We start from the raw sequence: 72089 nt of genomic DNA on the forward strand, positions 1-72089 counted from the left end.
GCTCTATTTGTCCCTCTGCATGGTGAGAACCCCCTCCCACTGTGCGCCTCCAGATCTCAATTTCCAACCAAAACTTCTGGTTATATGAAACCTCATTAAGTATACAAATAAAAACACTCTCTGCACATTAGGCATCCTAAGCAACATCAAGGTTTAAGAGAATTTAAATACCTAACAGAGTAGTCTACTCATTCCAGTATAAAAGGGTATTAGAGTAATTGGCTGAGACCTGAGTTTTTGGATGAAAGGAATGAACTGCTGGCTAAGGTTGTAAACAGTATGAAAACACTGAAAAGAATTTGAGATTCTCCATTTGAACACTTTTAATGTATCAGCTTTATCTGAATGCCCACATGCTTGGGAAGATCTGTTAGTTAATCAGACATTGGAAGTACTTCAAAGAAAATTGAACATATTAAATTCATAAATTCACTTTAAATGTTTAAGGCAATTTAATTAGGTTATAGAAGCTCCCTGAAAAGTGCTAAAATTTGCTGGTTCTAGAAATAGATGATAAGATTTGTAATTTAACTTTCAAAACATGAGGAAGAATTAGGATTCTAAATTTGTAACTTATTAAAGTCACAAATTTTGTTAGTCAAATTTTGACTTATTAAAGTCAAATTTTAATTTTGCATGTTCCAGTTAGACCCTGAGTATTCTTGTGTGGCACAAAATCCCCTCTCAAGGACACTAAGACACTCACTTTGATGTGAAGATCACAAGGACCCCTCAGCCTGGAGATCCCAGGGACCCACTTCCCAACTATAGAGAGGAATCCTGCCCGGGAGCAGGGCCAAACTAAGAAATGAAAAGGCAACCTCATTTGAGCCCCTATAGCAGGCCGTGTGTGAAGTCTGACCAACCCCTGAAGATTTCAGTGCTGTGAGCATCCTTCTCTATGCTTAAGTTAATTTGAATCTGGTTACTCTCACTTGCAAATAAAACCATCAGAGGCTCAAAGCACCTCCTTCCAGTGACCTTCTCCCTTCTGCTCCCAGAATTTAAATTAACAGGTAAAGATACCAACTTGGTAAAATTAAGTTGATGTCAAAGCAACAAATATTTAACCTTATATAAATCAGTTTATTTAGCCATAGATAAATTATTCAGAGCCCATTTCTAATATGACTAGGAAGGAATCAGGCAAGTTAGAGCATTGTTAGGATATAAGCAGAAGTCTTGCAAATCCGAGGGGAGAAAAGCAAGAAACCCAATAGAAAAATGGAAAAAAGATGTTAATATACAATCCACAGAAGAAAACAGACCCCTCACTAGTATCAGGGTAATGCAAATGAAAGCAACCTGAGATACTATTTTTACCTATCAGATTATCAAAAATTAGGAGTTTTGATAAAATCTTTTTTTTTTTTTTTTTTTGGTGTGAATGTGGAAAAACAGGAACCCCAAAGCAATGCTAGAGGAGCTATAAACTTGTGTATTCCTTTGGAGGGCAATTTGGCAGGATTTCGTGAACCTGAATATACCCATACCCTCCAACACATGATTTTTCCTCCTGAGTCTATATCCCAGAAGAAGGCTCTCGGGGATGAGCACGAGAACAGGTACTAGAGGGTCGAGTACAGCACTGTGGTTCCCAGGAGTCAGAGATGATGAAGATGCCCATTATAATGGAACAGAGAAGTAAAATGCACTCCACACACAGGGTAGAATGGCGTTCGGGAGGAAGGAAACAGCTGCATGGCCAGCAACACGGATCAGTCACAAAACCGTGATGATGACTGAAAAAAAGAAAGAAAAAAAGGGAATTGATTTAGGGTATGATGCATTTAAGTGCATTTTTTTAAAAACAGAAAGCAATACAATGTGTCTCTCATGGACATACATATAAAGAAACTTATTGAAAGTCGACTGGAAGGGCTTATACTGAATACACCAGACACAGGAAGGCAAATGAGATTGGGGACCAGGAATGAAAAGAGAAGGAAAAAAAACTAAAAAAATAAAAAAAATGAGGCTGCCACATAGAATGATGGTGATAAATATGCCATGGAAACAGGAGCATGATCAACTCAACTCTATGGATCTAAAAATGTTCATGATCATTATCTGGAACTGAAAACCAAACGAAATACTAGAAATAACTTAATATCCCCACCCCAAAGAAAATTCAGGCATATATGCTCACAGAAATGACTAACAACCACCACAATTACTGTGTATGCTGTGAGGCAAAGTGAAAGTTTTTCAAGTAATATACTGTGGCTGTGGTGGAGAGGAAGTAGAACACAGAATTACATGGAAAGTATGATCACAACAAAAAGGATAAAGATGCATGAGAACATAGGGAAATATAAACAGTTGGGTAAGGAGGGAAGTGCTAGGAGAAAAGTTTCTTTCAACAAAAAATTGTAAAAATGCTTTTGAAAATAAAGCTCACATACATAGGAATGAACAATAACAGAATACAAAGAACCATGTCACAGCTGGCCTTCTTGGCAACCAAATACTGATCCCTGATTTGTTTTAAAATGATAGTAGCTGGGGTCCTGCTAGATGCCCATAAACAACCCTTCCAAGAAATGATGGCTCAGATGCTTATAAAGACCACAGCAGAGATGGGAAGAAATTCAACAAAATGTTTGTCTCATCTATCTACCTGCAGCTACAGGAGGTCTATGATATCACTTTTGTGCTTTTTTGGGTAAATGAAATATTTCATAATTAAAGGTAAAAATAAATGTGTATGATAAGGTGTGCAAAATGCCTACCTCAGGATTTAAAAGACAGTGGACTGGGAGCTAAGATGGTGACATAGAGAGACGTGGAAGCTAGTAAGTCCCCTGGAACAACTAATAAACAGAAACAACTAGTAAACCTGGAATAACTGCGGGGAGACAAATGTGACTGCCCACTCATCATACACCAACTTGAATTGGGAGGAGTGCTCGAGATTGCAGCATAAAATCTGTAAGTAAGAACTGCGGACCTGCATGGAGAGCCCCTCCCTCACGGAAGCCTCACAGTGCTAGAGAGCAGCACTCTCTGAACAAGCGAGTGTACCTCAGCCCAGCTCCAACTGGGGTTTTAATGTTAACTGCTCAATACAGACTGCAAATCCCCAACAAGCAGACAGAGGCTTTTGGTGACAACTGACCTTGGAGAGTCAGGGGACATATCTATCTCAGGGTGGGGAGCCCAAAGGGTTGGGTGCTATCTCTGGCCAACAGGTGAACCTGGGGGCTTTCTGTCCCTTTCTCTCTCTCTCAACCTGGGCAGCTCAGTGGAGAAAGCCTCAGCCATTTTCAGCTCACAATGCTTTGCAGTAGAGAAAACCTCAGCCATTTTAAACTCACAGCACTCTGATCCAGACCAAGGTGGAGATAGCAGAGTCAGAGAAACAAAGAATCTATTTATATGCAAATGACCTCTCTCTAGGGGGCAAATCTTCCCAAGAGGAAAGAGGTGGGATCCAGCTCTACTACCCACCTTCCATTCAGAACCAGACCCCAGAGCCTGGGGGAGGAGAGCCGCGGGCCACACCTCCTTACACCAGCCCATGACAGGCTGACAGGCTCTACCTGCTGGGCAGAAAAGCACAGGGTGTGTCAATCCTCTAAGACACACCATCAGGGAAACTGGATGCTGAATATTTCCTCCTTCTGGGACCTGAGCCTGTTCTCGTCTGGGAAAATCTGATTGGGGTAACCAAGGAAACCAGATGACTAGACAACAAAAAACTGCAACCTACACTAAGAAAAACGAAGTTATGGTCCAGTCAAAGGAACAAACTTCCACTTCAACTGAGATACAGGAATTTAAACAACTAATGCTAAATCAATTCAAAAAGTTTAGAAAAGATATGGCAAAAGAGATAGAGGCTATAAAGAAAACACTGGGCATACAAAAGGCAGAAAGTGAAAGTTTGAAAAAACAACTGGCAGAATCTATGGAAATGAAAGGCATAACACAAGAGATGAAAAACACAATGGAGACATACAACAGCAGATCTCAAGAGGCAGAAGAAAACACTCAGGAACTGGAGAACAAGACACCTGAGAGCCTACACCCAAAAGAACAGATAGAGAAAAGAATGGAAAAATATGAGCAACAGCTCCAGGAACTTAAGGACAAAATGAAATACAAGAAAGTATGTATCATTGGTGTCCCAGAGGGAGAAGAGAAGGGAAAAGGGGCAGAAGCAATAATAGAGGAAATAATCAATGAAAATTTCCCATCTCTTATGAAAGGCATAAAATTACAGATCCAAGAAGCACAGCGTACTCCAAACAGAATAGATCTGAATAGGCCTATGCCAAGACACTTAATAATCCTTCAAATATGAGGGAGAGTTCAAAATATTCTCTGACAAATATGAGAGAGTTTGTGAACAAGATACCTGCCCTACAGGAAATACTTAAGGGAGCACTACAGACTGATAGGAAAAGACAGGAGTGAGAGGTTTGGAACACAATTTTGGGTGGATGGTAGCACAGCAATGTAAGTACACTGAACAAAGATGACTGTGAATATGGTTGAAAGAAGAAGATTAGGAGCATGTAGGACATCAGAAGAAAAGAGGGAAGACAAAGATTGGGACTGTATAACTCAGTGAAACCTAGAGTGTTCAACAATTGTGATAAAATATACAAATATGTTTTTTTATGAGAGAGAACAAATGAATGTCAACCTTGCAAGGTGTTAAGAATAGGGAGGTATTGGGGGAAAAGTACAATCAACATAAACTAGAGAGTGTAATTAACTGAATCATTGTATTATGCTTCCTTTAATGTAACAAAGGCAATACACCAAGGTAAATGCAGATAAGAGGGTGGCATAGGGGAGGGGTGTGAGACACTTGGCATTGGTGGTGCTGTCTGACTATTCTACTTTGTTCTAAGGTTACCTTTCCTTTTGCTGCTTCCTAGCAGTCATGTTTTTTTTTTCCTCTTTCTTTTTTCTTTCTCTCTTGCCTCTCTACCTTCTTTGATTCTTTCTCCTGCTTTGTGGAAGAAATGTAGATGTCTTTATATAGGTAGTGGTGAGGGTGGTGAACACATAAATATGTGACTATATAGGGAACCATTGATTGTTTACTTAGGATGGAATGTATGGTGTGTGAACAAAACCATCTTAAAAAAAAAAAGGGTTGATGACAAAAACTTGAGGGCAATATACTGAGTGAAATAAGCCAGATACATAAGGACAAATATTGCAGGGTCTCACTGATAGGAACTAATTATAATATGTAAATTCATAGACATGAAATATAAGTTACCAGGATATAGAATGAGGCTAAAAAATGGGGAGCAGTTGCTTAGTATGAGCAGAATGTTCAACTAAGATGAACTTAAATGTTTGGAAGTGAACAGAGGTGGTGGTAGCAGGTTTTGAGAATAACTAACAGTGCTGAATGGTGTGTGAATGTGGTGGAAAGGGGAAGCTCAGAGCCACGTATGTCACCAGAAGGAAAGTTGGAGGTTAAAAGATGGGAATGTATAAAACAGTAAACCTTGTGATGGGCAATGTCTGAGATTAATTGTACAAACATTAGAAATCTCTTTTCGTGAACCAAAACAAATGTATGACACTACAACTAGAAGTTAATAATAGAGGGGCATATAGGGAAAAAATATATACCTATTGCAAACTATATAACACAGTTAGTAGTATTTCAACATTCTTTCATCAACAGTAACATGTATTATACCAATACTATGAGTCAACAATGGAGGGGGGTGTTTAGGGATATGGGAGGATTTGAGTTTCCTTTTCATTTTTTTTCTTTTTTTTTTTTTTTCTTCTTTGTCTTTATTTCTTTTCTGGAGTAATGAAAATGTTCTAAAAATTGAACAAAAATTAATTGTGGTGATGGATGCACAGCTGTATGATGGTACCAGGGGCAATGGATTGTGCACTTTGGATCTCTGGATAATTGTCCGGTATGTGAACAATCACAATAAAAATTAAAGAAAAAAAAATGCCTACTTCATAGCCTGACCCAGAGTGGACACAGAAAACTGGTTCCCTCCCCAGGCCACCGCCCTCCACGAGGCCTCAGGCTTGCACCACCCCCAGCTGTCACCCTGGTGGTTACTCTTACCTGGGGACTAAAGGGAGAGGACAAGATCCCTGCCTCCGAAAGAGCTTCCAATTTAGTTGGCAGAATAAGACCCCACCTGAAGAGGTGAAAAGCAGCCAGTGGGCCTGTGCTAAGCACCAGGGTGGGGGCGGAGGGGGTAATAACCCACGTCTTAGAGGCACTCAGAGCCTCCTGGGCTGGTCCAGGAGGGCTTTGTCCCCTCAGGGCCTCCTACCCAGGCAGGAACTCAGTCGAGGCTGTGGGAAGGTTAAAGAGTCACGGAGACAGGTCAAAGGTCAGGGTGGCACTGAGGCTTTTAAAAAGCACAAGGATTCTGTCCCCCTGGAGGACTCAAATGCTAGCATTTTTTTCAGTGTTAGAACCTAAAAGGAACGTTGCTGTTATAAGGAAGACGAAAGCATGAGTCTAGGGAGGGCCTCAGACATGTGTCTTGGCACTGGCCCAGGAATCAATATTTATAACTTGCCCTGATGAGGGATATATAGGATGAGCAGGCAAATGGGTATCACACCCTCAAGAAACCCTAGTAATTCTGTTTTCCAGTCATTATCCTGGAGCAGCTCAATGGTTTGTATCTTCCTAGCTCTATTCCCACACAGGACCCAGGGAGGCCTACTAAAGCTGGAAGTAGTGATTCTAGCATTAGTCTCAGGAGATACTTTCTCTACTGAGTCCCTAATGTTTTTCCCAAAAGATTAAGACTATATAGCTATTTAAAGATATATTTCAAACTAACAGTTTAGATACCTTCACTCGATCAGGCAACTATTCCTTTTAAATTCCAGGTAGCTTATATGTGTTAAGACCCTGATTAAATTCTTTACTTATCTAAGTTATTGCCTAGGCTATTTAAATAAGGCCTGGATTCTTAGTTTTAACCAATGAAAGCAAAATGATTCACATTCTCCCCCATGCTCATTCCATGCTCAACGAGAATATTTCCTATCTGATCTCAGACAACATTGTTAAAAGTTATGGATGCTACAGGTGGAGTGGTAAGGGGATAGTGAGAAGGGTCCAATTAGTAAAAATAAAAGTCTAGGAAGAAACGTTATAAGGACAATAACCTCTTACAAAAATAGTGTCACAGCCACCAAATAATGGCCTTCAAGAGGCAAACAAAATCCAGAGGCAGTGAAGCAGCTGAGGAGGAATATATATAAATGAGTGCAAATTGCATAGGAGGCAGATGGTCTCTAAAAATCGATGATCTTCCTGTTTCAAAAAAAAAAAAGAAAGAAAAGAAAAACCAGTTTTTGAGACAAAAAGAAAAAATGGTGTTTATGTTAGAAGCAATGTGAAGTTGTTTTCTGTCAGTAATATTTTGTTCATTTATTTTAATCTCCAACGGTTGGGGATGTTTTCTCTAGATAAGGTTTACAAAATGCGTAGTCTGACGTCGGTACTAAAAAACAAAAAGATGGGCTAAATCAAAACAGAAAGTAGCCCCACTCATCTTTGATGATTTAACCTGGGGGAATTTGTAATATTTATCTGTAAAGGAATGTCTAACAAAGTTGGGAGTCCCTATGATTTAGCTCACCTTGTGACTTGCTTTTTTTTTTTAATTTGGCCCCAAAACTACTAGATCTGACCTCTCTGAGAACCACAGAACCACAGGCGTGGGCCACAGACACTTGCCGTGCTTCTAATGACATAGGGGTGTTTTTTTTTTTAACCCACTTAAGGTGAATACCATTTTTGTCTGTTTGCTTTTTAGTACAAATTCTTGTAAATACATGTAAAGCAGCAAAACAAGAAAATGAAAGAACTCATCAACAGCAAATGAGGGAAGCTAATCCGTATTTAAATGAGGTATTACATAATCAACTCTCAGAGTAAGAACACTTCTGTTTGGGATCACAAGGTGGCGACAGTACCCTACTCATTTACTATGGATGGCCCCAGTTCCCAAGGAATTCGCAAACACTCATTGGAAACGGTGAGAGTACATTGCAGATGTGTGACACCTGGTCCCTGTACAGATCAAGATTTTTCAATGGAATTGGATTAACTGGATGAATGTTTACTGAGTGCTGCTCTGGGGGAGGCCCAAGGTTCTTGGGTTGGATCCAGACCCTTAGCCCAGGCTTCCAGAACAAGACTGAATCAGGAGTGGGCCTTCATGCGGTCTCTGGCTGCATTGGTGTGTTAGCTCCAAGAGCTCCAATAAGGCATAGTCTTGGGATTTTCCCGGACCAGGGTAGTCTAACATTGGCTTCTTTCTGACAAATTACCAGAAATGGCAAAAGCCACCTGGAGGGCTTTGTTTCCCCCGACTCTGGGACAAGAACGAAACTCCAGGTGGCCGGGTTTGCATGGGACTTCCCCCATCACAGCGCCTTCGCTCAGCCCCTGTCATGACCACTCAGAAGGAGTATCCCCTGTGACCGGGAAGTAGTCGTGACACTTTGAGTCTTGGTTCGGGATCACCAGCCCCTTATTCCCTCTGGGTGGTGGCTCCACACCCATTTCCCTTAACGTCCCTGTGCTCTCTCCCTTGCTGGCTCTCTTGTGCTCTCAGTGTGGCTTTTCGCTGGGGACATTGGCATAGTGACCTACTGCTGAAGTTGAGCCTTATTCCATTTTTCTTTAAAAATTGCATTTTAATGAAAGGCAATTTTTTTATAATGGTAACATATACATAACATAAAATTTGCCATTTTCACTACTTTTTAAGTACATAATTCAGTAGTGTCAATTACATTTACTATGTAGTGCTACCATCACCACCATCCACTACCAAAACTTTTTCCATCGCCCTATACAGAAACTGTGCACTTTGTTAGATAATAACTCCCCATTCCTCCTCCCTCCAGGCTCTGGGAACCTCCAACCTACTTTCTGTCTCTATGAATTTATTTATCTTAGATATTTCATACCAGTGGAATCATGCAATATATGACCTTATGCTTATTTCACGCAGGGTAATGTTTTCAAGGTTCATCCATGTTATAGCAAGTATCAGAACTTCATTCCCTTTTTACAGATGAATAATATTCCTGTGTGTGTGTGTGTGTGTGTGTGTGTGTGTGTCGCATTATGTTTATTCATTCATCTGTTGACGTACTCGGGTTATTTCTACCTTTTGGCTATTGTGAACAATGCTGCTATGAACGCTGGTGAACAAGTATCTGTTTCAGTCCCTGGTTTCAATTCCTTTGGGAAAACATCCAGAAGCAGCATTGCCAGGTCCTAGAGCAATTCTATGTGTAATGTTTTAAGGAACCACAAGGCAATTCATTTGACACACAGTTTGCTCTCTAACTGCTTGTTGAATCATGCTTTGAGAGTTACCACTGTTACGTATAAATGTTCACAATAAAAAAAATTAAAAAAAAACAAACTACTGTGCCGCTTCATGGTTCTCGGGAGCCAGTCTATCTAGGTGGGTAATCCTAATTCAGAAATCCACCTGCTGAATGCCCTTGGGACATTAACTAACTTGGCTAAAATGGCACCAACTCAGAAGGCTGTCATGGGATTAATCGAGTTCATACATGCAAACTATTTGGTGCAAAACAATGCAGAGTATTCACCATTGTTTGATTGCCTCAAAATAATGACTTTTTTCATGTCATTAGAACAAAATTTTAATCATAGGCCATGATTGCCAATGTAATGCATAGAACTATTATTGAACATCTATTTGAGCTAAAACACTTTATTGTGTGATTTGGGGAATGCAATAATTTAAAAAGATGATCTCTAATCATGACTCATCACCTCTTAGAGGAGTCAAGAACATACACAACATCAATGATATATTTTACAGTACAAACTGTGAAAATTATGATTTACAGAGGCACAAGGAAATCATGAGAGGATGGGAAAATGAAAGATTAATTCCTAGGAAGAGATTTACATTATTAAGGAAATCCAATATTTTAATTTTCTCTTGTACATGTCTTTATTCCACACAAGTTTAGCCTTTTCAATGGTGATTTTCAGATTTATAAAGATTGAAAAATCACTTTTTTTAGATTAGTGCTTTCTTGATTAATTCAAATAAATCATAACCCCTGACAAGAGTTCTATCATCCTGTAGAACAAATAATGAATCTTTACTGTGCACAAATCCTTCCAAGACAGAAAAGGAAGAATCAGGGCTTTTTTATGCTTGGGAAACTCAAGTATATACATAGGCAACTTTATTTTGTTGGCAACTAAGTTGGCCTAGTGAAAACCTAGTAGGATGCAACTTTGTTTCACATAAAGTTTAGCTAGGAATGAATATTGACAAAAGTATATAGACTCTTTTAATCTTTCTGTGGATTATCATTTTTTCACTGCAGGATGATTTTTATGATGAATAATGTATTATTCATAAGGATCTACTTAACATACTATCAGACAGGCACCTGCAAGTCCCTATAATGTAGGTTAATCATCTTACATCTTACATAAAATCACTGCAATGATATTATGACCTTTTAATATACGATTTCCAGGTAATTCCTCAAAGCCTCCTTCACATGGCTCATACCCAATGGCAGTTTCCTGAATTTTCCGGTTGCTGTTTGACTTCTTAGAGATCAAAATGATCCCTATAGGACATGGCTTCTGCCCGCTGCCCCTTCCTACTGGGCCCATACAAGTGGGCCAGTGGCCTTCCTGCCAGCCCTTATGGTGCCCTTGTAGGGAAAAGGGCACACTTCCTCCCAATCCTTGACTGCACTTCTGGGAAACTGTCCTAAGAAACATGAGTCCACAAATGTTCAAGCAATGAGAGAGGCAGCCCCTTGTGTGCACAAACAACCCAAATAAACATCCTATGGGGCCCTGAAGTGCACCACCCTAACACCAAATGCCTATATCCATGTTTGACAAAAATGCTAGTGTTTGCAATTAATAGTGTAGGACCAAGTTTGTGAATGGTTTACATTTTTCATTAATTCGGAGTCCAGTTTACTTCAATCATAACTTCACTTCCCATCACTTCCTTCTGAGCTGTGCAAGGGCAAAAAGGATGAAGTTTACACTAACAGAAGGGGAACATCCCTAGATCCCAAGCCCTAATGCAGGGCTGGGATTCATGTGTCGAGTTGCGATCTTTGTCATTTTTATCTCTTTCCCTTGTCATTTCAACCACAGATAAATGCTTATTGAGAAAAGCCAGGGAAATCTGAAGAATCACGAATAGAGCATCTACACTACATTTTTGGAGTGCAGAATAATGCTGTGAACTTTTCCATGGATGTCAGTGGAAGATGATGACCACCAAGTCAAACCAGTAACACAAATAACAACGTATTGTCATTTAAACAATCAAGTAAGATTTTCTTAGTTTTTTTTCTTCAGCACCACTTCTTTGTTAATATTCTCTGTGGAGTCAAAGTAATAAGGTTAGAAAAGTGTATTTGATTAGCACAATTTATATTTTCTTTAAAAATTAATTTTGAGATCTTTCATATCACTGTATCACATACTTACGATATGTGTTTATTATACCTAACCCTCACCAAACACACACACACACACACATACACAATGAGGATATGCCAACAGACACATGCTCCCCTTGGGGACATCAGCTCCATGTCTCCCTATAGTATATTATTTCCCTATGGCAGCTATAACCAATTACTACAAATTTAGTGGCTTAAAACAACACAAATTTAACCTATTACAGTTCTGGAGGCCAGAAGTCTGAAACAGGTCTTACAGGGCTAAAATCAAGATGTCGTCAGGTCTAGTTCTTCCTGGATGCCCTAAGGAAGAATCCTTCTCCTTGCTTTTTTCTTGTTTCCGGAAGCCACCTGCATTCTTTGGCTCATGACCCCTTCCTCACAGCACATTGCCTCTTCTTCTACTGCTTCCATCATCATGTCACCTCCTTCATCTTCTGTAGTCAAATTATAAGAGTACTTGTGATTACATTTAAGAACCACCCAATTAATCCAGGATAGCCTCCTCTTCTCAAGATCCTTAACTTAATCCCCTCTGCCAAGTCCCTTTTGCCATATAAGGTAACTTCATGGGTTCCAGGGATCAGGACCTGGAGATCTTTGGGAGCCAGGATACATCCCACTACATACAGCAAGGTAATGGGGAGCCAGGGCTCCCAAGTCAGACTGCCCAGGATCCACTCACCAGTTGCAAGTTATTTTCACTCTTTTTGCCTCTGTTGCTTCATTTACTAAATGAGAATAATAATAGTACCTTCCTTATAGAGTTGTTGTGAGGATTAAATGAATTAATATACGTAAAATCTTGAGTACACTTAAAAAATTCTTAGTACAGTGCCTCATGCAAAATGATCAATTATAATAATAATTATTATTACTATTTTCATCATTGTAATAAAGAACTATGCATCCCATAGTGTTTTGGTTTGCTAAAGCTGCTGGAATGTAATATACTAGAAATGGATTGATTTTTTAAATGAGGATTTATTAAGTTACAATTTTACAGTTCTAAGGCCATGAAAATGTCCAAATTAAGGCATCAAGAGGAAGATAACTTCTCTGAAGAAAGGCTGCTGGCATCTGGGGTTCCTCTGTCACATGGGAAGGCACATGGTGACATCTGCTAGTCCTTCTCTCCTGGTTCTGGTTTCAATAGCTGTCTCCAAATATCTCCGGTCATTTTCCTCCATGCTCTCCTGCTTTACCTGCCTTTTATCCTCTCATAGAGGACTCCAGTGAAGGATTGACACCCACCTTGAATGGGCTGGGTCACATCTCAATTGAAATAGCCTAACCAAAAGGTCCCACCCACAATAGGTCTGCCCCAACAAGAATGGATTAAAAGAACATGATCATTTCTGGGGTACAAAACAGATTCAAACTAGCATACATGGGCAGATAGAACACAAACACAAACACACACATACACACACACACACACACACATACCTCAAGCCCAATATCTGTTCTTCAAGGTCCTTACCTTAGTTGCAGGCTCACCACTGGTGGGCTCTGGCTCTAAGCCCGTGTTTCCTAAGACACCATATCTATGATGTTCAGGACCCTTCACTTATCCCCACGGCAACTCCTCTGAGCGTCATAAACTTGGTTCAGCTCCTGCTGCATTAAACAAAAGGCCCTGTTACTGTGTGTGCCACTTTGAATGTATTATGTACCCCCAAATGCCATTATCTTTGATGTAATCTTGTGTGGGTGGACCTATCAGTATTAATTAGATTGTAATTCTTTGAGTGTTTCCATGGAGATGAGCACCACCCAACTGTGGGTGATGACTCTGATTGGATAATTTCCATGGAGGTGTTAGCCCACCCATTGGGTGGGTCTGAATTAAATTACTGGAGCACTATATAAGATCAGACAGAAGGAGCGAACTGCTGCAGCCAAGAGGGACACTTTGAAGAATGCACAGAAGCTGAGAGAGGAACTGCAGATGAGAGATAGTTTGAAGACAGCCATTGAAAGCAGACTCTTGCTCCGGAGAAGCTAAGACAGGACAAATATCCCAAGTGCAGCTGAGAGTGACATTTTTGAGGAACTGCAGCTTAGAGAGGAGCGTCCTGGGAGAAAGCCATTTTGAAACCAGAACTTTGGAGCAGACGCCAGCCACGTGCCTTCCCAGCTAACAGAAGTTTTCCGGACACCATTGGCCATCCTCCAGTGAAGGTATCCAATTGCTGATGTGTTACCTTGGACACTTTATAGCCTTAAGACTGTAATTGTGTAACCAAATAAACCCCCTTTATAAAAGCCAATGCATCTCTGGTGTTTTGCATTCCGGCAGCATTAGCAAACTAGAACACAGTGGCCACTGGCACTGTGAACTTGGTCTAAGCAAGCCCTTGGACTGATTCCTGTCTCCACACCTGCTCCTATGGTTTGCTTCTTTTCCCAGCAGGCCCACTCCTTCCTTCTCCCCAGAGCTTCTCCATGTCTGCAAAACCTTCTTTTTTCCTTCCATCCCTCTCATATGATGAAACCGCACCAAGCAGTCACTCCCAGCCTCTCACGCCGTTCCTCCTGTGGCAGGTGACCCGGCTGGATCTTTGTGCAGCTGTGACCCAGCAGTATTAGCACAGACATGACAGAGTTGTCCATTTAAGAGGGAAAACCCGTTGTCTTTCTGTAAAAACTCAGGATCTAGCACTGCTTTCTCAGTAACTTTCAAACTCTCTCCCACTGTTACCCTCCTCTTCACTCCCCTTGGAGCAGGGGCACTGGCATGCCAGTGTGACAGCTGAGGGACATTAGTTTCTTTCATAATGCACATTTCTATTTTTATCAAAAAAAATCAGGTACCAGTTTGGCAGACTTTCTGCAGAAGTAACATTACAAAACCTAATCTGGCACAGAAGGGTATGATCTTAATTTTAGCACAATATAGGATAGAAATATGCCAGTCATTCTGATAACTGCAAGTTGTCCAACCCATTCATTTCAAGAGGAGTTGGAGGGGACATTTCTCAGGTTTAATAAAGACTTCCCAGGACACAGTTATCCTTTTGCCTCCTTCCTAAATTAGGCTCACAATAAAAGGAAATTTTGTTTTTTGAAGCAGACTTCACTTACCACATTTTATATGCAAGCTGCTAATATTCACAAAGTCAAATTATGCATTAAATTACTCCAGACTCACCAAGGCTTTCATGGGTGTGACTGAAAGCAAACTCTGGCCCATGTCCATGTGGCAAAAACTGATGAGTAACCATTTAAAGAGATGATTTGCTCACTAATTACATGTCTCATGGCTCTGATCCCAATTTAGTTTTCCTTCCTTAGGAGTCCTGTGTTGGGTTTTGTAGGGCACATCTACAGAGAGGCACTTACAGTTTTATGTGTTTGTACTTGGGGAGCATTTTTGTGGTGTTGGCAGGACTCTTTTAAAGCCTGTTCATCTAGCACAGCGATATGCAAAATAATTGAAACCAAGTTCTCTGGTGTACACTGACTGCTTTCTTCAAAAATGTGAGCATTTTCTCCATGAGGAAGCTGCAGCAATTGAATTTGAATCTCCATGGCCTGACCTGGGCCAATAATCCCCAAGCGGCCAGCACTGTGCCAGTGCAGAGTGAGCATCTTAGTTTCCTAGGGCTGCTGTAACGAGTACTGCAAACCAGGCAGCTTCAAACAAAAGAAATGTGTTGTCTCACAGACCTGGAGGATAGATGCAAGAAATCAAGACATTGGCAGGGCCATGAGCTCTCTGAAGTCTGTAGGGAGAATTCTTCTTTGTCTCTTGTGGTTTCTGATGTTTGCCAGCAATCCTTGGCTTTCCTTGGCTTGTAGTGCATCTGCCTCCATCTCCATGTGGCCTTCTCCTCTGTCTCGTGTTCAATTCTCTCCTTTTAGGATACTAGTCACATTGGATCAGAGCCCATCCTACTCAAGTTTGGTCTCATTTTAACTAATCACCTCTTCAAAGACATCAAAGACCCTAAGTTTCAGTTTGCTAAAGCTGCCAAAATGCAATATACCAAAAAATTGGTCAACTTTTACAAAGGGGATTTATTAACTTACAATTTGCAGTTCTTAGGTCATGAAAATGTCCAACTCAGGGGATCAATAGGATGATGCCTGGACTCTGAAGACAGGCTGCTGGCATCCAGGGTTCCTCTGTCACACGGGAAGGCACATGTCTGGCATCTGCTGGTCCTTTGCTTCCAGGTTTTGTTGCTTTCAGCTTCTGGTTCCAGTGGCCTCCTCGCTGAGCTTCTATGGGTCATCTGTTAGCTTCTCAGGGGCTTTTCTCTATGATCTTCTCTTGATTTCATCTCTTAGCTTCTCTGGGGCTTCTCTGAGCTTTCTACACTTTTTCTGCATGTCCTTTTTCCTCTTATAAAGGACTCAGTAAAGGATTAAGACCCACCTTGAATGTGGTAGGTCACATCTCAATTGAAATAACCTAATCAAAAGGTCCCACCCACAATAGGTCTGCACCCACAGGAATGGATTAAAAGAACATGGCCTTTTCTGGGGTACATAATAGCTTCAAGCCACCACATTCTATTTCCAAATAAGGTCACAATCACAGGACTGGGGTTAGGAAATGAACGTGCCTTTTTGGGGGATACAAGTCAATCCATCAGTCAGGGCTCAAGAAATACTTGTTGAATTGTGAATGTGATTAATCCCACTAAATGGAATGCTTGGGAGGGGTTGGAATGGGAAGATTTATGCTGTGGAAATGAAAAAAAAAGACAGTCTAAATAGATAATGACAGTTAAATGCCACAGATGATCCTGGATGCAATCTAAGAATAGAGGGGAAAAGGCTCAAAAGGACACAATTGGAACATAAGAAAAAATGAAATATAAAATGCAAGCTTTATATCAATGTTAAATTTCTTGAACTTCTTAACTACACTTAATGTGAATACATAAATGAATAGTCTTGTTCATAGGAAATGTATATGTGAATTATTATATTTGTTCAAGGATGTGTGCAACTTGCTCTCATAGGTTCCGAAGACAGAGCAATAGATGATGGATGATAGATAGAGAGGGAAACAAAGAAATGGTAATGTGACAAAATATTAAAGTTGGTAGATCTGGGTATTGGTGGAGGGGGGTTGGGGCATGATGGAGTTCTGTGTATGGGGTTTGTATTATTTTTGCAACTCTTCCTGTAAGTTTGAATTTATTTCAAAATAAAAATAAAAATAAAAAATACTTGTTGAAAGACATGTCGGGTACTCTCCATGCACACATGGACGGACACTTGCAAACACTTGAAGCTCTGGGACAGCAATGCTGTCATTTAATTATCTTGATGGCAGTGCAGAGTCTCAATAGAAATTTCTCCAGTAATACTTCTTCCCAGTAGGTGTTTCAGACTGAGGAGGCAGCTGCTCTAGTGGCAGAGCATGTTAATTACGTTTTTCTTTTTTAATTAGATTTCAGGCTGTCAAAAACAAGTCCTCGCCACCTACTTTTCTGTCTAATGGCATCAGTCTAACATCTGTCTGATGTTGCTCTTTCATGCCTCAATTGTTCAGGGACAATTTAAGAAAAGAAAAATTGGGGAAGGTGACCGACTTGCAAAAAAGAGGGTTAGACTGAAAAATGTTCTAAGGTTCTGTTCACGCACAGTTCAGTGATTGGTAGTTTCACCTGTAATTTGATAACGGAAAAAATATTGGGAGAAGTGGGAAAAGTCAAAATTATTTACAGCCGGACAGGCAATAAAAAGAAAACTAAACCCATGCAATATACAGGCTATATTTATACCTGTCTTAATCTACTATTAATTCCTAGGGCAGCATCTAGCACAATATTTGGTACATAAATTTTGTTACTCAGAATTAAAGGGCAGAAATGATTATAGAGAATTGTGGAAACAATAGGCCTGAGAGAGCACAGATTAAAATGAAGGCTAGAGACCCATTTATACCCAAATCTAATGCAATGGGTAAAGAACAGTACTAAATTTATGGATAAACGGCTAAGGAAACACCATCCAAGGAAATTAATTCCTTTACTCTTTCATCAGTCAACTCTGGTTCAGGCACCGAAGGCCTAACTGGTACAGTTAAGAAGATAGACCAGTCCTAGCTCTGATGGACTTTATCTTCAAGTGGGTGAGAGTGTGTCTGAGAGAGAGGGCGACCAGTGGGGTGGGAAGACGGAAGGTGGTGGGCAGGACATATAACTAACTAACCGAGAAAAGATCACCTAATTATAAGGAGTCTACAGTGGGTTGGATGGTGGCCTCCAAAACACCTGTCCCTGTCCTAACCCCTGGAAACTGTAAAATGTGACTGTTCTAGTTTGCTACTGCTGCCAGGATGCAAAACACCAGAAATGGATCAGCTTTTTAAAGGGGGTTTATTTGGTTACACAGTTAGTCTTAAGGCCATAAAGTGTCCAAGGTAACACATCAGCAATCAGGTACCTTCACTGGAGGATGGCCAATGGTGTCCAGAAAACCTCTGTTAGCTGGGAAGGCATATGGCTGGTATCTGCTCCAAAGTTCTGGTTTCAAAATGGCTTTCTCCCAGGACATTCCTCGCTAGGCTGCGGTTCCTCAAAAATGTCACTTTCAGTTGCACTCGGGGTATTTGTCCTCTCTTAGCTTCTCCGGAGCAAGAGTGTGCTTTCAAAGGCCATCTTCAAAATGTCTCTCATCTGCAGTTCTTATGCTTTCTTCAAAGTGTCCCCCTTGGCTGTAGCTCCTCTTCAAAATGTCACTCACAGCTGCACTGAGTTCCCTCTGTTATGTCAGCTCATTTATATGGCTCCAGTGACTCAACTTAGACCCACCCTGAACGGGTGGGCCAACACCTCCATGGAAATTATCCAATCAGAGTCATCACCCACAGCTGGGTGGGGCACATTCCAAAGAAACACTCAAAGAACTACAATCTAATCAACACTGATAACATCTGCCCACACAAGATTACATCAAAGATAATGGCATTTGGGGGACACAATATATTCAAACTGGCAGTGACCTTATTTGGAAAACAGGTCTTTGCAGACTTCATTAATCCAAGGATATCTTGCATTACCCAGGTGAGCCCTAAATCCCATGGCAGGTGTCCTTAAAGAGACACACAGAGAAGTGGCACAGAGAGAAGAGGAGGGAGCTAGTGTGAAAGCAGAGGTAGAGCCTGGAGCGAGGCCTCTGAAAACCAAGGACCACTGTAGCCAGCAGAAGCTGGGAGAGGCCAGAAGGACCCTCGGCTGAGCTTCCAGAGGGAGAGCAGCCCTGCTGCACCTCAATTTCGGAATTTGACCTCATGGACTATGCAAGGAATAACTTTCTGCCCTTTTAAGCCACCAGGTTCATGGTAGTTGTGTACAGCAGTGCTAGGAAATTAAGACAGACTGTGAAGAAAATAAAGCAGAACGATGAACGCCGTGTGCTGGAAGGTCTCATGCCACCAAAAGGCCAGGAGCTGTCATCCAGGGTGCCCTGCACAGCATGCATGTAGAGGGCACTCTTCATTGTTTCAGCAGCTCAGCTATGGCCTGGAGGGGCCGCCTGCTTTCGTTGTCTGCCCAGCATTGCCTCTCACTTCTTCTGATTCATAGAAAGCATCTTTCCATGTCATTCAGGTGGGGCTCACTCCTTCCCTCACGGCGCCCCAACTCTCATTCACACAAATAGACACAGCAGAGGACATAGTGATTAGTTTGGGGATGGGCATGTGACTCTGGTCGGACAGTCAGAGATTTCTTGGGGAATTTTCCTTTGGAGCTCTTGGAAAAGGCGCTCTCATTCTCACGAGGTAGTTATACTAATGGATGTGACCCTGGGGCCATGGTTCCCTGGCATGGTCTTTTCAGTTACTTGACGCAATAATTTTCCCCCTTTTGTTTACATTAGTTCTCAGTTCCTCTTGCTGGTAAATGAAAGGGATCTAATTCAAGGCCCTGTCTGACCACATGGAAGCCACAAGGATTCTTTTTGTCTAGTCAGAAAGACTACAGGCAGACTGCTTCTTGGAAGGGACCCTGTCCCAATCCCTATGGGTCCCATCCTGCTTCCTTCTTAGACTTTGGTGGGGGGTAAGGGGGGCAAGGGGGGCATCTTACTGCCACAGTCAGGAGGGAGAAGAAAGAAGCAATCCAAAAGGAAAAGAGGCAAAAAAAAAAAGAAAAGAAAAGAAAAGAAAAGAATGTAATCAAAGCCAGGAGAACTTCTTGGAGACATGGAACCCCCAAATGAGTAGCTTTTAACATCTTTGTTTACCCCTTTGAAAACTCGATCCCCTACCACAATGGCCTGATTCTGTACTTGGTCTTAACCCACATCAGTGCTGCACTCTGTATCGGCCTCAGTTACTTGATGCATGCTACAGAGCTGCAGCTGGCTGATTCAGGCAAAGAATGAATTTATCAGCCTGGAGAACCAGGCTCAGAAAATGCATGAGAGCAAAAGGTGGTCTCCCTGGGACCAGAGAGATGCTGCCTGCCTCCCCCCACCCTAAAGAGGTCTTCCCATCCCTGCTATGGGCACCAAAACTCCAGGTGACAATACCTGAGTGGTGAGCCTAAATCGGGGGAGGTGGGGATGCAACATTTGTTAGGTGGTCTCTGAGACTTCTGCAGGGGAAATTACCTGAACATACATTAATTTTTTGAAATCCATTATATCCTCTTTCAGAGTGGAGCGGAGAAGAGTTTGAAAATTCACCCTCAGGGATTAGGTTGTACACAATAGAGCCCTCTAGTGACAGATTAGAATAGGGTGAGAAACAAGGTAAATGTTTACCATCGTAGAAAGTCCTCGTGCAATTCAGTCACATTTAATTTTGTGATTTAGACCATTGCACAATGCAGAAAATTCCAAAACGCAAATGCTCCATGAAAGGGACATAAAACGGACTACTGCTTATAAAGGATGTCAGCTTGAATCCACCAGGGTCTGTGCCTCAGGAATTCAAACAGCCAGTGTTAGGAGAGCAAGAGTCATTTCTGCTATAACTCCACGTGTGTCTGTGTTTCTTGGCAGAAAAAAACCTGATCCTTTGATGCCTCCTTGGCCCTGGAATTCATTGTCTGAACTGCGAGTGCTTCTGAAATTACCCTTGCTGGCTGAGGCACATGGAGCCTGGAGTCTTTCTCTGCCCTTCCAAAAGCTCCTGGAGGCAGAAGGTGTGTTTCATCGGACGTCCACATCCTGGCACATGAGATATGCCCATCAATGGGTAGAGGAGCCCCACCCTTTGGGGTTAGTACAGATGCAGCACAGCAGCACCCAAAATGAATGGAATGTGAAGTGATGCCTGAAAACTAAAGAGGACCAGTGAGATGAGGAGGGAGGCACTGCGAGCTGACATGTGGATATGCAAAGAAGGGAAGGTGCAGACTTGAGAGATGGAGGGAAACAGATGGAGTGGGGGAGGCCTCTCCAGAAAAGACACTGCACCTAGGACATGGACAGGAAGGAAAGGTCCCTCTTACCTCTGGCTTCCTCTGTGTTCTCACCCTCACCTTGCTCTGCATTTATGGAATAAAATATCTATAAAAGCACCTTCTCTGGGCCCAGCACTGGGCTGGTGGCTGGGTGCGGGGGCTGCTTTTGGTTGGGAGATCAAGTGCCCTGAAACCCGGATGTTCAACCTGAGACCTAAATGACAGGAAGCAGCTGCCGTGGTAGAGCTGGGGGCAGAGGCGACAGTGGGCACACTTGAGGAGCAGAAAGGAAGCCAGGAGGGCCGCCAGGTGTTTAGACTTTGGGCAGAGGTGGAGGCAGTGGGGGCGCCATGAAGCTGAGCTCCTCCCTTCTTGCACCCCCATCCCCACCCCTCCTTTGCACCCCTTTGAGAGGCAGGATGACAGAGCAGTTGGGAGCATGGACTCCAGACAGACAGCCTGAATTCCGATCCCAAATGAGCCACTCGGAGACTACATAAATCTGGATTAGGCTTTCAACTTCTCCACACCTCACTCTCCTCATCTGTAAAATGGGATAATCATAGCACCTACGTCACAGGATTTTTGCAAAGATTGAAATGCTTAGGAGAGCGATTCACATACCCAAAGTGCCACTCAGCTCAGCAATCATTATCAGCTCAGATTTAGCATTACTGTGCCTAAAAATACACCTCAGAAACATCTCTGGCAAGTGTGTGAGAATGACATATTTCTTATTGTCTTGGTTGTATCTTTAACAGCCCAGATGGAATCTCTGGAATAACAAGACTTTTTAAATATTTAAAAATAAATTTCAGCAGAATCAAGTTCTTAATGTGCTCTCTGGGGCCATAAGCACTTTTTCTTTTCCTATCCATAAATCACGGTACAGTCAATTTTAAAAATTGCTAATTGTGAGAAATGCTCAAAAACACCTCAAACCTCAGAGCAAGGTTTAGTAGGTATAAAAGGAGAAAGCTGGGGATGGAGGGCTCAATTTGATTCTAACTAATGTGGGTTAAGTAGTCTTGGGGGAGAAACCTGAAGATGAACTGTAAACTTGGGAGAATTTCCTCAGAGAAGGCGCAGAAGCTCTCTCCTCATCCTCTCGGAGCTTAGCCAAGATGCTCATGCAGAAGTTGCAGCTACATGCTACAGCTACAGAATTCACAGCTACATTCCTGAGGGAATCCTGGGAGTGGCCACAAATGCAAAATATTTTAAAACAGATTGAAGAATGAAAAGCATACCAAATTCACACACACACATGAGAATAAGAGAGGGAGGGAAGGGAAAAGAGTGGAAGAGAAAAGGAAAAGAATAGAAATGGAGGGGGACAGGAAGGAAGGAAAGAAGAAAAAGAAAGGAAAAGAAGGGCAAAAAGCACAATACAGGAGGGCTTAGAGAAGATCAAGGCAGGCAGCATTAAGTTATTTCTGGAATTTCTGAATAATTTTTTATAAAACTGAGATGAAACAATAATTTTCAATCAATAGAAAATGAGGTGTCTCCATTTCACCATTTATGTTTTCTTCCCCTTTCTCCATTTTTCCTGGGCAAAAAGAAAGGGGCCTTTCGCCTCTCGCCACACTTCTCCATCCTTCTCCTGGCCTTCAGTGCCTCTTCCATGGATAAGGGGGTGGGCAGAGCAGACTGGCAGGGATGTGACAGAGCTTGATGGAAGATTGCTACTGAGGTGCCACTTCCATTTCCCTTTGTAATTGAGGTGGGTCTGTCTCTCATCTCTTCCCACTCTTCCCCTTTTCTCCTCACTCCCCTAATCACCCACCACCACCACCCTTACTTCCAATAAAGGACAAATATTTTCAAAAGTTTCTGAAGTTACCACCTCTATTAGTGCTTAGGAATTTCTAAACAGTGTTTGCAAAATGTGTGAAATACTAATAGTAAGGTTAAAAATAGCCAAACAGCAATACAACCAATTTTTAATATGTTTATAAAGAAAACAAAATATTCTAATTATCAGAAGTCCTTCAAATTTAAAAGGTGATAAATTTTACCCTTTAAGAAACCAAGTATAATTAGTTAATTAGAGTCTGACATTTGAAAAATTGGATAACTATTTGATAGTTGTCTCTGTTGTGCACAATCTCTTTTAAACCACTATATATTGGGTTATTTGCTTATACATAATTTTTCTCTGAGAGGGATGAACATAAACAAACGGCAAACAAAGTAACAATCTTAGAGAGTTGGGTTGGTGTTTGTTGTTGTTACTGTATCACTGATTTTACTAAAACTTGTTTTCAAAAAAAAATCTTTGGTTACCATGACATTTTTAAAACATGAATCTGAAGGACTATTTGTAATATTAACACAGCCTCATACATGTATAGTGCTTAACAATATCCAAATGCTTTCATATACATACTTCTGATTCTCAGAACAACCTTTTGTTATGGTAGATAAGGCATCAGAGAATTGAAGACACTGGCACATTCAAGGTCACAGAAATAGTAATTTTAGAAGCTGAGACCAAAATCTAGGCCTCTCCTACCCAATCCACTGGTATTTTCATCCCATCATGTTGTAAACTGATAACTGTTGAGTTAAAGGATAAAGTAGGTGATCTTTTAGGAATGTATTATTCTCAAGTCAGTTTTGTAAGGTACTCCTTTAAATTTCTCAATGTTCTTCGTGATTTCCATGTACTTATATTCTTACCCATGTATTATGTTGAAGAAATTCAGATCATCTCAAAAGAAGTGGGAAGGAAACTTCCCAAGTTCATCCTGCTGTGCTTTTCAAAGCAACTCAATAGATTGGCTTAAGGCTAATTTTTTATCTCTTATTGAAGAAAACCATATTAAATTCTGCATTACATTTTCTAAGATCTAAGTTTAACCCAGAGATAGAAATAAAATGGCAATGAGAATATATTGACATAGTAAGGACAAAAAAACATTCAATTTATTCTTCCTGTCTTTGTCCATTTGCAACTCTCCTCTATTTCTATTCTGTTAGCTGGGGAGTGACACAGACTTTTAACCTAGTCCCATGGCCCCAGAAATCATCTGTAGGCTAGGACTCAACCTTCTCTCCAATTGGGTGTAGTAAATATCCAGGTCTTCAAACAGTCCAGCTAATCAGCACCTATACTCCGATGCAACATCTTTCCTAGGGACTGAAGTTCATGGAGTCCAATAACCCTGCAAATTATCTGAAACACATAGCCTTCAGATTTTTAAATGTGTGTAACAGACCCAGCCAAAAATATCAGCATATGGGCAACCAAGAATTTGACCATTATGATTATAATTGCAATTCATAATATGCCCAGTATCCATCTTTGGGTTATGAATGCATATTATACCTTGTGCTGCAAGTGTGGGAGTCAATCATGGAAGGTTTCTAGAGGAATAAGCTTGGATTTCTTTCTAAGAGTTGGTAGAATAGATTTATCATGGCGGCAAAACCATAAACAATTTTGGGGCTCAATGGTCACAGGATAAATATGTGTCACATGCGCAATGACTTATTCAAAACTATGCATTCGATAAATATTTGTTGAATGAATAAATGAGTATATAAATTAATGAATGAATGACTATTTCAAAGGAATTTGAGAAATCAAATATGACCAGAAGAACCCACGTCCTGCTCCAGTGATTGCAATAATCCAAACCTCCTGCTGTCCTCGGTGGAGAGTTCAAATCATCCAATCAGCCTGCAATCTTCTCACAAACCACAGGCCCCTCTGGGGTAGTGCAGAAACAGATGAGAAATGGAGGCACAGGAAAACCCTAGAGCCCAGTTTTCATTTCTAACCAGATTTTCTAGCTTCCAGTGTTTCTGCTCATTTAACAGGAAAAAAAAAAGTTTGTAATTTTCAAGGCACTTTGCATTTTAACTTGTTCCAAATGCAAACAACTTTAAAGGCAAAATCACAAGAGAGTATATGGTGAACAGGACCTAGTTTCCAAAAGAGGCCACATCAAAATTAAAAAGCACTAAAGAATAAATATATAGTGCTAGGCAGGGGAATGAGCTATGCAACGCAAGTAAAAAGAAAACCAAATTACATACACTAATGAGTGTTGCAAAACAATATGATCATTTGCATAAAATGCAATTATCCTGAGAGATGCTGAACTCGACACACCAAGCTGGGTTAGTACATCTCCAGGGAATACAAGGTGTTAGGCTTTTCCTTATGTGTTAGCTGTGGTCCCTTACAACTGTGATGGCAATAAACAACCACTCACAGCACCTTTAGTCTTTTAACAGTTGAAATAAAAACAGTACAGTTCTGTGTCTCGGGTAGCACTTGGATGAACAAAAAACCATCCTATTGTGGGCCACTTCTCCATTTCTAGAAAATTGTATCTGATCATGTGTTTTGGAAAACCACATGTTTTATACTATATAAAGAATTCTTCTTCTTCCCCTTCTTTTTCTTCCCCTGGAACTGGTAGATGAAGAGGACATTTTGAGATTATCTTCCTTGCATCAAGGTCCCTTTGGCCACCAAGTGACAAAGGATGGATCCTTTCCTCAAAGACTCCATTGTTTTTGGAGGCAGCCTCCACTACGGAGGAAGCTGGCAAGCAGGGTGGAGGCAGGCTTTTCTGCAAATCCCTGGGAAATCTCCTCAGAGAAGATTGCCTGGGTTCAGGATTGACCACAGTGAACCCTGTGTCAACATTTGTCTCTGCCTCAAGTTTCTGAAAGCTGTTCCTTTGGTTGAAGACCTCCATTCTGGCCGCAGATGTGAGGAGGGGAGAAGGCAGATGCAGCTGGGCACCTGTAGCTGGGCTGCTGGCCCGGGATGACCAGTCAGGGCTGTCCCACAAAGAGCCACTAGAGCCGTCTGACATCAGGCTTCCACTGGGTTCAGGAAGCTCCAGAGAACCCACCTTGGACCTCCTGACCCCGCTCCTCCAGCTCCTTGGTTCTAGGGTCCTCTTTGCAGAGACAGGGACTAGCCTGGAGCCCTGGAGAAGCATGTCGGCCCCAGAAGTGCCATTCAGTGAGGAAAACTCACCATTCCTAGCACCAAGTCCTGGATTCATCTGGACCTATGGGACAAGGAAAGGAGGAATAAATGAAACACATGTTTTCATAAACTAAGTGCCAAGGATTTAGTTAGGATCTTATTCACTCTCTACTATGCTGTGCCCCAAAGTAAACTTTCAAAAGAGTTGATTGCATTGAGCAGAATTGGTAAGTACAACCTAACCATGAGGCATATAAATCAGCATCAGCACCAAATGTCTCTATCTTGGACTCCCAAAAGCAAGGGCAAGACTTGGTAATCAAGTGACCACTTGAAAACAACACAATTCTGTTATATGGATTTGTTCAAATGATACTCACAAAGATGTTCATAAATATTATTTGATGACCTCACTTGATGTTTGAATACATCATTACTTACCAACCTTGGAAAAATGAAACTAAAAGCCTCCCCAAATGTGATTTTAGTGAAGATAAGGGTTGGAATAAGAATTCAATCTTTCAAAGTTTGTGGCCTTCCTCTCAGATCATGATAATAATGAATACCTCAAAAGCTATTCCAAGACATTTGGGCACTCCAATAATTTGGCACCTTTTAAGCTAGCATTCTTTAAATCCTTGGGCACCAGTTATTTAGAGAAGAAAGCTAGTATTGGTGTGGGAAAACAGAAAAGGGGAATTGCTTCTGTCAGGGCTCAGGGGCTTTAATCCCTAGCAATTCCACTCTGGTGCCGAAGTTACAGACCCCACCCAGCAACCCCCACTCTGCAGTTAATTACACTGTCCCTCCTCAGAATGGAATTCAGTGACCCATATTCCATCATTGGACTCTTGGGAGTCTCAAACCCTACCCTTCATACAGCACTCTCCCTAAAAGGATTTCTGGAAAAGACAGTTTTCTCTATATTGTTACATTCCTAGTGTCTCTTCAGCGGCCATTGGAAATCATTATCCAGGACCAACCCCACCTGGCCCACCACTTAATCAAATATCAAAATGAACAGTGCATGTTTGTCTCACAAGGTAAGAAGGCAGAAATCAGGATATTGAGGAAGCAGACCCAGAAATGACTAAATCACCATATACATAGCATTTATTTGGGTATATCATACACACATGCATTCTCCTCTCAGTGTTCTCTCTCTTATGGAAAGGATGAGGTGGCTATACCGATCTGCCAAATAAACAAAGCACCAGGGACTTCCATTAATTTCTTTAGATTCGAAACCCGCATATATTTTCTGTAAAGTACCATACAGTAAATATCTGAGACCACATAGGCTGTATGGTTTTTATCACTACTGCTGAACTGTGCCCTAAAGCAGCCACAGTAAACATGTAAATGCAAAAGTGTAGCTCTCTTTTAATAAAACTTTATTTCCGAACCCTTAAATTGAAATCTCAAATAATTTTCAGTTGACACAAAATATACTTGTTTCTTCCTTCAACCATTTACATATAGAGATCAAGATGGTGGAGTAAGACATCCCCAGGAAAGTTTCCCCTTAGAGGTAGCTAAATAAAAGGGCAGATTCAACTTGCTTGGAAATCTGGAAGACAATAGAGACTGGAGAAAGACAAATGCTGGATCAAAGGAGGAAGAAAACACACATCAAAAAAAAGAAGTAGAAGAGCAGGTGGACCCACCACTGTAGACCCCTCCCCCATGATCTGTCCTGCACAGTTCAATAAGAGACACACAGGGGCAGCACTCTGCCCCAAGCACCTCCTGCCGTGGTTGCTGACCATGATGACATAGCCAAGAAGTGCAACTAACTCCAAAAGGGATAAACCCTTATAGACCTACTCCAAAACACATACTAATTAAAATGTCAAATGCCAAAGATAAGGACAGGGTTCTAAAAGCAGGAAGAGAAAAGCAATTCATCACTTACAAGGGATCCTCAATAAAACTGTGTCAAATGTTCATCAGAAACCATGAAGGCAAGAAGGCAGCAGGATTGCATATTTAAGGTACTGAAAGAGAAAACTACCAATCAAAAATTCTTTACCTGGAAAAACCGTCCTTCAAAAATGAGGGAGAGTTTAGGACATTCACAGATAAAAACCGTAAGAGTTCATCACTAAGAGACCTGACCTACAAGAAATGCTAACAGGCATTCTTCAGGTTGAAAGGAAAGGCCAGGAGATAGTAGCTTGGAGCAGTATGAAGAAGTGAAGATATCCAGTAAAGGTAATTACATGGATGAATTCATGGTATGGTATGGTATCCCTGTATGTAACACTACTCTTTATTTCCTGTAAGATTTAGAATACAATTGAATAAGAAATAATCACATTCCCATGTTATGGACATGCAATATATAAAAAAGTGATGTGGGACAACAACAACATAAAGAAAGGAAATGGAAAGAAATAAGAGCAGAGACTGTGTATGCTACTGAAGTTAGTTGGTATTTTTTTAACTAGCAAGTTAAAGACTTAGGTTGTTTAATAAAAACCCTAAAATAACCAAAAAGAAAATATATAGAATATATACAGAAATGTAAATGGGAAAGGCATCAGTCAAGTATATACCAAAAGATAAACCATACACAAAGAAGTCTGAAATAAAGGAAAAGAGGGACAAAAAGGATGTGACATAGAAGAAACAAAGGACAAATGGCTGAAGTAAGTCCAGACTTATCAATAATAACACTGAATGTAAATGGATTAAACACTCCAATCAAAAGACACAGATTGGCAGAATGGATAAAATGCATGATCCAATTATACATTGTTTACAAAAGACTCACCTTAGACCCAAAGACACAAATAGGTTGAAAGTGAAATGATGGGGAAAAAATATTCCTTGCAAATAGTAACCAAAAGAGAGCTGGGGTAGCTATACTAATATCGGACAAAACAGACTTTAAGTCAAAAATTGTTACAAGAGACAAAGAAAGACACTAATACAGTAATAAAAAGGTCAATCCACCAAGAAGAAATAACAATCATAAACATTTATGTAGCTAACCACACTGCTCCAAAATACATGTGGCAGACATTGGCAAAACTGAAGGGAGAAATAGACACCTCTACAATTGTTGGAGACTTCAGTACACCACTTTCATCAATGATAGAACATTTCATCAATGGATAGAACGTCTAGACAGATCAATTAAAATTGGAGAACTTTAACAATACTATAAATGAACTAGTCCTAACAGACATATAGAGAACGCTGCACCCCAAACCAGCAGACTACATAGTCTTCTCAAGTGCACCTGGATCTTTCTTCAGCACAGACCATATATTAGGCCATAAAACAAGGCTCAATAAATTTTAAAAGATTGAAATTATACAAATGTCTTCTCTGACCACAATGAATGAAGCTAGAAATCAATAACAGAGAGAGACCTTGAAAATCCACAAATAAAGGGAAGCTAAACAACACACTCTTAAACAATCAATGGGTCAAAGAAGAAATTCCAAGAGAAATCAGGAACTATCTTCTGATGAATGAAAACAAAAAATGTAACATATCAAAACTTATGGGACACAGCTAAGGTGGCACTCGGAGAGAAATTTATAATTCTGAATGCTTACATTTTAAAAAGAAGAAAGAGCTCAAAGTCAGAGACCTAAGCTTGGATTTGGATGAGCTAGAAAAAGAAGAGAAACTAAACCCAAAGCAAACAAAAGGAAGAAATAACAAAGATTAGAACAGAGATAAATGAATAGGGAATAAAAATACAAATAGAATCAACGAAACCAAAAGTTGGTTCTTTGAAAAGATCAATAAAATAGACAAACCTTTAGCTGGACTGCCAAAGGGAAAGAAAAAAAAAGGAAGCTGCAAATAACTCCAAACAGGAATGAAAGGGGGGAACATCACTATCAACCTCACAGAAATAAAAAGGATTATAAGAGGTTACTGTGAACAATTGTGTGCCAACAAATTAGATTACCTCGATGAAACAAATTCCTAGAAGCACACAAACTACCTACACTGATTCAAGAAGATCTCAACAGACGAACAAGTAAAGAGATTGAATCAGTAACCAAAAACCTCCCAACAAAGAAAGCCCAGAACCAACAGCTTCACTGGTGAATTCACCAAATAATTCAAAGAAGAACTAGCTCTAATACTGCTCAAACTCCTCCAAAAAGTTGAAGAGGACGGAACACTTCCCAACTCAACCTAGCACCGAAGGCTGATAAAGGTATCCCAAGAAAAGAAAATTACAGACCAACATCTCTCATGAATACAGACGCAAAAATCCTGAACAAAATACCTGAATTCAAAAGCACATTAAAAAATTTATATACTGTGATCAAGTGAGATTTATCCCAACTAGGCACGAGTGGTTCGGGAGCCGCCGTAGGCGCGCGGGGCACTGCGGCCCCAGCCACCGCCGTCAGCCGGCGCCCCCCACCGTGGCCGCGCCCCTGCTCCGCCTGGGCCAGGCCCTAAAGGCTAAGGATAAAGGGCTGCCAGGGAGGCTTCGCAGGAGCGGAATTTACCTGCAGCTGCCTGCCGGGAACTGCACGCTCCAAGATGGTTGCGGAGGTTTCGCGTGTTCCAAGAACTGCCTGTGCGCCCCCAACCTACTCTACTCGCTGGTTAGTCTGTTGCTAATTGGAATCGCTGCACGGGGCATTGGCTTCTGCTGATTTCCAGTCTCCGGGTAGTCAGCGTGGTCATTGAAGTGGGCATTTTCTTTCTCCTGATTGCATTAGTGGGGCTGATTGGAGCTGTAAAACACCATCAGGTGTTGCTATTTTTGTTACATGATTATTCTCTTACTTGTATTTATTGCGCAGTTTTCTGTATCCTGTGCTTGTTTAGCCCTGAACCAGGAGCAACAGGGTCAGCTTCTCGAAGCTGGCTGGAACAATGCAGCAAGTGCTTGAAATGACATCCAGAGAAATTTAAACTGCTGTGGGTTCCGAAGTTTTAACCCAAATGACACCTGTCTGGCTAGCTGTGCTGAAAGTGGTCGCTCTTGCTTACTGTGTATTCCGATAATAGGAGAATATGCTGGAGAGGTTTGAGATTTGTTGCTAGCATTGGTCTCTTCTTCAGTTTTACGGAGATCCTGGGCATTTGGTGACCTACAGATACCAGAACCGTTCTAATCCTAGCACATTTCTTTGAGAAAGCAAGGAAGATCTTTCATATCCTGATCTGGTTCAATCTCTCTAAATTTAAGCTATTTTGCCCGTTTAAGGAAATAATATCTGAAAAACAACATTATTGACAGTGGAATTATATATTTCTACTCTTAGGTTTCTCTAAATGTTTTTGTTTTTCTGTTGCCAAAAAGAAAAGTTGAAACTCGTGGTCTCCTCTAAACTTCAGAAGTACTTGCAATCTGCTGTGTACATGGCATCTGGCATTGTCCCCTGTGGCCTTTCTTAGCATTAGTATCTGCAGAAAAACTTTGTTATGGCACTACTGTGTTGAACATATCATGACTCTAAATGTACATCTCACTGGGATAATTGTATATAGCACCTTGTTGTATTGGTGATTCCTACTGGGAAGATTTGAGGTTTATTAAAGCCAGAATGCATGGGATTCTATTATGTTAAGTTCAATATGGGAAATCCATATTCTGTTTTTGTTTTTGTTTTTTTTTTTGTCTCTTTAGGAAACGTGTTGGGGTGAAAATTGTTATTATCAGTGATAATTTAGTTCCAATTCTTTTAGGCTTACATTACTGCATTCTAGAAATAGCTAGATCTTTAGGAAAGTGTTGGTTTCGCTTTTGGACTTTTTCAGGTAAGTGTGAAGGAGAAGTGGTCTCATAAAATGTCCTAATGTATAAACATTTACCTTCTGCATTCAAAATGGAATGAATTTGAGTAATTCAGAAAGTATATCTGTATAATCTGGATTATCCTTTTGTAATACTTTTAAGTCCAAAAGACTGCATTTTTAAACAAGTTACCATTAATGCGCTGGCTAATGTAACTAAAAGAGATTTGATTTTCCAAAATATCTTTTTCATGAAATTTCTCAGTATTGTAACAGCAACTTGTCAAATCCAAACATATTGGAATATGATCTCCCCATAATGTGAAATTGAAATAGTATTGTGGTTCTGTATATTATATTAAAAAATTAAAGTATGGAAACCTTTGGATTCTCAAAAAAAAAAAAAGATGGTTCAATATAATAAAATTAATTAATGCAATACACCACACTAAAAGAACAAAGGAAAAAACACATGGTCTTTTTAACTGGTGCAGAAAATGCATTTGACAAAATTCAGCACCCCTTCCTGATAAAAACACTCAGAAAATTAGAAACAGAAGGAAATGTTCTTAACATGATAAAGGCTATACAAGAAAAACCCACAACTAACATCAGCGTACTCAATGGTGAAAGTCTGAAAGCCTTCCCCCTAAGATCAGGAGCAAGACAAGGATGGCCACTGTCACCACTGTTCTTCAACATTGTACTGGAAGTTCTAGCTAGAGCAATTAGGCAAGAGAAATAAATAAGACATCCAAATTGGAAAGGAAGAAGTGGAAAGTTTCCTATTTGTACATGATCCTACAGACATAAAATCCTGAAAAATCCACAACAAAGCTCCTAGAGCTAATAAGTGAATTCAGCAAATTGGTGGGGTACAAGATCAACATGCAAGTATCAATGGTGTTTCTACACACTAGTAATGAACAATCCAAAGAAGAACTCAAGAAAAAATTTCCATTTACATTAGCTACTAAAAGAATCAAATATCTGGGGAATGAATTTAATCAAGGATATAAAGGACTTGTACACAGAAAACTACAAAACATTGCTGAAAGAAATAAAAGAAGACCTAAATAAATGGAAGGACATTCATGGTTCATGGATTGCAAAGCTAAATATTGTTAAGATGTCAATTCTACCCAAAGAGATACACGGATTCAATGCAATTCACTCAAAATTCCAATAGACTTCTTTGCAGAAATGGAAATGCCAATAATCAAATTCATATGAAAAGGTAAGTGGCCCTGTATAGCCAAAACCATGGTAACTAGGTTACCAGGGGCTGGGTGGGAAATAAAAATGTTTAATTCATAGGAAGTTTCTGTTTGGGATGATGGAAAAGTTTTGGCAATGGATGATGGTGATAGAGGCACAACTTTCTGAATGTAATTAACACCACTGAATTGTATATTTGAAAAGGGATAAAAAGGAAAATCTTAGGTTTTATAGAAGTCACCACACACACACACACACACACACACACACACACACACACACACACACAATCCCATAGAACTGTACAAAGTTCAAAGAGTGAACCCTAATGTAAACAGTGGGTAAAGTTAATAGCATAATTATAATATATAATTTTATCAATTGTAGCAAAGTTAGCACATTTATGCAAAATGTTAATAATAGGGAAAACTGTGTGTAAGAGGGGGACAAATGGTAACTCTGTACTTTCTGCATAATTTTTCTGTAAATGTACATCTGCTTTAAAAAACCAAATCTTCAACAAATAAATAAAAATAGAGAAACCTCACTTAGCTCCCAGGCATATCTTGCTGACCTGTGCCCTAGATAAATATTCTCTCTCTTAATCTCTCTTTTTACTAGTTCCTTTCCAACAGCAATTAAACCTGCTCACGTCTCTTATCTTGAAAAACACATTCCTTCAACCTTTTGCCCCCTTTCAACTCTCTCTCTCCTTCCTTTCATAGTCAAACCTCTTTATAAATTTTTCTACTCATTTTTCCTAATAATTTCCCTCTTTTTCCACGACCCACTATATTGATCTTCCTTCCTACCACTCCACTGATATTGCTCTTGCCAATATCATCTACAACCATCCTCCTTGTCATTAATTTTACTTCAGTGCTTGTTAGAATTTTACAAAGCTGATCTTTCTCTTTACATTTGAAGTCTTCTCCTTTGGCCGTCATGTCAACACATTTTTCTGGTGTTACTCCTTCTTTTCCATCCACCCTTTTCTGGTTTCCACTGAAGGAGCCTCTTTCTCTGTCAGTTCATTTAAAGTCATAATACTTCAGTGCTAACCCCAACTCTCTTCTCTTCTTACTCTACACACTCTCCCAAGGTAACTTACATTCATGCCTTCAATTACATCTAAATGACAAAGGCTCCCACAAGGATAGCTACAGCTCAGCTCTGTCTCCTAAGCTTCATTCCAACCTCAACAATTGCCTTCCAAGCATCAACACCTGGAGGTCCTATAGGCTCTTCAAACTCAGCATGTCCATAACTGAACGCATCTCTCTCCTCACACCAAATCTGTTCCACTTCCTTTTTTCCCTGCATTAAAAGACGGCATCATTAGCCATCATGTTGCTCAAGAAAGGGCATCATCTTCCCTTCTTCATCCCCCATGTACAATCACCAGTACTATGGACTCTGACTCCCAAAGATCTCTCAGATCTTCTGTCTCTCCATTCCCACTTCCATCAACCCTAGGGCAGACCTTTATCATCTCTCCTCCAGACTACTGCAACAGTCTTCTAACTGGACTCCCCATGGATACTCTACCTCCCTCTAATCTGTTTCCACTCCACTGCAAGAGAAGCAGTGACAACACAGATTTGGTCATGTTACCCTCTTGCTTCAATTGCTTCCTCATCTTCTTAAGATAAAACCAAGCTCTTTAGTGGGGCCTGCTGCACTCTTCATGTCTGCCCCTTCTTATGCCAGCCTGATAATTCACCACTTTCTACCTTTCAGCCTCCACATGCCCAAATTGAACTTTGTTTAATTCTTTGAACATGATTTTCTTTTCCCAAATGCCAGTATATATTACTTTCTCTGAGATGTGCCTCCTCTAACCCTTTTTCCCAAAAACTACTACTCATCTTCACCTCCAAGCTTACACATCATTTCCTCTTGAAAGCCTTACCAATACCACCACATCTGAATTAGGTGCCCCCTAAGTATTGGCCTGCCTCAGTTTACTCATCTGTAAAAGAAAATAATAAAAGTACCAATGTCATAAGGATGGCGTAAGGATTTGGTGATAACATTGCCTGGGAATAGTAAGTGCTATACATTGTTTTCTTATCATCTTATTATCATCATCATTAGTATTATTACTAGCTCTCATAGCAGCCTGTACTGCCCATATCATAGTATTTACCACATTGTATTGTACTTGCCTGATTAATTCTCCAACTCTTCTCTAGAGGAGCAGGGATTCTGTACCTCTTTATCAGTGCATCTCTACTACCTAGCACAGTGCCTCACACACGGTAAACTCATTAAATGTCTGTTGGATGAAAAAATAAAGCTCAACATCTAACAAAATATAACTTTTGTACATAAAAGTGTATGGAAATATAACATCTATAAATTAGGTCCTGGTTATTTTATATCAGTTAGACATTATCAAAAAAATTCAATGTATCTTTTATCATTATGGATGGGCATTTCTGCAGTCTTTCTAAGAAAGGAAAAATGTCAACTTTTTTAACGAGAAGTCTAAGCTCCTTACACCATATGGCAAACAGAAGCACAGTGGTATTAATGTCATGCGGCTGGAATGAAGAATTTCCAGCAGAAACTAATGCTGAGTGATTGAGATGAATCCCTTGGGAGAAGCAAAGCTCCTCTTGCCAAACACTAAATTGAAATGCATTTGAAGGAATTCTGATCATTAAGAGTGCATCTTTCTAAGAAATATTTGTAAAATGTTACAAATTGAGAACTAGGTTCTTTCAAGTTCAGGGAACGTTAGCAAGTATCATGATGAATAGGAAGATCAAGCATGATGCTAAACACTTGAAAACATGAGAAAGTAAGTCACTGAAAAAATTACTGTTAGTAAGGGACAGACTGCCATCATGAAAGGAAAATAATACTGTTTATTAGTAAAAGTAATGTCAAGAAGATAGCGAAAAAAAGGATTTCTCCTACATTGAAAAAAAGACTGCATGGAAACAAATGCCAGACTTGGTTTCTTATGAGTTGAAACCAGCCTTTTCCAAGTAGTTGATCTTTTGAAAGGTGTTCATTTTAATTGATTGGCCAAAACTATTGATGTCAAACTGCTATTCTGTTGCAACAGAAAACTTCTGAGCAACTTCCAGAAGTATTCTTTCAGTGCAGCTTAAATAAAAGTATTGAGTGAGAGTGCAGGAGTAAGTGTGTGTGTGTGTGTGTGTGTGTGTGTGTGTGTGGCTGTGTGTGGCTTTGTGGGATGTTGGAGGAAGGGGTGGGGGGAGGGGATGGAGGAAGGATGGGAACCAAATGAGGAAAGAGAGGAGGAAGATGGAATGGAGTGTGAGTGAGAAGGCAGAGTCCTCAATAAACATTAGAGGAGAAGAAAATAAATTACTAACATCCTGAAAGACTGTTCTTCTATTTTATATGGCTAATGCAGAACATAAAGATGCACACAGCTAAATATTTATGGGGGAAATAAAAGGAAACACATACTTGCTTATACCAAATTAGGTTCTGGAAAATGATATAGGAGAGCATATCCATGTTTTAAAAACAGGCATTCAATTAATCAACAAATATTTTCAGAAGCAACTGTCTGCCTGGAGCTCTACAGAAATAAATATTTACAATGAAATACTAAAAAGAGATGGTGAGTCATAGAGTCTGGAATTATATAGTACAAGTATAGGAAAATGCATCATCACTTGCATGTTACAAAGACATATGTGTAAAATGTTCTAGTTATTAAGGAGCGGAAGTTAATGTGCCCTTAAGCTTCAGAGGCAATTTCCCAGAAGAAGTGCAATTTGAGCTGAGGCTTAAATGGTGGATAAGTGAAGAGGAAAGGAAAGACATTCTTGGACAAGCAGCCCAGCTAATACACGGAAGCAGGTGTGAGAATAGACTTATGGAAAGAAAGAAGGGTACATAGCTTAGAATGACCAAAGAATAAGGGAGCAGAGGCAGCTATTAGGTGGGGCCTGATTATACAGTGGCTTGAAAGCCAGGCAAGGGAGTTTTAACTTTATTTGCAAGGCTTTTGCTATTGAGCTGAGAAGGAACAAAAATCCAGCAGTCATTTACAAATTTATTCTGACAGCTATGTGCAGTGTAAAGCAGAATAACTAGAGTCAGGGAGAGGAGTTAGAATGCCGTAATAATAATCCACATTGGATATTATGTGGGCTTAAAGAAGGAAAGTGGGAAGAAGAAATGACACCAAAGGAAAATTGGAAAGGTCTTGGGGACTGACTGAATGTGAGGATTCTATAAAAAGGAGACTTTGAAATAAGCAATGATTCAAACCCTAGGCAAACAGGAGAAGGGCGAACAGAGCTGCAGAAGTTGGAGGGCAGGGAGGGAAGCAGGGGTGGTGGCCTAGAGATGTCTTTTTCCCTTCCCAACACTCAAAGTGTGCAGCTGCACCCTTGCTCTAGCATTTACCACAGGCCCCCTGGTCTTGCAGGCCCTTGTAGAAGCATCCAGCTCTTCATTAGATTGTCAAGGGCATTGTGATACTGGCACAGAATACCTACCCAAAGGTTAACAAAGATAGGTTAGTCAGGGTTCTCCAGAGAAACGAACCAACAGGATATCTATTTATCATCTATCTACCTACCTATCATCTATCTATCTGTCTATCTATCTATCCACACACACACACACACACACACACGTAAATATTAAGGGATTTATTATGGGAATTGGCTCACATGACTCTGGGGATTGGTAAACACAAATTCCAAATTGAAGGGCAAGCTACAAGTTGGGAACTCAGATGAAAGTTTCAGTGAATTCCCCAGGAGAAGTTTGCTGGCAAAAATAGCAATAGAAATTCTTCTTTCTGACTGCTGAAATGATCAGTTCTCCCTTTAAGGCCTTCAACTGATTGAATGAAACTTCTCTCATTGCTGAAGACAATCTCTTTTGTTGATTGTAGATGTACTCAGCCATAGATGCAATCAACTTACTGACGATTTAAATCCATGAAATATCCTCACAGTAACAATCAGGCCAGTACTTACTTGACCAAACAACAGGACACCATATGCTAGCCAAGTGGACACATGAACTGAACCATCACAAAAGGGATGGTTATGAAACACACACATGGTTATGAAATACTGACCTTGCTGGGGCATTTCAGTTGGCTTCCAGGAAGAATTTACCTTTTAATTTATAAAGTGTCCCTTTTAAACATCAAACAGAATGATAAGGTCACTAATTCTATACTGGAATTCAGAATCTGCCAGAAGCCTGACCCCAAATGTGTGGATTCAATACTTGGATTGCCCAAGTCAGAGGTGCCAAAAGATTATGACTGCAGGTGAACTGAGGAAGAGGGACCATAAGTATTGTGAATTGGAAAAAAAATCTATAAAAAATCAAAGAATGCAACTTTGGACAGTGTGGTCCAGATATGGAAAGCCGAGAACCAGTAGTAGCCAAATAGAGATACTGTGTGTTGGTTCATTGGACAAAATAGTTTATTTGATCAAGGGCAGGGTTTAAATTTCAAAAAGTTTAAAGAAAGAGTAGGGCATCATCACCTATCCTACTTGCCCCAAACACACGACACCATCACTACCACCAGTGGAAAAGGCACAAGGAGAAAGAAGAGGGGCTGCTAAAATGGGGAGAGGGTAGATAAATCGACTATATTTTTGCGCCCAATAAGAATTGAAAACACAGGATTAAACCTACCAAAAGGAGAAGAAAGCCAGGAACATTTCCTGGCCCATAACAGGCACTTTATAAATATTTGGTGAATGAATAAACATTGACATACTTGCTCATTTATTCATACTTCAATCACTCACTGAACGTCTACTATATACCCAATGCTCTTATCAAAAACATATATCCTAAGAGGCATGGGAGGCAAGGATTTATTGCTTAATGGGTACAGAGTTTCTGTTAGGGGTAATGAAAAAGTTCTGGTAATGGCTGCTGGTGATGGCAGCACAACATTGTGACCGTAATTAAAAACAATGAATTGTGCACTTTAAAATTGTTAAAAAGGGAAATTCTGTGTTATTTATATGTTCCCCAATAAATATTTTTGTGTGTTTTCTAAATTCAGTTTTATTGAGATATATTCACTTACCATACAATCACCCACAGTGTACAATTAATTGTTCACAGTACCATCATATAGTTGGACATTCGCCACCACAATCAATTTCTAAACATTTTCATTACTCCAAAAAAAAAGACAAAAAGGTGAATAAAAATTAAAGTAAAAAGGAACACCCAAAACATTCCATCCCCCATCCCACCCTATTTTTTATTTACTTTTTGTCCCCATTTTTCTACTCATCTGTTCATACACTGGATAAAGGGAGTGTGAGTCACAAGGTTTTCACAATCACAAAGTCATACCATGTAAGCTACATAATTATACAATTATCTTCAAGAATCAAGGATACTAGGTTGCAGTTTGACAGTTTCAGGTATTTCCTCCTAGTTATTCCAATATACTAAAAACTAAAAAGGAATATCTATATAGTGCAAAGAGTAACCTCCTGAGTGATCTCTAGATTCCATTTGAAATCTCTCAGCCACTGAAACTTTATTTTGTTTCATTTTTCTCCCTCCTTTCAGTCAAGAAAGATTTTCTCGTTCCCATGATGCCAGGTCCAGGCTCATCCCCAGGAGTCATGTCTTGCATTGCCAGAGAGATTGACACCCCTGGGAGTCAGTCCCACATAGGGGTGGAGGGCAGTGAATTTACCTGCCAAGAGGGCTTAGAGAGAGAGAGACCACATCTTAGCAAAAAAGAGGTTCCCTGGGGAGACAGCACAATTATAAGAAGGCTTAGCCTCTCCTTTGCAGTAACAAGTTTCATAAGGTCAAGTCCCAAGATTGAGGGCTTGGCCTACTAAATTGGTAGTCCTCAATGTTTGTGAGAATACCAATAATAACCCAGGTGGGGAAGTTTAATATTTCCGCATTTTTCCCCAGCTCCTCAGGGGGGCCCTGCAAATACATTTTTATTGTCTGCCCAAATTACTTTGGGATGTATTGGGATTTCTCACTAACCTGTTCAAACCTACCAGATCTCACTTCCTTTTCAAAGTTCCATGTAATTATGGTGCTTGAATAAACTGACCATACAAGTTAAATTATTTACTGTGCTATAGAAAATATAGATCCTGCACCAAATAAATATCTCTTCCCTTGGTCTCACATAGAAGTTGAAGCTTTAAAATACAGTCAATATCGTCCTTTACCCTTTGGCTTGATTTGCCTTAGTCCTAACCAGATCTGCTTCATTCGTATCTCTAACTGAAGTCTGAACTCTTTTTCAGGTTCTTTAACAGTTGCTGTATGCACTAATACTGACATTTATAGTTGCCGAGCTCTAGCTCTGAGTTTAAGGTGTCACACAGATAGCCAAAGTTTCAGAGACCGACCAGGTTATACACAGAGAGCTCAGCATCTCAGAATTTAGAGATAACCATTACAACTCAGGAACAGATGTGACTGCTGTAAGAGCTTACAATCTAGGGACTTTTACAATAAGCATTCCCCCAGTAACCTGTGCTCTAAGGTTCAATTCTCAAGAGTTTACACATTATAGTTAGTCCATTTTAGTGAAATATTATAATGTTTGTCTTTTTGTTTCTGGCGTACTTCACTCAAAATGCTGTCCTCAAGATCCATTCACCTAGTTGCATATCTCACAAATTTATTCCTTCTTGCAGTTGCTCACTATTCTATTGTAAGCATACACCACAGTTCACCATTCTGTTCACCAGTCGATGTACCCTTAGGGCACCTCCACCCATTGCAAATTGTAAATACTGGTACTATAAACACCAGTGTGCAAATGTCCAAGATCTTCCAAATATATACCCAATAATGAGGTTATAGGACCATATGGCAACCCCATACTTAGCTTCCTGTGGAACCACCACACTTCCATCCAGATGGGCTGTACCATTCTACTTCCCCACCAACAGTAATTAGGGACATCCCTTTCTCCATGTTTTCTCCAGCACTTGTATCCCTCTGTTTATTTTTTCTCTGCAATTTTATAAAGATGCAATAAATATATTTAAAAAGTAATAGCTTTTGGCTCTGAGAGGCATCAATCTGCAATGACAAGAAGTCATACAGAAAGAGTATTGTTTGTCTTGTGTGTTCGGAAAGACAGCCAGCAGCCTTCTAACGCACACGCGCAATGACTGCGTGGGTCGCCCTACAGTTTCTACTCTACAAAGCACTTCCATCTATATTCTCTCATTTGCTCCTCAAAACACAAATTATTCACTTCAATGCCATTCATAGTCTCCACCAATGACTGCTCATTATACTAAGGATACAACAGAAGCTACTTAGCAAGGCTTTTGGTCATTGAAACAAACTGGTATTTGACTACCATGTGCCAGACACTGTTCTAGGCACTGAGGATTCAAGAGTAAATGCAGAAAGACTCTGCCCTCATGGCGCTTTCATTCCAATGGTTGGCCGGGTTCCTGAGAACTGGCCTCTGCCCATCTGCCCAGCTTCTTCCCCTAACATACCTCCCTTCCCTCCAGCCACACGGAGCCTCAGGCAGTGCTCTGAACTTGCCTGCTGGGGAAATGCACCACACACTTTCACCCAGTCTCGCCTCTTTCACCCACTGTCTCGCTTCTCCATGGAGCTAATTCTTTCTGGGCCATCCAGCTCAGTCCAGCCCAGGAACCTTTCCTCTGGGAAGCCCCACTGGGTCTAGCACCTCCCTGCTCCCTTGTACACAAACACACTCCATCGGGTTCTGTGGACGAATTGTTTGTGGAGTGGTTCATCTGTGGTTATGGTTCTCCCTTCGGTAGGTACTGTCTTCTTCTTTGGGGTGAGCATTAGTCATTTGGGGCCACCCTGGATTCATTCCTCCTCTCTGGTCCTCATTGGGAACCCTCTTCCTCCCCCGTGAATCTCACAGGAGAGTCTGACCCCACTCAGAATCTAGGGGCAGGGCCTTTGCCTCAAAACTAAGGAAACCTACACCATCCAATCCTCCCAGCTGCAGGAATGATTTAGAGAAAAGAATCTGATGCAAGTTGGATCCAGAAATTTTGTTGGACCACTGTGAAGAATATAATCTGTCAAGCATTGACAGTCAAGTGGTGACCACAAGGGGGAAGCCTGTCTGGGGACAGAACCAAGACAGTGAGGGCAGAGCTCCTGGGCACATTGTTTAAGAGTTGGACTACTTATTTCCAAAAGTTGAATCATTTACTACCTACTGCCACTCTTTTTTCCTTCCCTAAGGAAATCTGAGTTGATTTTTCTAGCCTGAAATTTTCACTCCATTCTAAGAAGGTAGCCAACTTTTTATAGGCTTTCCTTGAGAGCTTTAAGCATATGGGGCCTGAAGCCAAAGTTTCCAGAAGACAATCTCCCATTTTGTTTGCAAAAGTCAAGGCTCAGCAAGTTAGGGTGGTCAGTGCCTAGATACTCCTGGAGATTGAGAAAGTGATTAAACGAGAGGAAGGGGTAGCAACAGACAAGATAGGATTTAACAAAGGATTACAAATACTGAATCTTTAGAAAAAATTTTTTTAGATTCTAGGATATTAGAATAGCTAGAAGGAAATAACTCTAATGGTAGAACTGTAACCCATAACATTCTTTGAAATTTGCTCTATAGCTACTTGTTAAATTGTACTTTGTAAGTTATCACCTTTCTGTATGTATCTTATATTTCACAATAAGGAAATAACTGAAATTGTGGAACTGTAACCCATAATATTCCTTGAAATTTGCTTTCTAAAAATTTGTTAAATCATACTTTGAAAGTTATCATTATCATGTATCTATGTTAAATTTCGTAATAAAAAATATATTTAAAAAAAAAGTCAAGGCTCATTGATGGGAGGGGACAAAGGTTAGTGCTTTGGTGTGGGGAAATAGAAGTACTGAAGTTTGGAGAGTTCCCCAAGACACCAGGAAGCCAGTGGTGTCTCGAGGGGCAAAGGTTTCTCAAAGGTGTCTCAAAGAGTGTCTCAAAGGTGTGTCTCAAAGAGTGTCTCAAAGAGTGTGTCAAAGGTGTCTCAAAGAGGGGCATCTTTGAGATGAGGGAATAATGCTCTCTTCCTGTATTCTGTCCTTGTAGGGTAGCTAGACTCCAAAGATGGATTTGGCTATTTGTATATTGCATACAGACTTTTTCCTTTGTCAAAAAATAAATAAAACTATTCTGTGCTCCCCAAAGTTGATTCAACTTTCCAAAGTAACTACCAGTCAGTAGCTGTGATTCAGGAGTAAAAATGCCAGTTAGCCTCTACAATAGGAACGATTAAAATGTGCCCCCTGCTGAATACACTTATTAAATTCCTGTTTGACAGTGAGGTTGGTTTTAAGTTCTGGAGATTAACTAAGACTGATGGAGAATTAGATGCCTTGGAAATTAGTGGGTCCTATAACAGACAACTAACAGAAATAGGTCCTGTCTATGGTATGTAACCAAGAAGGCAAATAATTTAGAAATCATTTAATATAGACTTTATATGGTTCATATTTTACTTAACTAAAACGTCAAAGTCGATAACAAAATCAGCCAAAAGGAAAGGCAGCTCATCTCAGAGCCTGTTTTTACTTTGTCCAATATGCCTTAAAGGGGTTTCTGACTCTTTCTCAGGGACAGAATCCACTGCATATTTTGCTGTGAATCTCATGTACATCTCCCTGTCTGCTCACATGTACACTCTCTTTCACACCCACAGAGCTCTAGAGTACAATGTTAAAACCAGGAGCTTTGGAGCCCGACAGACATCCTAGGTGCATCTTGGGAAAGTAACTGAACCCCTCTATGCCTTGGTTTTCTTGTCTGCAAAATGGGAAAATAGTGACGTCCTATGTTAACAGGATTAAATAAAGTAATTAATTCAAGGTACTTAGTAAAGGGAAGAACAGGAACAATAATAGTTAAAGTTGACTTCTGTGTACCATGCTAAGAACTTTCTAAGTATTAAGTCATTTACTGTGGATACCAAACGTTTAGGAAGATACTATTATCACCCTCACTGTGCTAATGAAGACACTGAGGCCCAAGGTCACACAGACACCAAGTGGCCAGGCTCGACTATCACATAACACACCAGAAGAGATGACACATGGCAGCCATCTTGGGTTTTGGGCATTAACAGGGAGGTTACAAAAGAAGGCTTTCACCTCAAGATTTTCTTTTGGAGGAGATTTAACCATCTAACTTGATTTGGGGTAAAATTTGACAGTGATAAAAGTTGCTTAAAAAATTAAGTCAACAGGACTCCAATTTCACATCTCCAAATGTAAACTTCCTTAGGTCAGATGGAAAGAGCTTATGATATTCTTGAACCCAAAAATATAGGAACAATATTTGGGTCTAGTTGATTGGCATGGTAAAAAAAAAAAAAAAATCTGAGAAACAGGACATTGTCTGATTCTCCTGCAAACTATTTATGTAAGCCAGGAGCTCACTAAGGCTGAACTTCCTTATCTGTCAGATGAGGGGACTTTATAAGGTCAGAGACTCTGAACTCCAGTACATATTCAAATTATGCAAAGAGTTAAAAAAAAAAAATACCCAGTCTTGGGCCACCCCCAGAGAGTCTGATCTAACTGGCCTGGCATATGGCCATGGCATGGGATTTTTTTAAAGCTCCCCAGAGGATTTTAATATGTAACCAAGGTTGAGAACCACTAGATTAAATGATCTCTTCATTTACTTCCCAGATGTAAAATTACACAGTTTCGTGTGCTTCTGCAATTTCAGAGAGGCAAAACAAAAATACCTGCAGCAGAATTTTGTTGCCGTCATAATCCTGAGTTTGCCATCTGGTGCTGCTGATGGGGATGCACGGATTGGGTAGCAGAGGCACCAACTGGCCAATCTCTTGAACCTTGAACTGTAGCACCGAAGACTCTTTCAGGTCCACCGACACCCCAAGGGGCAGCTGCTTCAGAGAGAGCTGCAAAGCAAAGCCCTCAGTGGAGTAGAGCACAAAGAAACAGAAGTTGCTCTTTTGCAAGGTGGCTTCTTTCTGCAAGATCATCTCGTAGAGTCTGATGGAGTCCTCATAGTTATCAAAACTGCAGTAGAGCGTCACCCTCAGGACCTCGGTGCTACAGTGCACCTGCCGCACTCCCCAGACAGGCATCTGGTTGTCCAGACTGTAGAAATCCTGATTGGCAAGGATGTACGGGCACAGTCTTCCCTGTGTGTTCTGGGTGGGGTAGTACTGCCAAGGCGAACGCTGTAGGGAGTCAAGAACACGAAATATCCGCTCCTCTCCCAGGGTCTCGTGCAGGAAGAGCAGAACAGACATCCCCGGGAACCGGGACCGCCTGGGGTGGTACTTTTCATAGTATCTCACTGGACTGACCCGCTCTGACACCAGAAAGAGACGAACCTCTGGGCAAATGCAATCCAGGAGCCGGTCCAGAGTTTGCTGCAGGAGCGAGCCATGCCCTGAGTTGGCAAGGAGATGTACAGTCATGGCCAGAGGCTCTTGTCTCTCATCCATTGTGGAACTGCCAGAGGACAACAACAGAAAAAAGAAAGCATCGAGTGCCCACTATTCAAGCTTCCGAAATCCATGAAGGAGCAAGCAAGGCCATGTTTGGTTCTCATGTGAAGACTTCAGCCACCAGAAAACCTTCAGCTGCAGCAGCGACTTAGGAGCAAAGCTATTAACCAGACTAACGCATGCTCCTGGTTGCTTGTGCCCCTGGATGCACAGTGTGGGAAACTTGCACAGCCTGGGCACAGCGGCTTGGGCTGCACACAAAGGCAGTCAGGTTGACGTCATCCAGCTCCTGCAGAACGGAGCTGCTTGTGTTTTGCTTTTTCAGGCATCCCCCATGGTTTCTGTTTGACCTAAAAACCTATAATCCTGAGAAACATCCAAGTGGGTGGTTCTTACAGGCACTCAGTAAAGGAAATGACCACTCAAAAACAGAACATGAAACTGCTCTGTTAGGCTGATAGCAATCTGGTTAGTTGAAAAGATATCCATTTTATCAACCCACACAATGGGTTCTGATTTCCTACTTGCATCTCTGCGTGTTTACAGTAGCCTGTTAGGGTACCTATGTAAAATGACTTATTTAAAACAATTCTCCAAACTTGCTCTCTTGCCAGGTTTTTTGGGGGTTTTTTTTTTTGTTTTTTTTTTTTTTTCCCCTTCACCTCTTTGTCTTTTGTTTTTGTTTTGTTTTCAAACATTTTATGTTAGGTCATTGAAAGAAGGTATTTTATATAAATGATTTTGAAGGTTCACTGAAAATTATTTGCTCTATTGCGAAGTCTGAGTGGACTAAAAGAAAGAACATTGAAAAACTGAATCTCCCCGTATTTATTCATCAGAGTCTTCTGAAAGAAAGTTTTCCAGTGTAATAATAAGAACAACAATAATTGCTTGTATTTATCGAGGATCTACTAAGTACAGGCATAAACTCCTGAAACCTGATATGAATTCATCTCATCTTCCAAAAAATCCTAAGAAGGGGAGACTTTCATCCCCAAATTACTGGTGACAAAATTGAGACACAGAAAAGCTAAGTAATTTGCCCAAGTTCTCATAGCTAGCAAGTGCCTCAGCGAAGGTTTAAAACCAGGAATTGAGAAATCCCTGTGTGAATTTCTCTGGGGTCTGGACAGCTGCCCTGGATTTTCTCCCTGAGGTTAAAGAAAGGTGGTGAAGCAAGTTCCAAATGAGGGCACATATTTACTAGAAGCTTTGTGTTCTGTTGAATCTTTAACTTATTAAATAATCTCCAACAGGAATGTCTTCGAGCTCTAAACACTGCCCACAACACATAAACATGCTCTAAATATCAGTTTGAAAATCATTTGCTACCCTGAGAGTTGAGCTGCTAAAAAGGTGAGGACAAGCATATTTTTCTGAACATAATTCTTCTTAAAATAAGCATTTTATTACTATTACAGAACACTGTGATTTTATTTTTTATAAATTAAAAAGCACTTTTGTAATAAAAATATTACTTACCCCTAACTTTTATTTTATATATTATTCCTTTAATAGTATAATAACCAAATTCAAAGTCAAAATTATTATCCATGGAAAGGAATCATTTCTATTCATATTTACTTTCTAAATCTAACCTACAATTTTAACCATTTCAGTTCCATAATTCCTATACTTTTTGCCTTGGAAACAAATAAATAGTTTATAGAGTAATCCTTTTAAAATAACTATCACAAACTCAATAATTAAATACATTTTGCTTAAACTTTCCAAAGATCATTAAAAGGATTAAAAGGATTTTTTTAAAAGGATCATGGCTCTCAAGTTGGTTTTTTAAAAAGGATTACAGCTCTCAAGTTGGTTTGTTTTTTATTTTTTAACTCATTTTAATTTATGGCTCATGTTGACATTTGAAGGCAGTAACTTTCTTATCACTTAGTGTGAAGCCTCGCTCCTTTCCCCTTTCCACCCACCTACAAAGCTGACTATATTCTAGCACTTTCTACAAAACCATGGGTTTTGAAACACATTTTGCAGTTCTGGAAATAACTCTAAAACTCTGAGGAAGAGAAAAATTGTACCCCTGAGACAAAGATATTAAGCTACAACATTTTGTTTAAGGCAAATGTCTAAGTCCTTCCATAGGAAAAGGTTTGCTTCTTGATGCTGTTGTTTTAATCTCCCATTCAAATAGGAAAACATACTTTTCCACATCAGGATTGTCATTTCTGTCAGGACTGAAAAGATTTCATTAATCTGATGGCAGTCAAGTGCCAAGGAATTGGGGGTGGGTTGGGGATGGATGGGCAGGGAACCCCCAGTCTCGTTTTTGACTGGCTGCCTCTGCAAGTGTCTCCCCACGTACTAGCTGAAATATTGACCCTCTGAGTGATGGCCTCCACTCGCTGTCACCCCCTCACCCACCACCACGGCCTGATTCTCGACTGCATTCCATGGTGCTCTTTATGCTTGCACATGGCTTCTGCTGAACACACAGATGAAAATGCTAAGGAAAGTCGTCAGCCTAGGCTCCCAGGGAGTGGACAGGTGACACTCGATCCTCTCCCTTATTTTTCTTAAACTTAGTAAAGATGCCCAGGTTTTAGCTGTCAGTCACCAGCCCCTGGAAGGCAGCCAAGTACCTGACTCCTCACAGCAGGGCAGAGGAGCTGGTGACAGGCAGCGCAGGGAAGTCTAAGAACTCGGCTAGTCATGAGGATTTGGTGGAACCCAAGGAAGTGCTCAGGGATTTGTCCCTGCTGCAAGTCTCATAAATGGGGTGGAACAAATTCATACCCCGAGATCCCACTCCCAACTCAAGAAGACTTTTCTTTTCTCTCTTTAGTTTATACAATCTATTGACGTATGCAACATGTTGAAAGCCAGGCACTTTGCCAGGAGCAGAGAATAGATAATCACCGTGTCCCTCCTTTGGAGAGGAACACCTTAAATTGTACCATCGGTGCCACTGTAAAGATCACTCACTGCGAGATGCCATGGGAATCTCTGGGAGCTGCCACTGGCCAGATGAGAGGGCCAAGGAAGCTGTGAGGAAGAGGGGAAAGATCTACTTGAACTAGCGAAAAGCAAGAAGGAATGGGGTGAGCAGATGTGGGGAAGGAGAGGGATTCTAGGGAGAGAAAGCTGACGGGAAAGTCATCTGGGGAAGGGAATAGGAAACTGACCCATTGGCACAACCGCAAGAAGTTCCAGATGGTGGAGGGGGGATGAGGGAAGAGGCCGGAAAGGTGGGCAGGCACCCGGTCAGGGGAGGGCCTCACACATCACGGTAAAGGGTTTGGATTTGATTCTAACGAGAACAGATCCACAGAAGAGTTGACTTGGAAAAGAGAAGGAACGCCTTGAGGAAGACGTGGACGGGAGTGATATCTGGAAAGTCAGCAGGTCGGATGTGGGCAGAAAGCAGCAGTGATGAGTCCAGGAGGCCTCCCAGAGTGATACTTACAGATGCCTGGGCAAGGCTCTCAGGGACCAAATAAGGAATACCAGAGAAAAGGAGAATTCAGGGGTGAGGGGGAAAGGGAAACCTTGCGTGCAGATGCCATTAGGACAGCAGAGTGGAGATGTCCAGTCGGAGTTTAACATACAGCTTAGAGGAGGGTGCAGGCCCAAGACTATGGATTAGACTAGGGAACCACTGGTGTTTAGGTAACCATGGAAACGGATGCAATTACCAGAAAGAGAATATACAGTGAGGATAGGAGAGGGAAGAGGACAGGACCCTGGGAGCATCTGGTTTAAGGGGCAAGTGACGTTTAAGTGATGCCCAGGATGCTCACATCTCCTGAGTCTGCTTGGGTGTGCGTGCCTTAGGTTACAGGGATTTCAGGACATCACACTGCCTGGGCAGACCATTTAGGATAAACTTTGTGACTTACTCCACCCTACTTTCTCAAGCTCAAAAGAAGAAGCTGTCACCTAGCAGGTCTCAAGGCCATCAGCCTCTATTTTCCTTGTTCCTGAAACAACCTTAACTCTGACACTTGGCCTGATATTCAGCTGCACTCAAGCAGCTGAGCGTTGTAGAACTTGAGGCAATAACTGGAGAAAAGTGTGTGGGAAAGGGACCAGGTCGTGCTTATTTTTTAACCCCTGACAACAGCCTATGGCCTGGGACCTGCATAATAGAGCGGATGAATCTTGGCCTCTCTTAGGGGATAAGAATCCCAGAGAAGTTAGGCTATTTTCCCAAGGTCACTCAGATGGATTGGGACAGAGCCTGGATTTCTGGATTTTAGACTGTGCCTCCCCACCACTCCTCAGAAGAGCAATGTGCAACAGCTGTATTTATTCAGGTAAGAGCTGTTTAAGTTCAGGACACATAGCCAGCACAAAAGAAAAAAAAAAAAAAAAAAAAAAGGGAAAAGGAAGATACAAGGAGTGGGGATTATTCTTGGAGTTCTAACACAAAATTCATGCCCTGTGCTTGAGGACTTTTTGGTTAACATGCATATCCCCTCTCCTAGGCATTTCTGCTTCAGTGATTTCCCCATCTCTGTTTGTCCCCCAACACACACACACACAGACACACACACACACCAAAGGTCTATACCCTTGGGTTGCAACTCCTGGCTTCTGCGAGAAGTTTTGGCAGTCACAGCAACAGCAAACAATGGAGTCCTGCGCACTCCCTCCCCGTTTGAGCTCTTACCAGGGCAGAGGTGGAGAGGCAGGAAGTAGCCAAGCAAGCTCCTTCTCCAAGCTATTGTGGCTCTTGGTCGAAAGCTTCTCTCCCAGTTCCCAGAGGATACCCCCTGCTCAACCCAAAACAATGCTATCAGGTTCCTATTAAACTGCCATCTGTTTCCCCCTTTTCCAGGACAATGCACTCCAGCAGCAGCCTGTGTGCTGATACCCTGCATTTTCACAGGTGCAAACAAAGAAGGTGTGTTTCCTCCTGATTCTGTGCTGTGGTCTTCTGCTGTGACATCACTTCCCAGGTTGTGACCAGTTTCTAGTTCCCCACTGAACCAACTTGGTAACTGTGGGGTAAGGCAGAGGAGGAGAATGGAACACGCTATGAGCCAGAGGCCTGGGCCACTCCACCTGGCTCTGCCACTTAACTCGTGAGGACCTAGATTCTTAATCCCTTGGCTTTGGTTTCATCATCCATTGAAGACAAAAAAGTAGCAACGATAATTGACTTGGCTCTCCTAATGGGTTACGGGAAAGGATCGATTGGGCTGTTATACTCCAGAGGGACTTCTAAACTCTGGAGTGTTCTACTAGTGCAGTTATTCCAACAGAAAAGACTTTACATCTAGTATTGTATTAACTCCTCAAAAAAAAAAATCCATAAATGCAGTAGGGAAATAGATAAATGTACATTATTTTGATGAAATACTGTGCAGATGTAAAAAATAATGGAAGAACTTTGGACAACTAGATTTGTTGATATCTGGGAAGGTTGGCAATGCACATATATTATATCTCAGCACTTCCCCTCCCGGGTATCCTCTCTGGTGAAATTCTCTCACACATGCACAAAAGGAGGCAGCTTTGAGAATGTTGGTAGCCATGCTGGTTTATATAGCAAAAATTGGAAACCACCTAAATGCCCATCAAGAGAAGTATGGATGATTGATTATATTACATTTTTGCAGTAGAATACTCTGTGTCAAGGCAAATGAATGAACTTGAGCTACCCATATCAGTTGGAATGAATCTCACAAATACATGATTGAGGGAGAAAAGCAAGTTGAAGGAAATGAATACATAATAATACCATTTATATAAAATTTGAATATGCAAAGCTCTCTATTGGGTATACATACAAACCTATGTAGTAAAAGAATAAAGAAATGCATAGGAATGAGAAGCACCAAGTTCAAGAAGGTAATTATCTCAGGTGGGAGGGTGGGAGATGTGAGCAAATGTATTGTACTCACTGTATTGTTTTTTAGACCTCTCTGAAGTATTGCATAATTGTTTTAATGAGGCAGTATATTGTAGTGTATGATTCTATTTTACTGTAAGAACTATATATGTGCATTTGTGTATGTGTGCATGATTGGTGAACAGAAAAAAATCTGGAAGGTTATGCATGAAGACTCTCACAGTATTGTTAGAACACCTCTGGGAGATGGGATTATAGGGTGTAGGAGGAGTTTCATTTCTTACTTTACATATTTCTGCATTAGGAGGATTATTACAAATACCATGTGCTACTTTTACAATTAAAAATAAATAATGCATCAACCAATTCACTACAGATTTCTAAACCAGTCTGTCAACAAATATTTATTAAGCACCTACTAAATATTTATTAACCATCAACTATATTGATTAAGCATCTATGCATTCAGGCACTGCTATGGATACTGAGGATACTATGATTAACAAAAAATGATACTACCCTGGTTCTCATGGAGTTTATATTCTGGTGGAAGAGGTGAATGTTAATCAAATAATCACACAATTAAATGTAAAATGCCACGTGTGCTAAATGCTGTTGCATAGGATTTGACCTGTTCCAGAAGGTCAGAAAGGCAATCTCAGCAGTAAGAAGCTTGAACAGTGATAGGAAAAGGAGCAAGAGTTAACTGGAGAAGCAGGAAGGGAAGGGCATCTAGGAGAAAGAACAGCATGTGCAAAGGCCCTGTGGCAGGCGAAAGCAGAGTAAAAAGGAAGACTGGCTTATATAACTCGTGGCACTACTAAGCTAGGAAATTCTGCAAGAACAGGTTTGGCTGGGCTGCAGTGGGAATGAGGCAAAGATCACAGTGTTTGATGTATTTGCCTCTGGGAAAATGTCGTATGATTCAGAATCCCCATGGCAACCCGGAGAAGAAGCCAATTCAGACAATCACCATACAGATGAAAGGAATAATTGCCAACACTTTTTGAGCACTTACTTTATACCAGGCACTGTTTTAAACGCTGACTTGCATTAACTAATTTAATCCTAACCACAACCTCATAAAGCAAGGACTATCATTTTTCCCACTTACAGAAGAGAAAACTGAGGAGCAGATGGAAAAATGGGGCATGGAAGTTTTAGTCATTTGACATCTAGATAAATAAAACCAAAACACAGAATAATTTTTAAAACAACCTTTAATTATTTGGGATCTTTGTTTTCTATTGCGATATTAACAGAAATATATATATTCTATTTATAATATATATTCAATAATATATATTATATTAAATAATAATATGTACTTGTATGTATATATTTAGTTTAAATTTTACAGCAATTCTGGGGTTAACTGAATTAGAGAACAGGGCTGAAAGCACACCTATCACCCTTCCGTTGCTGGCCAACTGGTTGCACTTCCTCAATGTTTGCTACAGGAAGCTGTCAGCTAAAAATATATGGAGAATTTTCTACTTAATGCATGCACATAATTTCTACTCTCCAATAGAAAAATATTAGGGATTTGTCAACAATTTGGCTTGTAGGCCAACTATAAATATTTTATGCAACAGTAATCCTCTTCCATCAAAAGTTGAAGAAATGACCCAATTCAAAAACAAAAAAACCAAGCAGAACAAAACAACAAAAGCAAACACCCCGTCAGGATTTGCAAAAGGAATCATAAATGTTTCCATAAATTCTCACCCTGCTTTTAGACAAATACCTTTCCAATATAAGGACTTTAAAACATCCATAAAGTGACACAATTATGAGTTGGTAAAGATGGTGCCAACCAACCTCGAACCATAAACGATGTGAAACATTTTACTAACATATAAAAGACATCTTTAAAAATAAGTTAGAAATGGTCATGTAATATAATGCCACACCTTAAATTCTTCCAGAGATGATGCTCCATCAGAAAGTCTGGTTTTAATTACCATGTAGATTACAAATAAGGATGGAAAGGCTCATGGCAAGAAGCACCGCTTCCCATGCCAACATTTAAATCATTAAAGCTTGCTCAGCATAAAGCCAACAAGTCAATCAGACTGAAACCAACATGCCTGGACTGGCCGGTCCGCCCTGCAGAGCTTGGGGCTTTGCTGTGCTCCGTCAACTGTCCTTCCACTCCTAATGGGCCTCAATTCCCACTTTATATTTATGTTCCAGCTGCTGCGAAAGGCTGCAGCTGTGCTGACCAGACAGCAGAAATAGAAGCGGGGGAAATAACCATACACGTTAAAAACCAATCCATTCCCAAAACACGAAGCAGGAATTTCGGTCTATTCAGCTTCACAAAAGAACTCTTACACGACACAAGTAGAGGTTGAGTTTCTATGGCTGCATGACACAAATATCTTGAGGCTGAATTTTTTTCTAAACATGAATCATTCTGAGAAGGTTTCTAAATTTATCTGTCTTACCCATCTTGTGGCATAATACATGAGAAAAATGAGAAGAGCTCTTGAATTACTCACGGTCGAAATACAAACAATGTTACTTAACTACAGAACTTAAAAAGTTGCGTTCTGACACAGGGAAGAGAATTGGTCTGAGGAGTTGGTAGAGCTGAGCTGAAGTCATCAGTGGGTTAAATGCTAAACATGTGAACTTAGGCAAATTGCTTTGCTCATTCCCCAATCACATCTGGCGAGCTCCTTCCTTGGTCTCAGAGGATTAGTGAGATAAGGGGCATTCACGTGCCTGCCACAGGGGCTGCCCAGCAAAGCATTTTCTTTTTTAGTGCAGGCAACTGTGTGAACTGCATTTTCACCTATTCTACTTCATACTAGCCTACTTGCTTGCCCCGTATTTTTTTAATCCAACCAGTTCTAGGCATCCCTATGATAATACACAGTTTAACTTGAATTTATTTGCATCCACTAGTCTTATTAAAAAGGTGAGTAGTTTCTATATGTGGGAAACCTAAAGTGCATAAACCTAGACATGAAACTGTCTGCTCAGCAAAGTCATACCTAAAGATTAAGAACAGGGGCCTCTTGACTCATGCTTCCCAAACCATTACAGAGGCTCCCAGCCCACACAAAGGCAAGAACCTGTCTGGAGAGCTTACTACTGGGAGGAGGGGAGAGACAAACTGGGCAATTGGTGTCACTATTAGCATGATTAAATCATGGAGATCAAAAGCTGGATGGGCCCTTAGGGGTTTAGTCCAATTTCCTGACATTTTAGATTGGGCAGAGGAAGCTTAGGAAGATTTGCCTCAGTCAGCCAGTTCAAAATGATTCGACTGGAACAAGATGAGGACCAATGGATGCACTTTGGTCCAGAGGTCTAAGAAAGGATAACCTCTAACTCATACTAGTTAACCAATGGGCACCGTTTTCTAAACATTTCATGTAGGAGATATATTTTTTTAACAGTGGTTTCCTTTCATGGTGAAAAAAGGACCTTTTCCCACATCCTGAATACATGTACACAGTGAGATTTCAGGTCACTGAGGGAATACTAGTACTAGATCTATTCTTGCTTTCTTTTCCATATACAAAAATGGTAGAGAAGAATGTCAAACATAACCAAATGAAAGGGAAATTCAGTAAACATCTTTCCACTTGATATATTCTTACCATGAAGACACTCTGTAGAGCTGACAGGGGATTACAGAGAATGGCAACCCACATGGGTATAAGGAAATGGCAGTGGACATTCAAATGAACTGGGCACCAAATCAATGAAAAGGCAGCTAGTGACTTGGACACTCGTGGAACTAAAATCACAGGCCATAGTCCTACTACGTGCCTAGTCAGATTCAAGTCAAGTTCAGGGGTTTTGCTTTTGTTTTGTTTGTTTACCTTTGCAAACAGTGGCTTTTAAGGTTGGATTTCAATATACTCTAAATGATAAATATCAATCATGACATAAAGACACCCGTTTTCATAAAGTTGGTAAGACTATTTTGCCCATCATGGTTGCCTTCCTGTTTCGCAATTGATAAAACAAGGCTAATTGTTACAGAATAACTGACTAGGTTTCTTTATGGAATCAACAAAGTGGATGCAAGTGGACTTTTCTAGATTAAAAGAGACTTAAGACACCTAATAACCAAATGCAATGTGTGGACCTTGACTGCATCCTGGTTCAAAGAAACCAATTGTAAAAGTCATTTAAGAAAGAAAGAATCAGAAAATCTGAAAGGAAAAAAACAGTATTAAATGCTGTTAAATGGTAATATATTGTATTGTAGGCAGGTGGGAAATACCCTAACTTTTTAGAGACCCATTCTCAGTATTTAACGGATAAATGTCATGATATCTAATAACTCAAATACTTAAAACATGTAGATGCTCACTGGCCATCCAAAGCAAACAGACCTTGAGATGTCATTGGGGAAAGAAACACCATTCTTTATGTCATCCCTCCAGCTGGTTTATCAGGTCGTTTACTATTATCACACAAGTACGGCTGAAGCTCTATTTCTGCATTAAAAGAAACAGGACATTTGACATTTGTGTATTTGTTGGGATTGTTTGAATATGAAGATTACTAACTTAAAAGGGTATAATTTTATACTATTCTTTTTAATTTTTAAAATGTCTCTAGCAGCACTTGGTTTTAGTTGTGACAATTTTAGGCCATAGAGTTCTGAGCTGTATTAGTAAATATGATGGAAAAAGGCTGCAGCTACATTCTCCAAAAAAATTAGAAAATACATTTTTAAAATGCTAAAGAAATATTGGGAAAATCTTTTGTTAGCCTCCTTTACTCCACTCATTTGGGAGTCTTAGTTTCCTGAGTCTGCCATAACAAAGTAATGGCTTAAAGCAACAGAAATTTATCACCTCACATTTCTGGAGGTGAGAAGTCTAAAATGAAGGTACTGGCAGGGCCATGCTCCCTCTGAAACCTGTGGGGGGGGAATCATTTCTTGCCTCTTTCAGCCTCTGGCATTTGTTGGCTTGTAGATGCATCACTCCAATCCCTGCCTCCGTCTCCACGTGGCCTTCTCTCTTGTCTCCATCTTCAGATGGTGTTTTCCTCTCTGTGTCTGCCTGTGTCTCGTCTCTCCTTCTTATGAAGAAACAAATTATATGGATTAGGGCCCACTCTAATCCAGTTTGGCCTCTTCCCAACTAATCACATCTTCAAAGACCCTATCTCCAAACAGATTTGATTCACGGGACCCGGGGTTAGGACTTTAACATGTCTTTTTGAGGGAACACAATTCAACCTGTAACAGGCCAGTTATGGATTATGCTCTGGGGTGGAATGGAAGGTGGAGAGGTGGTCAGATGTGGTTTTTGCATTCCAGAGTGCATCAATGAATATTTCCTGAACGCTTGTGATGTGGTGAGAATCAGCCCAGAGCAAGCCATTGACTTTGAATAGGATGCAGGTTTGAAACTGGAACCACCAGCTGGCTTCAGCAGGGTGCCTTATATGTCTTCCCTGCATGGAGAATGCCCTCTTTGTGCCCACCTCAGCTATTATCCTTGGCAGTTAATACCTGCTATTTGCTAGGAAAAGCCAAGGTTAAGTCATGAAGCATATTTTTAATTCTCTGATAACTAAGAAGAAAATCATCATCAAGGATAGTAGCAATGACAATTCATCACCATGAAGACAGCCGCAGGTGGCAGTAAGTCCATGCTGAACTATCTTCTCCCACTGACCCAGCTCCTCTCATGATAAATTGCCTCAGGTTTTGAGATAGCTGGTGAAGGCGAGGAGAATTATCTATTTGGTATCAGTGGAATTGTTTTCCTGGTCTTCTGGGGGAATTGATCCCTTGATCATGCCTTATTAGTGCCACATTCTTACCAAAAGAACTAACATCACTGCTCCCCACTTTTCCATCTCTATTGATTTTATCTGTTTGCTTTTGTAGATACATACTCAGAATACTGCTTTGATTCCTGTAAACAGCCGAATCATAGTGTCAACAAACATGCTTAAAAGAAGAAAAAAAAAACTCTTAGAAATAATTGTCCATTTGCCTAGGAATTAGTTAACACCCTAGCATACCTTCAAAGGAAAGGATGATGCAAGCACAGTGATTCGTATCTCTGTTCGCAATGTACACTCCTGAATAACAGGAAATACAGCGTGAAAGGAATTTAACCTCACTGGAACTGCTGCTTTAAAGATAGGAATATTTATGCCAAACTTTGTTGTTCTGGAGTTACTGGGATTCCTCAACAGTGACCACATAGGTAGTTAGGAGATCAAAGCAGAAACTTCCAACCGACGTGGATATATTGGACTCTATGGTCTACAGCACACCTAGCTCCACGTTAGAGCTCTCTCTGTGTATGTACACACTCACACACACACACACACACACACACAAGGACATTGCTTATTTGTTATTAATTCACTGTCTTTCACCACAATCAAACCTGTGAAAAATTTCTCACTGTGTTCAGTCAACACAATTTTAAAATTAAATAGTTCAGACAGGGATGAAAAAGCCAAAAATACTCATTTGACTCAGAGTAGTCATCGCCTTTCTTATTAAGAATAAAAGTGACTATTTTTCAGAAAACTTGTCAACCCCTTGTAATTGCAATTGTTTGCTTGCTTTCGGGTTTAAAAAAATTCTCTTAAATGTCAAATGCTATCTTCCAAAGGTGTTTTCCCATTGGCCCAAACCTGACAGCTGTGACTGAGTTGGGGGAATTCACAAAGCTTGAAATCCTGTTTTCAGTCTCAACACACTAGATTTTTCTAGGTCTTTTGGCACTGCTTCCTTTCATCTCTTTTAATCATGCCCTATATGCTTCAGAGCTTTCCTGAAATGCTTCAGAGCACCATAGGACTAGCTGAAATACAGTTTCTATTCAAAAACTGAAACTTTTCACAGATGTAAAGGATTGTTCCGGGAATTTCAACTAACCCGCAACCTCTATTTTTCTCTCCAACTTAAAGCCCAGGAAACCAGAGCTTAATACTGAAATTTTTCCCTAGAATAATGGGGAAAATAAATGTGCAGGAGACTCAGTATATTTCCATCATTAGGTATCCATGCTTTGAGATCATTTTTATGGAAGATTGCTCCAGAGTGAAGCCACTTTAGTGCCTTAATAACAAATCTCTTGTACAGGATCCAAGATGGGCCTGATTTATACTGGCTTCAGTCTAGAGTAAATTGAAATGCCAAAATAGTCCTGAAATAAAACAACAGAGATGGGAAGGCAATTTTTCTAGAAAACAATTTGGCCATATGTTATCAAGAGCTTTAAAAATGTTAATACCTTTTGACTCAGTAATTCCCCTTCTAGGAACCTATTCTAAGCAATTAATTATTAATTCCAACAAACCTTGTGACAGAAATATCTGTCACATTGTAAATTTGTAAAAAGTGGGAAAAGCCTAAATTTCTAATGAGATAATAATAAAATAAGTTAGAGTGCATCCATGCAATAGGAGAATAGTAAAATAAATCATGGCACTATCATTTAAAAAGCCTCTTTTTCAGTAATACTACTGATTTAAACTTGCTTATGTGAATGTTAAATTTTAAAAGTCGGGGTTGGCGTGTTTAACCCCACCCTGATCAAGATGGAGTGAGACCCTTCAGGGCTCTGTTCCTCCAAAGAAGCTTTGAACAACCAGCAAGAACTGGTAAAAACATCTTTCTCAAAGCTCCAGAAAATAGTTAACAGTCTTGCCAAATCAAGAAACAGGCTACTTAAAAGTTGTAAGATCCCATGGTGCCCTGGCTGGCCCCTTCTCCACCCCTCACCAGCGTGGCGTGGAGCCAGCCTGTGCTCCCAGGGCAGCCACTGGTCCCAGTTCCAGAGGAGGAAGAGCAACCCCAGTGCACATACTGGGAGCACGTATGTCTGACCCAGCCTCTCTGGTGGTGCCAGAGGAGCTCACTGCACCAGAACCTGCCCTGCATGCGGAATTCTCTAAACTCTTTGTATGGATAAGTTCTAAGGACAACACTGTCAGTGTACAAAGACCAGGAAAGGCGTTTTCTTCTTTTTCTTCTTCTTCTTTTCTTATTATTTTATTTTATTTTTATTTTTTGGTTAGTTCTTGGTATTCAAGGAAATCTGTGTTATAATACTAACCGGATACAAGCTTAAGGAATAGATGTCTCAGAGTCTAGATTCCAATGTTAACACATTAAATTATCAAAATGACCGGGTTTCAACAAAGGATTATGAAACAAAGTAACAGGAAGCAATGGCCCAGGCAAAGGAGAAAATTAAAAATAAATTAAAATTAAAATTAAAGTATTAGAAACCATCAATGAGGAGGACCAGACCTGGGACATACCAGACAATGGCAAAACTGTCTTTCAAAAATGAACAAGAGATTAAAACAACCCCAGATTAAAAAAAAAAAAAAAAAAAAAAGACTGGAGGAGTTTGTCACCACTACAAGAGATGCTAAAGACTGTTTTGAAGGTTGAAAGGAAGGGACAATAGACAATAGATCATAACTCCATGAATAAATGCCAGTACTATCGTAACTCCACTTTTTACTTCCTACAGGATCTAGAAGGCAAATGCATAAAATGTAGTGATAAATCAGGGGGTTGGGACTCATAATGTATAAATGTGCAATTTATAACAAGAACTACATAAAGATGGGGGGATGGAGGAGTGTAGGAACATAGTTTGTGTATACTAGTGAAGTTAAGTTGGTATCAAAACAAACAAGATTGTTAAAGATTTAGGATGTTAAATTTAAGCCCCATGGTAACTACAAAGAAAATATCAGAGAATATGCAAGCTCACGGAGACAGAAAGTAAAGTATAGGTTCCCGGGGTGGGGGTGGGGGGGTGGCAGAAGAAATTGGGAGTTAATGCAAAATGGATTTAGGGATTTTGTTTGGGAAGACAGGAACATTTTAGGAATGGAAGGTGGTAAGAGTACTGCAACGAAGTGTGATTAATTCAGCTGGATGGTATGCTTCGTAGTAGCTGAGGTGGGAAAGTTTATGTCGTATACATGTTCACAAACAAAAAAAAAAGAAAGAAAGAAAGAGCAACTAAAGAAATAACAATTAAAGGTAATGTGATCCTGGACAGGATCTGAGAAGGAAGAAAAGAAGACCCTGACAGATATTTTTGGGACATATGAAAAAAATGGAATATAGACTATAAGCTTTATATCAATAACAAATTTCTTGAACCATAACTGCACTTAAAGTGGATATGTAAGTGCATATCCTCATTCTTAGGAAACGTACCTAGCAGCATTAAGTGTTCAAGAAGCATGATGTATACAACCTTCACTCAAGTGCTCAGAAAATATATTGATAGCTAGAAAGACAGAGAGACAGTTACCAATAGAGAGATAGGTGAATGGATAGATAGCTAGAATGATAGAGCAAATGTAGCAACATGTTAAAATAGGTAGATTTGGGTAACTGGGGGATAGGGATCTATTGAAGGTCTCCGTATGGAGTTTGTATTGTTTTTGTAACTATGCCATAAGGTTGAAAGTATTTTAAAATCTTAATTGTATATATAAGTGCACACCCTAACAGTCAAACCAGAACTTTTGTCAATTTAAACTTTTTGTTAAAGCTCCTTTACATACTGATATCCCCATTTTATGATATCTCAAGGTATTTTGTTCTTTCTTTTTATCAATAAATATTTATCAAATACCTATTATAGGCCAAGCCCTCTCCCAGGGGTCAAGAATACAGTAACCAATGGTACAGATGTGATCTGTTCATTTGCTTTCTCTCACATACATTAATTCCAATGACTACTAGGCAAACACTCATTACAGCTCACAAGCAGTGTTATGAAGGAAAAGAGCCAAGTGGGGCAGCCAGTCTATCTTAGGAGCCCAGCAAAGACTTCTCTGGAGCAAGAGGAAGAACCAGCCATGTAACGATATTCTAGACAGATGAGAGAACACAGGAATACGTTCTGGGAAGAAAGTAGTTGGGTGCATTTTAGGAACGACCAGGAGGCAAGTATGACTGCAGGAGAATAACTGATGGGAGAGTAACACTGTGACAGGTTGGAAAAACGGTTGGTGAGAGTCACAGCAGGCAACAATTTCTACAGGACTGATGGTGAGGAGTTGGATTTGCTCCAGTTGAAAGCCAATGAAGTAATTTTTTTTCCTCTTAAAATTTGTTTTTTAAAAAAAGAAGCTTTTATTTTGAACTAATTATCAACTCACAGGAAGTTGTGACTGGTTTGGTAGAGAAGTTTAGAGTAGACTGATAGGGGGGCGACTTTGAACGTGCTTATTTGAGATGCCAGTGAGACATCAAGGCTCCATGTGGGAAAACTTGGGGTGGAAAACACTCATTTGAGAAGCAGCAGCATAAAGCCGAGCAAGGCCGGCCTGCTATGATGATAAGCACCAGGCAGACAAAGAACACTTGTTATTTGGCTCAACAGAGTCACTGGAGTTCCACCTGCATTAAAATAAAGTGAATGGGGTCGAGAAAACATTTCCCTCTCAGGTAGTAAACCCCACATGCTCTGGTGTTGATTTGACTGCACAAAAAAAGATGTCAATTTAAAGTAAGGAGTTCTTTTATTTTTTCTCCCCAATACTGGCATCAGCCACCTCTATCAATTTTTTAAAATGTAGTAATTCCCTGGAATTCTCATGTGCCAAAATAACACTTGTTTATAAAATACTTTTGAGAGTCTGGGGAAACTTAAACACTCCAATTCCTAAATGATGATGGGAAGACAATTTAGGATTAATTGAATACTTCAATTGCCATAAAGACAATTTCTAGAACATTGGATTTCAAGTATTGCCATGGTAAGAAATCATCTAATAGATCAAAACCAAGAAAAATATCTTTTCCATTCTATATAATACCCTATGACTCATTCATTTGAGATCGCAGGCTTTGTGCACTGCTGGATGGCTGGCTTGAAACTGAATGCACAGCAAGGAGGCTTGATGACGATGTGAGTGGCTCTTTGCTGTCCAGCTGCAATTCTTTTGTTGGAATGGCCCAGAAATTTCTCACTCCAGAAAATTTAGGATTTTTGTCCCCTTTCAAAAAACCTCTATCTCTTCTCAGCCTTTTGGCTAAGATCAAGTGCAAAATTCCTCTAATTGCATTTACTTCTTTTTTAACTTAAAAATCCATAACATCATTCATTCATTCATTCATTAGTTCATTCGGTGATTATTAATTAGGTCCCTACTATGTGTCTGGCACTGTTCCAGGTGAGGAGGGTATAGATGTGAATAAAACAGACAAAAATCCATCCCCCCCATTCTGCTGGCATACTTAGAAAATAAAAAAATATGAATTTCATAAAGAAATTCAAGATTGAAATCTGAACATAGAAAAAAGACAGGTGTGACAGTGCCAAGGACCAGAGTGAAAGCAAATTGCAGGCTTTGTGGGATTCAACATTCAACCAGTTTGATTAATGAGCCAGATAAAGCCAGGAACATTACTTGCTGCAATGATCCTTAATAACTACTCTTTGATGATTTTGTTTTATGACTTGATTTGACAGGTATTATTAAAGTAACCCTGCCTGATTAAAAAAAAAAATCAAAATGTCACTTACATCTCACATTAAATTCTCCTTTCTATTCTCTTTATATTTATTTATCCTCAACCTCTTTCCAAACAGGTTTCGAGTGTTCTTACTACAAAAGGTGTACACTGAAATAGCAATGACATTGGAGTAAAAAGAGAAAACCGAAAGCATGAAGAGGAGGAAACATATTCCAGATGAAAGAACTAACAAAGTGAGCGGTGTCAAGCCTTCTGGCAGCCAGACTTAGGGAAACTGAAAATTAGACTCGCCATGTGAAAGGAGTTTGGGGACACAAGTGCCAAGTGTCATCAGTGATCTGAGCTGGGCTAGCAAGGACCTGGCTGGTGGTCAGCAAATGAAAACAATTCACCTCCAATCCCACCAAAAAAAAAAAACCTGTGATGATTATTTCCCCCTTCCATCTGTTCATTGTAAGATCAGAATACTCATTACTGGTATGAATTTTTATGAATGAATGAATGGAATTGCAGAGCTACCCAAGACAGAATTAGAAAATATTACTTTTTCAGGTGCTCCCAGATGCTCCCAGATGGCGGGTAGCATGCATAATAAAATTGCCCAAAAGGCACCCTGCAAAAGTTACATTGTGCAAAGTTTGCCACCATTCACAGCTATCTCGATGATCCATGATGAATTTGGAAACCCCAGCTACTGTCTCCCATTTCTTATTGCAAGCAAGTCCGCCAAACTCTACTGGTCCTAGCCAGCCATTTAGGACCGAATCGTAGTGTGAAGATCTGGTATGCTGACAAGAAACAGGAGGTGTGGGCACTTTGCTTAGCAGTAGAGTTCAGCTCTGATCTCAGTTCTATCCTTTCTAATTTCCAGCCCATTCATTCATTCATTCATTCATTCTCTCTCTCCCCCTGTGCACACACAGACACATACACACACACACTTACACACATAATCTGTTTTTTATCCTGAAGGAAAAACACAGAGACTTTCTAAATGATGTCTAGGTAATAAACCAGTTTGAGATTGCCAGCAGGCACCTGACTGCTGGGAACTCCCTGGAAAAATCTGATAGAATTTCTTTACAAGCATCAGGAGGGGCGAGTTGAGATGCTTCAGGAGCCACACTGATCTGCCAAGTGTTAGCGTTGTCCTGTTGGTTGTCCCCGGAGCCCCGGAATTGGGAGGAGATGCCTAAGAGGCTTCTTAGTGATGCCACCAAGGGGCCACAATGAGACTGTGGGCTGGACTTCCTGGGATGGACTTACTCTCACATATTCCAGTTCACTGGCCCTAGAGGTGTAATCAGGCTGGCCAGACCAGGAGCCCAGTCCAGGGGGACCAAGATTCCGGTGTATCCCAACCATAAGCTCAGGACAGGTGGACCAAGAGCCTGGCCCAGCCAGACAAGGAGCCAAGTCTGGCCTTGCTGCTCAGCTTCTCTCGGTCCAACCAAGTCCCTTGGAATGACTGTGCTAGAAGCGTCTGTTGTTCCTCTGTATCCACTTTCCAACCTTCACCACCCTGCTGTGAGCCCGAGTCTGATCTTTCAGTCTCGGGTTGAGTCTGGTCAGCCAGGAGCTCTGACGCTGCAGGACTGTATGGGCCAGATATGACTCCTGAGGTTCCCTCCCTCCAGGGCCTCTCAGGCTGGCTGCCTCTGAAGGTCACAGCTCCTATCCCAGGTCCCTTCCAGTATCCCCCATTACTCCTCTCCCCTCACCCCTACGGGCCTAGGATCTCAACAGCGCCCAAGGTCCTGCACTATTCTTTGTGGTTTCCCTACACTGTGCTCATACTGTTAAAAACAGTCCTTTCACTATACTCACCCCAAAGTACCCAATTTGAATGTGCCATCTGTTCCCTGATGAAACTCTGACCCAAACACTCCTGTGAACAACTGCAGCCTCAAGCAGCAGACACATTTGGATTCTTCACAGCCTGTCACTGTCAATTAACATGCTACCTTGGGCAAATAATTTCATCTCCTTTAGACTGTCTCTATAAGCCAGACACCAAAGAACAAATATTGCATGATTTCACTTATATGAAATACCTAAAATAAGCAAATTCATAGAGACAGAGAAGAAGATTACAGGTAACAGGGGGTGGGAGGACAGGGGGATGGGGAATTATTGCTTAATGTCTGCAGAGTTACTGTTTCGGGTGATGAAAAAGTTTTGGTGATGGATGGAGGAGATGGTAGCACAAGATTGTGAATGTAATTAATGTCACTGGATTGTACACATGAGAGGAGTTAAATGGGAAATTTTGAGTTGTATATATGTCATCATGATAAAATATTTTTTAAAAAAAGACTTTCCAAATCAGTAGAGGCAGATGACAATGGTATCCACTTCCAAAGGTTGCTGCAAGGAGTAATACATCCATCTGAGAGGCTGACACAATGCAGGCACACAAGGACGTTCACTAGACATCAGTTATTTTTAGGAGCAGCCATACCCCAGCCAGGATGTGGTTCCTCACCATCCCTACCTTCCGTGGCTGTTCATTGTCTGTTGCAATATTGCCAGTGTCTCCTCCTTCCTTAGGAACATTTCTACAGGGGACTGCTCAGCTAACTCCTCAAGACTGATTTTCATCCCTCACCACTCTGCCCAGTTGCTTCCAGGTCCTTTAATTTCTCCTCCCTGCTCCTGGTAGCCATGTTCCCCTCAGATGTACCAGTCTTCCAACAGATTACTCCAATGCAAGCAGAAGAAATTTGGAGTCATTTTAACACCACCATTCCCAAGAAAGGAGTGGTCTCAGTGGGCAGGACCAAAGTCCAGAGTTCTCCAGACCCAGATCTTCATGGGGTCCTGCTCAGTCCTCCTCTCTCTTGGGTCACATGGCCTGTGACAGCTCATCCACAACCACAGTCTCTCCTACTGTCCTTAACATGATGAGTTCCAAATCCAAATCCTTAAGCCTGATCTGTATGTCCAACCACACTTTCCACTTTGGTGGCCCACAGACACCTTAAATACAATATGTTAAAGCTGAGCCCCTTACTCACCACCCCCACCCCCCTCAGCAACGCCTCTTGTCCTCCTATTTTCCTCTCCTGGCTATTAACACCTCATTCTGCCAGATTCCCAAGCCAGCAGCTCGGCTTCATCCATGAGTCATCACCTCATTCCTCACATCCCATCAGTTGCCAAGTCCTGAAGAATTTATCCACCAAATATCTTTTGAACCCATCCTCCAATCTATTCTACCACTGGCCCAATGGTTTCTTACCTGGTGAACTTCTAACACCTTCTCACTGGCCCCCCTACTATGGTCTTCTGTCCCCTAAACCTTTCTCTCCTCGGCCCCCAGAGCAAGCTTTCTGAGTTCCTGTCTGATGACATCTCTGACTTCTATTGATAACACCTACCATTTGCTATGATGGCCCAGGCTCTGTCTGAATGCTGGGCATATATTCAATCATTTCATCTTTCCAATAATTTTACAAGTTATGTACTATTATTACCCCCATTTTAAGATGAGGACATGGGAGCACAGAGTCCCTTGTTTCAGGTTCACTCGGTTAGTAAGAAGGAGCAGTCAGAACCTAGAGAGTTCCAGCTTCCAGTCAGAGCTTCTGCCCACTGAATAAGTTGCCTCTCTGTTTGTGCCCCTACCCTCCCTCCTCTGCCCCTTTCTCCTCCTCACCCAGCACCACCACCACTTTCATTTACAAAGACTTAAAACCCTTCAGTGTTCCCACTATCTACCCTGCAGAACAGAGCCTCAACTCCTGGGCTTGGCACCCAGGTGCCCCCTAACCAGTCCCTGACCACCCTTCCATGCCCACTCCTACACTTCCCAAAGAAAATCTAGAATACTGTCCACCCCACTGTTGGCAGCTTCCCCAGTGAGCCCCATTTTTTCTGCCTTTTTACCTGCAGTTCCCTAGCAAATGCCTTCTCCAATCTTACCTCACTTTCCACATGGTGAATTCCTACTCCTTCTTACAGATTCAGCTTAAGTACTTCCTCCTCCAAGAAGCCTTCTCTGACCTTCCCGGGCCTCCCTGGGTTCATATCTATATTACAGCACTTGACGCATTGCTACAACTGCTTTTAAAATGTCTGTCTCCAGGGGAGAAGGGCTATATGGCTCTATCCATTCTTAGATCCCCAGGGCCTGACACATAGCAGGTTTTTCAAAGATTGGTAAATAAGTAAATGAATAATGGATAGAGGAAGTTGTGAAGAGCAAACCTAAGGAAAACAACTGTGGATACTGATAATACCTCCAAAACCTCGGTTTTATATACTATCCATAGTATATGGTGGGTTTTTTCCTAACTACAGAAAGTATTATAACTTTTGTAACTGCAGAACATCTTTACTTATCACACTAGCTGATCATACATTAAAGTCAGAACATGAAAGTGAAATTTTTATCCAGCACACATACTTGGCTATCCAAACAATGTCACCATCTCGGGAGGGTTTTTTTTTTAAAATAAAAATAACCAGATAACTCCTCTGCAAATAAAAATATCACCCACCCCTAAAGCTACTTTCATAATTACATACAAACTTATCTTTTGGAGGACATTAAAAGACTGTAGGGTGTAAAAAAATATTAGGTAAGATATTAATTATGGGAGGTTATTTGAACTGGGCAGCATCCAAACTGCACAGGAAAGAGGGAGTGGAAAGCAGAAGCAAGTAAGGAAATGTTCTAATTGGCTGACGTTAAGCTTCCATTTTACATAGGGAGGGGTCTTACAGAGTGGGGAGTAGATATTTATTGATTAGTATGGTATGCCCAATCTGGTAAACCATCTCTCCTGACTTAGCACCAGGTGTTGCTTATCTGCAATTCTATAGGATGTCTTCCATCATTCCATTTTCTCAGAAAGCCCCTGCAGGTCAATTGTTTTTGTCTTTCTGGAAAATCCTGCCTCAAAAAGGGGTCTCCTCTGCCAACCCCCCAATGCAGGTGGTCATTTTATTTTACTTAGGGGAAATAAGTGAGAGAAAAAAGTTTACCTGAAGTGGAAACTCAAAAAAAAAAAAAAATGTCTTGAGAGACATGGCTATTTGCTGTCATAATAGTCCGATCAAAGTTCACATCCTCCATTGGGCAGGGCCTTCCTTTTAGGAAGAACTGAAATTCCATTTTGATGTAGGCCAATCCCATACTAATTGCTTATTTCCTCTTGATGAGTCAGACGATCAATAAAATTCTCCACGATTATAATGACGTAATAGTTTCCCTTCATTTATTTGAAAGTATGTGTTTAAGTTTATAGTAAAATCTCCAAATAGGAAACATTTGTTGAAAAGAAGGGACTACTTTTAATTTTGTCAGAAAGTGGAAAGTCATAATAAAACTATCAAATGTCATAAAAAAAGCCACTTCTCAGGACCTCCATACTCAGTTCAGGTACTGGTCCCACTACAACCACCCCAGAAAATAATGTTCAGAAAACTGACATTGAGCCTAGAGATTTTCACTTGTGAAACAAAATTCAAACGTGTTCCAAATCCTATAGTTACAAAGGCAGGAAATTAAACTAATACATTTTCTAAGATTTTCCAACAAGAGCTGAAATTGCTACAATTAAATATTCAATTCAGCAGAAAAATCCAAGCCCTAGGAGCCCATTTCTGAGTATTGTGAAGGCTCAAGCTTTAGAAATGTGTTTCCAAGTATATACGGTCTAAATCCTACAAAAATTAGAAAGATGTAACTCTGTAAAACTTCTTTCTTGGAAGATAGTTCATCAACAGTCCAGGCGGAAAGAGTTAAATTGCTGGAATGAGGTATATTCAAAAGGATGAGAAATAAGAGAAAATAAATCATTTTTGAGCCATGAACATCACCCGTGGGTGACAGATTCAGGGAGAGGGAGAATCATAATGACTTCTGATGTGAATCTTTACCACCATTCTCCTCTGTCATCTGACCACCACAAGATTAAACCATTTTACAGCAGAAAATGGTGTTAAGTCCTTTAACACTGAGACCCTTTGTTAGAACCATCATCAGCTAATCTTTGAAAAGTAAAAATAATGCATTTCATGACTCCAGGAAGGTTTAAAGAGTCAAAGCCCAGATCACCATCCTGGAATGAGCAGCAGATTTCAGCTAAATAGAAAAATATTGTAGCAATTCCAAAAGTCCAATACGGACTGGAAGCTTGAGGCAGTTTCAAGTCTGACTTGAGGGTCAGACTTGTGTTAAAGAGATGACTGCCATTTCCAACACGCTCCCATCTTTGTAGCAGATCGTCTGCAAAAATGGAGGTGAATGAACTCTCCCAATCCAGAAGCATATGCGGCTCCTCCCCTTAGGAGGCGGAGTCTATTTCCCAGCCTTTCCACTCTGGGCTCCTCTGACTTGCTTTGCCCAATAGAATGGCGCAGAGGTGATGCTGTGTGACTCGGAGGTCTCGGCCATTACGATACCCTGCAGCTTCCTTATTTGCCTTCTGGGAAGCCAGGGACCATATGTAGAGAAGGCTTGGCCTACGGAATGATGAGAGCACATGGAGAGACAGATAGAGACCACCACGGGAGAACAAGGCCCCCAGCCAACACCAAGGCCCTAGGCATGTGAGTGAGACTATCTTGGGTCCTCCAGGCCCAGGTGAGTCACCCCAGCCAACATCTGGAGAAGAGAGAGACCAAAACTTCCCAGCCAGTCCCAGCCAGTCTCCCCCAGCCCCCACCAATCCCAGCCAGCCTCAGCCAGTCCCAGCTAGTCCCAGCCTTCTGAGCCGTCCCAGCGAGGCCCCTGACATCACGGAGCACAGAAGAGCTGCCCTGCTGAGCCCCGCCAGAATCCCTGACCTGCAGAATCCGAACAAATAAAGTGGTTCTGTTTAAAGTCCACTAAGATTGAGGTGGTTCATTACACAGAAATAGATGACTCACCTGTAAAACTAGGCAGGTTGTGTCAAGAGTGCTTACCTCATTGGACAGGTGAGGAGACTGGACAGGTAAGAAGTAGCTGATCTGTGTGATTTTGTGAGTAGGGAAGGTACTTAGGGCTGCACCTGTCCCTGCCAGGTAAGAAACTCTCCATAAAAGTGGGCCATTGTTTTTGCTATTGTTATTTCCAAATAGAGGCTGAAGACCCACCAGTCACTCAGGGAGATTGTCCTTTAGGATGGAGATCATGGTTCACACCCTCTGAGGCTTTTTCCTTTCCAGATTCCGTGAGTGCACAGCATGGTTCCTGGGCCTTCACATTCCTGACACAGAGCCTACTCTCAAGAGGAGAAAATAATATTTTTCCTGGGGAAGACTCAGCCCCTTGCCATAGAAGGTCCCACATACATGACCCGCTAAGGGAAGCAGCCCCAGACAGTTCTTAAGTTCTTAAAACGAAATCTTCCAGAGTGCCTCCCCTCACCTCACAGACCGCCAAGGGTGGAGCAACTGTTCAGCCACATCGGGGTGCAAATTGGACAAGCAGTTATCCTTGTAGGAGGTGTGAATGGGCAACACAGAAACAGCTGATTTCACAAAGGACATCAGGGTCTTGGTGAGCAGCAACACAGTGAGCAGAGAAAAGAGACAGGAGCCATCACAAGGGAAGATATTGAAAGAATTCCTGCAGGAATCCGGATTCTGGTTCTTTTTGTTCTGCACCACCAATTGTAATTCTCTTCTCATCACTGTGAAGGCTGCTGGGTTTCAGTGGGAGCTAATTAGAGTCCTAATTTCCCTTTATCTTTGTAATAACCCCCCCCTCTTTTTTTTTTTTTTTGCAGTTATCCTTTTTTTCCCCCAATCAAAAAGATCTAAATAATACAAGAGCTGGTTGGGAGGGGTAGCACTTTAGCCACTCCTGTCCCCTTAATCTATAGCAAGCCACTCCAAATACATATGCAAGCCAAGTAAAATCAGGATGTTTGCTCTGCAGCTGAGCTCCCAGCATCTCTAAGGAGGTGGCTGCCCCAAATCGCCTCCCACACTAGAAATTCTGGAGCCAAAGCAGAAGATACACCGGCTTTCTTTGGACTCTTATCGTTCTTTTTCCCAGTTGCCCCTTGCATCTCACTAAAATTCCTCTCCAGGGCTTTAAGCCTCATCATAACAGCCCCTCACTTTTCCCTCCTTTCTGTTCCAACATGACTAAATGCTCTGCCCTCCTTTGATTTGTGAGCTAATTCCTGTTTCCAGCGCAAGGTCTTCCGTCTCCTACTTCTCAGCCATCACTAGGACTGTTGTGTCAATAAGGCAGAGCGGCTCTACCTGGACCATCCCACACACACCCCCACACTCCTCTCCACTTTGACTCTGCCTGAAGCTTTTGTCCATACATCCCACCCAGCTAAACCCCTCCAACCTATCACTTCCCTCTGAGATTTACTACAAATAACAGTCTTCATATCCCTGTGCACTCAGTTTTGTGCAGAATTGGAGTATCTTTATAATAACTTTTAGTTGGTGAAGGCAAGTCTCTGCAAGCCTTTGCCTAGGGGATTTATTTATAATGAACCAAAAGGACTTCTTTATAATGTAAATTCAACCTTTGTAATGTAAATCCAACCTTTGTAATGTAAATCCAATTGTATGGCCTCTCAGAGCAGAATGAGAGCAATATTAATCTACCTGCTATTTAATTACATCACCCTCTGGGATGTAAGGATCCCTGGTGCAGGAAGTCGATATCTTCCACTTCTTTTCTAACTTTCCAAAGTGCCTTTGCACCCTGGGAAGCCTAATTATTGACCTCGAGAACAACAAGAAAAATTGGGAGACACCCAAAATAAAATGGATTGGGAATGACAGACTGTCCTCATTTTTTGGTTTTGTTTTTCATCAATTTTATGTTTCATTACAGAGTTGTGACCAGCTTCTTTGTGGCACAGCCACTAAATTTTTCTATTACTCTTAAATAGAACAAATCAGAACAAAAAAAAGCCAATATTTTCATTTCTGTGGGATAAAGTAGTAACTATGTGACAATATACAAGACACAGATAGTATTACCTATAAATCAGTCTTTCATTTATTTAAAAATATTTATTGAGTGTGTGTTAGAGCTGCGGCATGATTTCTACAAAATAGTTTATTACTATGAATAATAATCTTTAATAGTGACAATTATATTTGATCATAGCAGCAACCGGGTGCATATTGGCACTTCATGCCATTTAATTCTCACAACAACCGTAGGAGGTGGAAATTATTATTCCTATTTAGCAGATAAGGAAACAGAGACTCTGAGAGATATATAGCCAAGCAGCTTAGAAATGTCCGAGTTTGAATTTGAATTGATTTTTTTTTGTACCCCAAAATCCATGTTCTTCCACAAAGTTATAACGCAAAGAAGAGAGAGATGGGACAAATTACTCTCAATCTACAAAATATTTTGTATGGTTCATCATTAAAACCACATACCTTTCCCAAATTTGGCTTGCCACAAATGATCTAATCCATTAAAGTGATAATTCTTGGAATGGGTTTACCCATGATTGGCTTTCTTCACTCTTCAGTTCAACTCTGAATGCTTTTAGTTTCCTGCCTTTCCTTTTTCTTCTTTTCTTTTGTTCAGTAAGGTCCAGCTTGAAACTGTGCAGTAATGCCTCTTCTGTGTTATGTTTGCTTGTTGGTGGCCTGCTCTATTTGACATTTCCTTCCTACTTAA

General features: G+C 40.7%; 1 protein-coding gene and 1 pseudogene across 2 annotated transcripts; one reads left to right on the plus strand and one right to left on the minus strand.

Annotated features, from left to right (window-relative positions):
- Nucleotides 1–22785: 22785 nt before the first annotated feature.
- FAM124B (family with sequence similarity 124 member B) lies at nt 22786–50090 on the minus strand. 2 transcript variants are annotated; one of them, XM_037849423.1, is made up of 2 exons: nt 44469–45662; nt 22786–25888 (listed from the first exon to the last, which is right to left on the minus strand). In XM_037849423.1, the coding sequence occupies exons 1-2, from the start codon at nt 45198–45200 to the stop codon at nt 25232–25234; spliced, it is 1389 nt and encodes a 462-aa protein (XP_037705351.1). In that variant the 5' UTR covers nt 45201–45662; the 3' UTR covers nt 22786–25231. The 2 variants fall into 2 exon arrangements, 1 of the variants encoding a protein (XP_037705351.1); XR_005218785.1 differs by lacking the exon at nt 44469–45662 and adding an exon at nt 49837–50090 and having other exon boundaries at nt 25776–25888.
- On the plus strand, nt 26051–30927 carry LOC119544519 (annotated as a pseudogene).
- Nucleotides 50091–72089: the final 21999 nt, after the last annotated feature.

This window comes from Choloepus didactylus, chromosome 9 (genome assembly GCF_015220235.1).
Source record: "Choloepus didactylus isolate mChoDid1 chromosome 9, mChoDid1.pri, whole genome shotgun sequence".
NCBI classification, from domain to species: domain Eukaryota; kingdom Metazoa; phylum Chordata; class Mammalia; order Pilosa; family Megalonychidae; genus Choloepus; species Choloepus didactylus.

Bases quoted from the DNA above. Each gene is read 5' to 3' on its own strand.
- FAM124B (XM_037849423.1), bottom strand. From the start codon at position 45,200: ATGGATGAGAGACAAGAGCCTCTGGCCATGACTGTACATCTCCTTGCC. The intron at 25,889-44,468 runs GTATTTTTGTTT...CTTGTCCCATAG, and splicing joins GCAACAAAATTCTGCTGCAG to GTCCAGATGAATCCAGGACT.